Source organism: Ostrea edulis, chromosome 9 (assembly GCF_947568905.1).
Source record: "Ostrea edulis chromosome 9, xbOstEdul1.1, whole genome shotgun sequence".
NCBI lineage: Eukaryota > Metazoa > Mollusca > Bivalvia > Ostreida > Ostreidae > Ostrea > Ostrea edulis.
The window spans coordinates 69258032-69330120 of record NC_079172.1 but is presented as its reverse complement, the minus strand read 5'-3'; the positions used below and the strand labels follow the sequence as shown (position 1 = coordinate 69330120).

Here is a 72089-nt window from a genome sequence, read left to right as displayed (position 1 = left end):
CCCAAGTAAAGTTCTGCAAGTCATGACTCTACATCAGGTTGTGACGGACGTATTATGTACTGTTTCCGGTACTTTTGTTAATTTAAGCTTACCCCACATGAAAGCGCGAGTGAGTTTCTCTGACCAAAATCCATCTGCATTGTGATACCGTTTTATACAGAAGGATTCAAATTTTATTATGTGGGCTTCAGATCAAATTAATCTAGGAAGGCCCATTGCAATGCCTCCTTTATATCAGGGCCATTTGATATGAAATATTTGCTATTGAATTAGAAATACATTAATCACAGCAGCCTTTTGCTCAAGTAAATCAAAGAAACAACTGGTTTTTTTCTGATCAACCTTTGAACGTTCAAAGGCCACCAGCTTGAAACGCCATCAGGTTTAACCTGTGCTTAGGGCATGGGGCCGTAGCAGTGAGGGTTTTTAATGTACCAACGCATGCCGCTACACAGGAACTCTGTTTTGAAGGTCATATTCACAAAACCCATAATTCTCACGTCTAAACACTGGGCGTTTAGCGAAGAAGAACACATTTCCTTTACGCCACCATAACATGATCGAGGATTGAACTCACTACCTCCTGGTTACGAAGGGAACACTCCACTACTAAGCTATCGCGAATCGATGATAATCTAAAATGAATTCTATACAGAGATCAATCAGAGATAATACAGCTCATGAAATTGAAATGCGTACTTACAGGGAGGATTTACATGAAGTCAGCAGTTTCATAATATTTTCATATGTCGACTAAGTCAGCAGTTTGATAGGTCCGTAGTTTAATAGTTTGATGTGTCGGCTAACTCAGTAGTTTGATAATTGTTTGATGTGTCGGCTAACTCAGCAGTTTGATAATTGTTTGATGTGTCGGCTAAATTGGTAGTTTGATAATTGTTTGATATGTCGGCTACATCTATTAACAATGATAGCTTTCATTCATATGTCGATTTGATATATCCCTGTGAGCTCGAAATAAAGGATACCACAGAGTCCTCCACTTCTTCTTCATACTTAGATATTTTATTGAAAGTAGACATTAACGGCAAACTGACAACTCAACTGTATGACAAACGGGATGATTTCAGCTTTTCCATCGTCAACTTTCCACATTTATGTAGTAATATTCCATTATCACCTGCATATGGTGTTTACATATCTCAACTGATTCGATATGCAAGAGCTTGTTCTGGGTATAGTCAATTTTTAAATCGAGGTAAGCTACTGACAAACAAGTTGATGGTACAGGGATTTCAACAGTCTCGATTGAAGTCAGCATTTCGCAAATTCTATGGTCGTTATAACGATCTAGTTCGTCAATACAACCTCGCATTGGGTCAAATGCTGTCTGACGTGTTTCATACCGATTGTTAAGCCGTTCTTGGCACACTGATCTGATTGCAGATAACTCCGTTTACCTGATCAGGATATGGGGCTCACGGCGGGTGTGACCGGTCAACAGGGGATGCTTACTCCTCCTAGGCACCTGATCCCACCTCTGGTGTGTCCAGGGGTCCGTGTTTGCCCAACTATCTATTTTGTATTGCTTGTAGGAGTTATGAGATTGATCACTGTTCGTTATCTTCACCTTGCATCGACAGTTCGATAAGTAAAGACAAACAGTGATCAATCTCATAACTTCCATAAAAAATACAAAATAGACAGTCAAGCAAATACTGACCCCTGGATATAGCAGAGGCGGGATCCCTACTCCTCATAGACACCTGATCCCATCTCTGGTATATCCAGCGGTCCCTGTTGTTGTCTTCGATATATTTATAAATTGTATTGTCATCCTTTCTAATGAATGCACTGTAATTGTGAACAATAAGCGTATGAATCATGACAGATATAGTCTGTCCATATTCTGATAGAAATGAAAATAGAATGTAAATATATAGAAATATTTTTACGCGAGGCGTTAAACATCGAAGTACATACCCTAATTTACATGGTTTATTATCAATGAAATCTATCTATGAAATATCCCCCATATACACGTATTAGTAAGATACAATATGCTAAAGTAAATATTGAATCTGGTATAGATATTGTCCTCTCACATTTCTGTTATCATTCTTTAGTAACAGGACTGAATTCCAGTGAGAACACCTCCACAGCCTACACAGACGTGACCACAGCGGCCCCTCCCACAGGTAACATAATATTTACAGGTATCATCCCCGACACAGGTAACACACAATGCATAATCCCTCCCAGAGGTAATACCAAATTCACACGCATCATCCCCTCACAGGTAACACCAAATTAATAGATATCATCACTCCCACGGGTAACACCAAATTCACTGTTAGATGTATCATCCATCCCACATGTAACACAAAATTCACACGTATCATCCCTCACACAGGTAACACCAAATTCATAGGCACCATTCCTCAACAAATCTATTTGAGCATATATATTGAATTGCGCTATGGATTCTCTCTCTTTTTCTCTCTCTCTCTCTCTCTCTCTCTCTCTCTCTCTCTCTCTCTCTCTCTCTCTCTCTCTCTCTCTCTCTATCTCTCTCTCTCTCATTAATTAATGGCAAACTTTAGCAAAGTTTACGGAAACAAAATACAATATGCTAAAAAGAAATGTTGAATCTGATATCGATACTATTTATACCGCTGGCCTGTTCTCACGTATTTCTTACATCATTATTTACCGACAGGACTGAATTCCAGTCAGGATAATTCAGGAGACTGTTCTATCAATAAACTGGCATGGCACCCATTTGTAATTTCATTCATAATGAGTGCTTACAATATGCATTCCTTAATTGCTTTCAGAGAGCAGTGAGCGTTAGTTGACTACTAAGTGAACCGCGTCACCTTGCTCTGTGATAATCTATCAGCAGAGACGTGTATTGTTACTAATTAAAATTACATATTTCAAAATAAAACAACATACCATGCACTATTTCGGTTGTTTACCTACAAATGTATTTCGAATGCACACGTCTTTCAGTGAATTGTACAAGTATAGCTGTCAACGTTCAACACGTGACCCCACTAGATGATTCCTATCTCTACATCGGCTCCACGGCCACAGTCAGGGTATCTGTAATCATTCCTGTGGGATTTATTGAAATGCTGAGAATCACCCTCATCCACGATGGGGAGAATATTGACTTCAATACAAGGCAGACATATCATTTTCGCGAAATGAATTACACGTATTCCCCACTCATATGGAAAAGACATGACAAAGTGAGTATTACGTAACAATTGTCGAATGATTTCAGCATATATCCTTTCATAACACTCAGTTGATTGAGAAATACATGTAAGATACACGAGTGCTTGTTTGTCTATAATTTGTACTTCATTTCATTCTTTGCTCAAAACAAGTACTACAGACCGGTCGTTCATATCCTATATACTTACATTTCAATTTGTTTTCACCTTCAATATCTTCACAAATTGTAATGATAGTGTTGTTCTCATGAATGCATTGCAGCTATAAATAAGGGGTATATGAATCTTCATAAATATAGTACGTCTATTTTAATGACTGAGAGTTCCAAAAAATTAAAAGTACAATATGAATATCATATTCTGAAAGTACAGGAGGGTCGCGCTTAGCGAAGTGTGCCTGTGTGAAGCTTAACAGTCCATGTCCTTATGTATCTTCAAATGAAATGTATTTCTTAAATTCTAACACTGTACATGAAAGGTAAATATAACGAACAGTGATCAATCTCATAACTCCTATAAGCAATGCAAAATAGAGAGTTGGGCAAACACGGGTTCCTGGATATATTAGAGGTGGGATCAAGTTCCTAGGAGGAGTAAACATTCCTGTTGACCGGTCACACTAATCGTAAGTCCTTTATCTTGATCAGGTAAATGGAGTTATCCGTATTCAAAATCAGTGTGTCAAAACGACCTAACAATCGGTATGAAACACGTCACACAGCATTTGACCCAGTGATAGGTTGTATTGGCAAACTAGGACGTTATAACGACCATAGAATTTGTGAAATACTGAATACACATCAATAATTACGGCGTCACACTTTGGTCATATGATCTTTGTGTCATGATACGTTTATAAAATCGTTTATCTCATATCTACCAATAAGTCTGGTATTCTGTTGCTCATGCATCTAGGTTCCCAATAATCTCCTCCCACATTATTTCACATCTAATACCCTCGATTAACCCATTTTGTACAAAGCCGAAAGTGAATGTTTACTGGGATATATGGGAATACTATCAATCTGTTTCTAATTAATTTAAAAACGAATAATATGATCACGGAAAGAGGCAAAACTTCCATATCTGATCACAATCTTATAGTACGCTGTTGTTTAATCTTTGAAGTTAGGCATGAGCAAGCTTATTTGTAAGTGACAGTTGATAATACATTTTAGGGAAAAGTACAAACGTTTTAAAGTTACGGGTATCAATAGCAATATCTGCAAGCAATTGATTATGAATTATTCAAAAATTTGGATCCAGCTAAGAAAATCTAGCCTTCCACTCGCATTACATTACTGTGACAGTGAAACAGGACATTTATCGCAAGCTGAAATAAAATGGGCCAATGTAACATTGATCATCCTTTTTACAGTGTTGCATAAACATGGAATCCAAAGCATAAATGAAACTACTATTCGTTTTTATTCACATGTTTTCAATGTTTTGGAAATCTTTTTAGATATCAAAATAAGATATTGTTTATTCAGTGTCGAAATACATCAAAATCGCGATATACTTAATACGCATCACGACACGTCCTCATAACCCTCGTAAACGCTAATATGCATTACAGCATGTCCTCCTTACCCACGTAGACGCTAAAACGTTACATGACACGTCCTCCTAACCCACGTAGACGCTAAAACGCATCACGACACGTCCCTCCTAACCCACATAGAAACTGATACGTCACACGACACGTCCGCCTAACCCACGTAGACGCTAATACGCATCACAGCACGTCCTCCTAACCCACTTAGACACTAAAACGTATCTCGACATGTCCTCCTAACCCACTTAGACGCTAAAACGCATCACAATACGTCCTTCTAACTCTGAAAAGTAAGGATATATCTTGTCATATACCCGGATATTTTGACGGGACACACATTTGGTAACTTTGGGTCTAAACATGTCTCATTAATTTCGGTGGATGTAACTTTGATGAACTCATTTTGATTTATTTGTACAATGTATTTGCGCATAGATGTATTTAAAGAGACACTACAGCTCATTTTGCGCAAAAATCATGAAATGACAATTTTCCTAGCGCTTTCTCAATTTTTGTTGCATTGTTGAAAGTATGAACTTTGCGAAAATAACACTCATCTAAAGTTAAAAATTATCGTTTTAACGTAAAAATTAATACTTTTTGATGGCCTATACAAAAAATATCGAGTCTCCTCCTTTCAGTCTTCGGACGCATGCGCATAGACAGTAAACAGTGCAGCATGTCGTCCAGTGAGAGAAAGTGTAGTTGATAGATCTAAAATTTTGACAGATTCTGTGAGAAAAGAGGTAAAAATAGAATGAGATAAAACTCATACGTGAAATAAAATTCACCATGGTATCAGTTTGACCGTTGGAAAACAAAGAGTTCGGAGAAACCCATGTAACTCAGTGGCGGATCTAGGATTTCCGAAGGAGATGTGAAAGTCAAAGGTTAGCCACAGTAATCGGTCATTCTGGTGCAAAATTTGGATTTTCATTCAAAATCTGTGGCATAAAAAAGGGAGGGGGATCCTGCCCCCCCCCCCCCCCCCCTAAATTTACCATTGAGATTAGCTGCGAAGACACTACTTTTAAAAGTAAGTGCTATTTTTATCTGAACACGACACGTGTTAGTTGTAAAAACATCGGTCAATGGGAACACGGAATGGTTTCTGTTGAAATAATGATTGATATAATTACTTATTTTAAGGAGCAGGGAATACTCTTATACTTGAAAGGTGAGTGTGGACCTCCTTGAAGGGGAATTTAAATAATTTCCTACACAACACCTTTGCTGTCATTCAAAACCACGTGATGTAAATAAGCATTCAAAAGTCCGAGTCAGAATGAAGAAACCTTTGAATTCCGAACGATCTTCAAAGCGCAGTTGAGAGTAAATTGATGCATCCCAATTGTTCAAAATTGTCAGTATCGATATGAATTTTATCATTTTATCAATACATGTTTTAAAAAACACTTTATTAAAATGTGGAAAATGAGCTGTAGTGTCTCTTTAAACTTCCGATTTTCAATTTAGTAAATCTTTTGAAATCACCAAAATAAGCTAAAATTAGATAGCGACCAAAACAACCTAATGAGTGGTTTATTTTGCATTTTCGACAAGGTAGTCGTATATATATGATAATTTTTGCTTTGCTTTTTACTTTTAGACAAGTTTCCAAAGGATTTACAGAGTCCGTTACGTGTTTTATAACATCACCTCGTCCCATTCCAACAGTACTGAAAATCAGCTATTTTCTGAATTTTATGTGTATCTGCATAATGCAAATGGTTTGCAAGATGGACAAAACATAAACATAAACACAGCAGTTTCTTATCAGTGGAATGGAATATATATGAGTTGCGTCAAGCGAAAAGGGACCTTCGTGACATGCTTAGAATAACGTCACAATCGATCCTAAAAGTAACGTTGTTACAGCCGACAGTTACCGAAAAAAAATCTGAACGCGAAAGAAGAAGAAGAATTTTTAGCAGAGAAAATACCATGCAGCAAACGCCATGGATAGGCAGGTAATGTATTATATTTAGCTTAATAACACCTAATTAGTCATTTAAATTGTGTTTCACATGTGTCCCCAAAAATTCTCCGTTTTCTGCATGGAAGGTAGCATTTGCCTAGTCTGGCTAAATGATTCTTACGTAACAAGGAGTCTACAGTAAGCAGCTTGTGTGTATCGGCCTATATTAAGTGACATGATGCAAATAATAAATCTGATGTAAACAATGTACAAACCACATTCGGTGACGATGGAAAGGAAACTAAAAGTACTTGCAATAGGTCTAGTCTTGTATTAAATTAATGTTTACAAACAGACGATATTATGTGCACCGACGCGATGTCGGCGCGGCACCGAACATTGCGTTGATGATAAAAGATGTAGAGCAAGTGTAAGAACGAGAAAACATGCATAATCAATGGATAGACTTATAGAACTATTGAATATAAAGTTTATTAATCAAAAGATTTGACCACAGTTAAATCCTTTATCTATTCTTCTTTTCCTAATATATTTTATCTTATTTTCTCCTCGGTAGTTACAAAGTCAACTTGGTTGTGAGGTAGCGTTCTCGACTGCCATGCGGGCGGTCCGGGTTCAATTCTCTTGGCGACTGCGCAATTTTTATTATTATTTTTTTTATTGGAGTGCAATTTTTTTTTCTAATAATTTATCTTTTTAAGTTCACTCATTATTTTATTTTTCAAAGGTAATATAAACATTATTAGATGTAGTCTTAAGGCCAAAAAAAATAAATATATATATATATAGGGCCTATATGTTGGTTTCCACTTTCATCTCAAAATTTTTAAGGGTCGGTAGGTATGCAGTGGTTTTTTAATTTTTTATTTTATAGGTTGAATAATTTTCTAATGATTTAGTATTCTACTATGCATAAAATAAAGTGATTATTTAGTAATCAAATAAAATTTATATGATGAATCAATACATTTCTTCACTTTCCTGTAAACAAAAACTGTTTCTGTGTTTTGGAATCTATCTAGTATTAGTGCATGATAAATAACTTGATAAATAAGTCAATAAATAAACTCTTGTTGTAGTGATGACATTTGCAAAATCTGTGAGAATGGGGAAAAAAATGTGTTAGGGTCGGCAGAAATTTTTAGGGTAGGTAGGGAAAGTGGAAGCCAACATATATATATTTTTTGGCCTAAGCATTATTTATAGTATCAATTATCAGAGGATGTTACTCTATCAAATGAATTATTTTTTCACATAATTTAAACAATGATTTCTTTTGAATTGATTTTACATACACTTCAAAATTGCTATAGTTAAAGCCATTCACAATTTAAAAATCCAAATATATATATTTTAAACGTTATTACTAAATATATGGTGTTGCCAAAAGAAAGCTGATTTTTATAACTATGAAATAGGCCTACTCTAAAATCAACATAAAACAAAAGTAAAAGAATTAGATGAACAAATACACGCATTAGATTGGCAATTTTTTTTAACAATCCAATATATCCTAATCACTCTACACATTAATTTTGTATTGACACACACCCAGTAAATAATAATAATAAAAAATACAGTATGGGGCTGTTATCTTTTTTGTTTTGTTTTTATTAATAACAATATTTATTCGCCATTCATACCTATCCATGTCAAAGGGTCGAAGACATTACCAGTGTTGATGTGTGATTTCCTATATATTTAATGTTATATACCTGTGGCAGGGAAAATATTCATTATAACATGTTATTTATAGATAGATCATTAAAATTTTGAAAATGAAACGAAATTATTTGTTGCTCCAACATTGAGGATTTAATTTTGATTAGATAGCTCCAGTATTATATCAGCTGACAAATATTCTCCGACCTGGAAATGTATTATTTCAATACAATTATTTCATTTTGTGTGAAATTTGATCAAAGAAAATATAAAATATTTCTAATGCAAAAGATTCAAAGGACAATTCGTAGCATGAACAACATATATCATGATACATTGTACTGGCATATTAATGCAGGATTTTAAATTGTTTGGTGATTTTGAACAAAAAATTATGACTCATACTAAACAAAATCTAGAGTAGATATACTGCTTCTTTATATGCTTTATCTTTTACTGTGTGCACTATTTTTTTAAAACAAAACTTTGATATAAAAATTAATAGATGATACAAATCGAATCTATACCTAATCACATGCTTTAATACCAGCTTTAGACAACTTGATTGACGAATTCCTAACTCGTCATAAATCAATTCCTGAATCTGCACCATTGATGAGGAGAATAGTGATTTGGACATAAGACATTCAATCGACAGAGCTCACAATGAGGATCTCGGGAAGAAAATAAGGAAATTTGGCAAAACCTTTGTACAGAAAACAGCGATGAAAACAACGTGCAATGGATATAATGTCATGTAGAGTTTGAAAGAAAAAGTATTTTAAAAATCTTGCACATGTGGAGAGAACAGTCTAGGTCATGACAATTCAAAAGAAGTACAAAATTCCATCTTGACTACCAATGAATTATCAAAAGAGAGAGATATGATTATTTTTGGTAAACTTTCAGAGTTTTGGCAGCAGTACACACTTTTTTTCAGTTTTTTGCAGGACCACAATGGAAACTAGCTATATGCTAATTTGTGTCATCCTGGATAAATAAAAGCTATTATTACAGTGTGAAGTCTTTTTCGGGTCATAGATGTTGTGGGAAGTCCAACATCTTCATCATAAGTATACACTAATGATGCAAACAAATATTCTTGTATTTCTTTAAAACTTAAGTTTGAGTTTTCTTTTATTTGAGCAGTCAAAATTTGAGTAAAATTTCAACCTTAAGTCGAAGTTTCGACATATGAAAGTTTTCTTTGAGAAATCCAGGTGAGATTTCATGAAAGTGGTATGACTGGAAGACATTAACCATTACCTTGAATTCTGCTTCTGAATCATGTCCGTCAAAGGCATACGAAAAATACAACTTACAAGACCTCAAATTTTCATCTCCAGGTTTGCATGGCGGATTGTCTACATATAAATGTCAATATATTTGATGTGATAGTTCCATATAGGGTAGTATTAAGATTACATATCCATGGTTTACTCGTAATATCTGTACAACTGTCGTTTTGGAATACTTCATAGATCAATCTATACACAGTGAAGCTGTTTGTTAAGAGTGGTGCAGAAGATACACAGAGAAAATTCATTCTGCTGAAGCCCACCATCGGACCTGAGGACTTAATGCCTGACAATCCTCCGAGCGGGTTGCCTTTGGAGCGATGCTACCTGTTCCGCATGGTCCGTGACCCAAACAAGGATACCACGCACTTGTCCAAATGTTGAAGAGTGATGATGGTGGAATTCTGTTGTTGATGATTTACAATACTCATTTTTCTTGTCCATAATTGATCACTATTTCAGAAATCAACTTAGCATTGTTTATATAGTCATTAAAATGGTCACCAGTGGTATAGTCTTTAATTACATTTGATAAAATTCATTTGCATTGAATATTTAAGTCTTTATTTTCTTTACAATGATGTTCCAACGATATAGACGTTATATAACGTTATCAAATGATTTATAACGTTATCTCAGGATCAATGCATGCATTTCAAATCAGTGTTATTATGGGTTAGGTGTAACGTTCAAGGTAAACTTTGGTATCAAAATAATCAGGAAGATATGTGCTTTCAGAAAATAATAAAAACCCAGTTTTGAAAATATTGTCCCGAAGGCCCCTTTTCGCTTGATGCAACTCATATGATTGACTGCCCACTCCATCCGTTTAATTTTACCACAAGAACACTGCTTTTGGTAAGTAGTCGGGCATGATATTTGTAGCAAGTCATAATCACATCGGGCTTGGTATTTGTAACAAGACATAATCATATCGGGCTTGATATTTATGGCAAGACATAATCACATTGAGCCAAATCCTGAATCGTCTAAAAATACTAGTTATCCGGTTACAACCAAGGATGTCATATTACTCCAGGTTGTATTCAGTACACCCTGAGACTGAAAAGGTACATAGAATGCAATTTGAGTAAATCCCTCTACACCTCCATTGGGCCTGGATGACGTATTAATTTCCTTGTATCCAAGTAAAAGATGTTTGTTAGAGTTATCCTGCTTTGTTCTATTGAATAGTTGAGAGAGAAAAGTCCTAGCCCGAGACCTAATTGATTTTTCTGTATTTCGGTTGAGCATCACTGAAGAGACATTATTTGTCGAAATACGCATCTGGTGCATCAAAATTGGTACCGTATAAGTTTTACATTATGACCCCTGGGTCGAGGCCTCTGCTGGTGGACTGTGAGTCCCCGAGAGTCTCTACAGCCCAGTAGCCAAGTACTTCGTTACTAGCTTGAAAATACGGATGTATATTTAATTGCTGTTATGAAATTTAGAAATTCATTTCAAAATTAAGGATTATCTCCCTCACGCATAGCTCTTATCCTTCGACGAATTTGACTCCACTTTTTTGGCACACTGTTTTTCCCTATGATAGTTCTAAAACTTCATTGTTATTTCGGATTTCAAAAATTTCGGTTGAGCATCACTGAAGAGACATTATTTGTCGAAATGCGCATCTGCTGCATCAAAATTGGTACCGTATAAGTTTTACATTTAAATGAAATTAGTTTCATATGTTTAATTTATGATAAAGATGCTGACAAATTTTGAATTCTGATTATCAATTTACTCATTTTCTTAATATACATTTTTTCAATTAACAATTGGTTATGGTGTCAACTTATTTACTTCGCTTCAGCGAGGTGAACAGAAATAAATATCTTTATCCCAACATAGATGCATACTTTCTCCTTCATATATCACTGCACGAAAAATTGCGTTTAATATAAAATTAAACACCAATTATTCCTCAATTAAATGTCAAATTTAAACGTAAAATGCACATTTAATAGAAAATTAAATGTCAAATTTACTTTGCGTTTCCAGTGGCGTATAATTTTCCGTAAAGGCCGAAATTTAATGACGTTTAATGTCGATTATATGCCAAGTAAATGCCATGTTTAAATAAAATTAAACGTCATTTTACGTCTAATTGAGAATTTAATCATCTTACTTTACTCCATTAAATTTCACATTTAAGAAATATTAAACGTCAATATACTCGAAGTTTGGCGTATAATCCACCCATATTAAATTTCATTCTACTTGGAGTTTCACGTATTTTCATAATTTACTCCATTAAATTTCACATATAAGCGATATTAAACGTCAAAATACTCGGATTTTGGGGTATAATCCACATATATTAAACTTCATTAATTTTATTTGATTTTTCACGTATTTTCATATTTATACTCCATTAAATTTGACATTTAAGCAATATTAAACGTCAGTATACTCGAAGTTTGGCGTATAATCCACCCATATTAAACTTCATTTTACTTGACGTTTCACGTATTTTCATATTTTACTCCATTGAATTTGACATTTAAGCAATATTAAACGTCAGTATACTCGAAGTTTGGCGTATAATTCACCCATATTAAACTTCATTTTACTTGACGTTTCACGTATTTTCATATTTTACTCCATTGAATTTGACATTTAAGCAATATTAAACGTCAGTATACTCGAAGTTTGGCGTATAATCCACCCATATTAAACTTCATTTTACTTGACGTTTCACATATTTTCCTCCATTGAATTTCACATTTACAGCTGTAAGCAATATTAAACGTCAAATTACGCAAAATTTGGCGTATAATGCATCCATATTAAACTTAATTGGAGTTTCGCATAATTATTCTGGATCTCTATAAAGCTTCCATATAAGCTAGAGTTCAACTTTCACTTTAGGAAAAATTTCGATAAGTATAAGCATACGAGCTATATAGTAAGCTTCTTTCTGTGAAAATTCACAAAAGTTATCATCAATTAGTTGCCTTAGAAAGAAAAGGCATGAATAATTAATATTTTTTTATTGCATCTTTTTATTTCACATAACATCTTGCCTGGGATGTAAATTCATATATAAGACAAAAATATATGTAATGAACAATATTACGATACAATGTGAAAAATATTGCTATTAAAAATATCGAAATACAGGAATACCAAAAAGGATTACATTCAGAAATATGTCCCAGACATTTAAGAAATGTATGAAATGAAGACAAATACCATCCAATACAATGCAATCATACTATTAAAGCTTATCACAAGGTTGAGTCCAACAACCGCACACATGAGTATAAACTACATTACTAAACAAATTGATGGTAAATATAACTAGATACACACACACACACTATGCTATCACACAAAAATCATATAAAACTCATGAAAGGAAATATATAAAAATATGTCTTTTGATACAAAGCTAGCATTGCACTGTGATGATGTAAGATTGTCATGGCATAATATAAAACTACTTCACACATTGATGGGTATGTAACCTGGAATTTTCCCAGTAGGCTGCCCTAAACATTGCTTCTTTCCTCTTTTGACACATTTTTTCTCTAACAAAGCAGTGAAAGTTTATGGAGAGAAGCATGTCGATTCAATGAAGACAAACTGAAAAAGTAATATTTTCTTATTCCTTTGAAAAGCAAAATGAACAAATCTTTATGACATATGCAATATGTTTACATTCAAATCTTCACCGCGTGGATGTCCTACATTCATACGCATATTACGAAGTAGTTCCAAATTTAAGATCAGAAAACGGCGATTTTAAACAATTTACAGTAAGCATCAATTCAATTGCACCAAAAACATTTCATAGTATGACTGAATATTTAGTCGAAAACATAAATGCTGTATATTAGAAACTTTTACAAGATTTCTGTAAAAAACCGTTGACAGAGGTGTAGAGCGAGGAGCGCACGGAACTCTGGGTAGAGAATGGGGTGCAAGTATGGAACGAAACATCGGCCATTACTAACTCATGTGACCGGCAAATCACGTGATATCTTAAAAGGTGAGGCGGGAAAAGACGAAAGTAGTAAAATTGGAAAATTGAGACATTCTTAATGATTTACTTTGGAAAACAGTATAAGTAAAGTATAATTCATCATATTAAAAAAATTATGTAAATACGTATGAGGTGCCGTTTTAATATTTTTGAAGTATTTTCTGATATCAAAAAATCATTTTCTGATATCAAAAATTCGAATATTTGATATCAAAAAATCATTTTCTGATATCAAAAAATACATCATATTTTCTGATATCAAAAAATATAATTTTTGATATCAGAAATTCACATTCTTGATATCAAAAATATAGGACATTTTCTGATCTCAAAAATTCGAATTCCTGATATCAAAAAATCATTTTCTGATATCAAAAAATCGATTTTATGATATCAAAAAATGATTTTCTGATATCAGGACTTCAAACTGATTTCTTGATATCACAAAATACATTTTCTGATATCAGAAAATAAAACAAAATGGCGAAAAATCTTTACATAAATAATGAATACTCCCTTGACCCATAGAAAATCACTGAACTAGGCCTACAATCTACAGTGTCCGATTTCCTTTCTAAAATTCGTTGATATTTCAAATTCTTTGAAGATCTTTTTTTAACGATAGAAGGAATTTTATAAGGTTCTTGATAATTCTGGACATATTCAAGTTCGGGTTACTTTCTGCATCCGGAGTTTTGGCGGTAGTCTATTTATTTTGCTCTCCTCGTTTGTCATTGAATTAACAATCAAGTAAAGAGTTCATATATATATATATATATATATATATATATATATATATATATATATATAAGAGGCACTAGAATGACCAACGACATCAACAATTGGAATTGTTAAATTTTCGGGACAACCTGTCCCTTCGTCAGGACGTGAAAGGATTACATTATGGAGAAAACACAAATATAATTAACAACTAGTAATCCTAATTGTTCTCGAACAATTAGAGGTCTTTTCACCTTTTCTGGATTTGTTTCTTGACCTTTAATCTTGATCCATTCTTCAGTAGATCAAATGTGGCCAAAAATTGATTTGGCTAGAAAAGAAATTCAAATTGGCCGCTTTGAGTGTTGTAGTGTTGGAGATTAAGGCCTTGGTTTCGCACAATAGTAGCGGTCAAATATTGGAAAAAAGGGATTTGGGTGTTTCATAACTGGCACATATCAGGTAAAAGTGTAATAAAACTTGTGCAGGTGTTTGGGGTGAATTTGGACCTGTTAGATAGGATATTTGGAGGTGCAAAGAAACCGGATGTGACATTTTCAGAGATTGTAACTGCTCGTGCATGCTGGGAGTCTATAAACCTCATGTTGATGTTGTGAAGATGCATTGGATTTTACCGTGTGTGTTGTGGATTGTTTAATTTAATATACAGTTTGTAATTGCTCATCCTATGTGTTTTAACTCACGGAGACAATGTCTTTCAGTCATTTCACCCAAGGAGGCATGCATACGGATTTAGGCTGAGTGACAAATTACCCCAAACAAAATGGCGGCCGGGGAAAGGAAAAGTTTCTGAGTGTAGGATCTGAACGGAGAATAGGAATACTGCATCCCATCTGACCCTGCAGGTAAGTGTTTATTTGTTTACAATGACAGTCAAGATGGAATGTCAATGAGTTCAACTGTCGAGTAAAGTTGCATCATCATGATCATAAAAAAACTCGTCTTTATGTTGATGCAGGCAGACAATTGAATTTGGCCTATGTCTTTTCATGAATGTAAATGAAATGGAAGAAATTGGTGTAAGTCAGATGTGTAGGTGTAAGTCAGATTAGCTAGAATCCTGTTGTTGGGCATGCGACCGGTCAAAATAGCGTACATATAAACAGCTGATCACAGACAGATCACTTGAAGGGTGGGGGATTTCTTCCTTGGTCCTGGGACGACAGGCGTGATGTGTGAGTTTGCCTTACTCGTTGGAGACTGGCCCCTAGAGGTGTGACCTTGACCTTTGTCCTTGACCCACTTTCAAGGTCAAACCTCAAACACCCCATAGGAGAGAAAATGTTACCTTGACCTTAGACCCTGACCTCATTTTGAAGGTCATAAAAGTCACGGGGCTTCGTTTAAGTGGTCTCGCGTCTCTATCTGCATCTGTGAAAAAGTTGTGGGCTCCGATGACGACTTCGGAGACTTTCGGGGGCGAGAACCGTGCTTCAGGGTTTTCTGTTTCCCTCGGTCAACTTCTCTGTGCGAGAGTGTTTTATCGTGAATGCGTCGGCGAAGGTCTCCCCTCTCCACGACTTGCGGTCTAGTAGGAGTAGCGATACCGGGGTTTTAAACGTCAAGTCGCCGACATTCGCAGAGGGGTCAAAGTTCAGAGTTGTAATTCGTAATATCCAGACCAGTCCAGAATTCCATCCTGACCCATATGGTATTTCACTGCTATCTGAAGCGGGAAAGAGGGTATAAAAAGTGCCATTTTCTGGTCTTTCGGGATGACCTTGACCTTTGACCTTGACCTATTTTTCAAGGTCAAGGTCACCCAACCCGTTCCAGTGGGTTCGGTGTCTCTACGGCGAATACTTTAGGAGTCGACAATTTCTTACGCAGAAACCGTGAAACATGAGGGGTACTAACTTCCTGAAAGGGTCCTCGAATCCTTTGGTTGAATTCCCATGTCAATTGGACCAAGTCACTTCTATCTTCTGGAAAAGGTCGGATGATCCTATCATTCACGGTTTTCGAGAAGAACCGCTAACAAGGGTTTTTCGCATAAAGTCCTCTAAGTTCGTTAAAGGTCAAAGTTCAGTTACGCAGGGTTAAATCTGACAATGTTTTGAGATGTCGAAAAGGATGGTCTACATTGATTTTCGATAAGTCTTAAGACGTCAAAAGCTTCTCGCGGCGGAAAGAAAAGAAGACAAATAATAATAATAATAATAATAAACAAAACAATATCAAAAAGTCTTTCCACAGAAAGGTGGAAAGACCTAATAAACAGAACAATATTAAAAGGTCTTTCCACAGAAAGGTGGACAGACCTAATAATAATAATAATAATAATAAAAAACAGAACAATATCAAAAGGTCTTTCCACAGAAAGGTGGAAAGACCTAATAATAAACAATAGAATCACTAGAAGGTCTTCCGTTGGTAACAGAAGACCTTAATAAACAGTACAATCACTAGAAGGTCTTCCGTTGGTAACGGAAGACCTTAATAATAATAAGAAGAAGAAACAGAGTAAAAACAATATGTTCCCAAACTTTGTTTGGTGAACATAAAAATGGCTTTAATTTATGACCAAGCAAGTAGCAGTGGTGGATTCTATTTTTTTTTTTTTACATGTAATATGCAAGAGAGGAATTTGTCTGTGGTAATTGTAGACAGTTTTTTTTCCCGGTTCCATACAGCGAATTGCAGTGAATAAAAAAATATTTAGCTGACATAATTTATAGATCATAGAATGAGAGCAGGTGTTGTATCTGCGTTGTTTCTGGAATTACGTTAGCGGTATCGTGGGACTGCCAGGAGAGGAAACACTAATTAATATCAATATATAATGGTAATACGACATTTTTTTTTCATTTCAGTTTCATTCCTGTCCACTTTTTAAGGTACTTCAAACGAGTCCATTTATTTTTATTGCTGTTCATTAAGAATTCAGAGGTTCTAGTCTGTTACCCAACATTTCTTGGAATCTATGAGTAGATATTATTTATCATACTAAAAGTCAACATTTAACAAATGTAACATTTCATAAAGGTGTACTTTAAATGAGATCAATTCATCGTGTTTTCAAGCATCTAGGAGCAATGAATATCAAATGATTATTTTGAAACAATTCACGGATGATTTGAAATGCTCTAGATTGCGTTTGATTTCTTTCTTATAACCCTTCCGCTAACGGCATATTATAGAGGTTTTTAAAGACTAAATGATAATATTCTTAAACTGATTTAAATCTACATGCATAATATTGCCTCGAGGTACCATCGTTCTCCATAATATGTGAAAGTTTCATGAAAATCCATCCAACCGTCTCGGAGACGAAAGGGAAAATAATGATAATAATAATAATAATAACTAGACACTCGTTACTAGTGATGAGTAGGTCTTCCGTTTGAACACTTCCGGTACACAGCTTTCTGTTCTTACGAGAATCATTCAAAAATATCAGAGAATGTGCCTTTTCAAGACATGAGAGGTGTGCTAATGAAGTTTTCATCCATTTCTCGTAACTTCCGGTGACGACCGGAAGTAATATTCAGATGTGTTTTTCCATAAACCACAGCGACTCTCTATTGTCTATATTCAATGAAAGTTTCACGTCTCTATTTGAAAGAGTTCTCAAGATAAAGAAGCAGACTAAAGAAAGAAAAAGTAGTGGCTTACTACCGACCGGAAGTGAATTTTGAAAAATAAAATTATCTAAACTCTAGATGTTGATACTGTTCTTAAGACATTTGAAAATCATATCAAACACTTGAAATATAAACGCGATTTATGGGGGGCACAAAGATGAAAGGTATAAGAGTATTTTATCGAGAAACCGGAAGCAGCTGTTTTGACTACCGACGGGGTCAACATTCTTTGAATACTTTGAAAGAGACTTAATAAACTAGTGTAGGTTTCAATTTCAAAGAAAAAGTTTGAAATTAGTGATTCTTTCAATCACTTCCGGTTACGACCGGAAGTGATAAGGAAAAACAAATTAATGTGCATGCACTATACAATCGAGAGATCTCTAATACCTGAAAGTTTCATTTGTTCCTCTTTAGTCGTTTTTTTAGATTACCCCCGGACAAGATGATTTTTTGAAAAATGGAAATCGGACATATCTTACGAACCTTGACCTAATTTTCAAAGTCGAAGGTCAGGGATGTCACTTCAGTTGGTCCTGTCTTCCTAGGACAAATACTTTAGGAGTTGTAAATTTCTATGCGAAATCGAAAACTTTCAAGGGCATTAATTCCCGTTACGGATCGAGAAACCATCAAAAACAGGAAGTCATTTTTTACAATTGATCACGCAATAAGTTTAGTGAACATTTCGTGTTCGTACAATTTGCGGTTTCCATACTGATGTGATAACAATGGTTTTTACGCAAGTCGCTGTAAATTGAAGATAGGTCAAAGTTCAGAGTCGTAATGCAATGCGTTGGAATAAGTTGGTTTGTGACTACTTGTGCATACAACACTTTATCTGTACTTTCTATGCTTTAGACTGTATGAAAAGTGCTTATTTTAACAATTCCCAAATGACCTTGACCCTTGACCTGAGTTTCAAAGTCAAAGGTCAAGTATTCCATTCCAGTTGGTTCCGTCTTTCTACGACTTATATTTTAGGAGTTTTGAATTTTTCCGTAAAAATCGGAAACTTTCAGGGCCATTAACTCCATTTAGGGATCACCGAAAACTTAAAAGTAAACATTACAACGCTTCAGCTTGATCGACTAAAGAATTTAGTGAAAGTTTCATGCTCTTATCATTTACGGTTTTCGAGGTGAACCGATAACAAGGGTTTTTCGCGTAAAGTCCCATAAGTTCGTTAGGGGTCAAAGATCAAATACGCAGGGTGAGATCTGAGCATGTTTCGAGATGTCAAATATGATGGTCTAAATTGTTTTTCGATAAGTCTTAAAACGTCAAGAGCTTCTGGCGGCGGAAAGAAAAGAAGACAAATAATAATAATAAACTAGTAATCCTAATTGTTCGCGAACAATTAGAGGTCTTTCCACCTTTTCTGGATTTGTTTCTTGACCTTTGATCTTGATCCATTCTTCAGTAGGTCAAATGAGGCCCCCAAAAAAATTGATTTGGCTAGAAAAGAAATTCAAATTTGCAGCCTAAATTTGAGTGTTGAAGTGTGTTCAATGCTTGGTTTCGCATTAAGTACCCGTCAAATTTGAGGGAGAAAAGGGGTGTGGGTGTTGGATAGCCAGCACATATGCACATATCAGGTAAAAGTGTAATAGGACTTGTGCAGGTGTTTGGGGTGACTTTGGACCTGTTAGATAGGATATTTAAAGGTGCAAAGAAACCGGATGTGCCATTTTCCTAGATTGTAACTGCTCGTGCATGCTGGGAGTCTATAAGCCTCATGTTGATGTTGTGAAGGTGCACTGGATTTTACCGTGTGTGTTGTGGATTGTGGAATTGAATATACAGTTTGTAATTGCTCATCCTATGTGTTCTAATTCACGGAGACAATGTCTTTCAGTCTTTTCACCCAAGGAGGCATGCATACGCGGATTTAGGCTTTGACAACAAACAACCAAAATGGCGGCCGGTGAATTAGAAAGTTTCTGAGTGTAGGATCTGAACGGAGAATTGGAATACTGCATCCCATCTGACCCTGCAGGTACGTGTTTATTTGTTTACGATGACAGTCGGGATGGAATGTCAATGAGTTCAACTGTCGAGTAAAGTTGCATCATCATTATCATAAAAAAAACAACAACAACTGATTCTTATATTCTTTATTTTGATGCACTGGCAGACATTGATATCTTCTTTTCTTGAATGCAAATGCAATTAATGTTTGATTTACAAGACAGTCAAGAAATGGAAGGAATTGGTGTAGGTCAGATGTGTAGGTGTAGGTCAGATTAGCTAGAATCCTGTTGTTGGGCATGAGACCGGTCAAAATAGTATATTTAAACAGCTGATCACAGACAGATCACTTGAAGGGTGGGGGATTTCTTCCTTGGGGACAACAGGCATGATGTGTGGGTTTGCCTTACTCGTGGAGACTGACCCCTGGGTGTGTGACCTTGACCTTTGACATAGACCCACTTTCAAGGTCAAACCTCATAACCCATTGGGAGAGAAAGTGTGACCTTGACCTTTGACTTTGACCTCATTTTGAAGGTCAGATAGATCACGGGGCTTCGTGCCAGTGGTCCCGCGTCTCTATCTACATCCGTGAAAAAGTTGTGGGCTAGAATGACGACGTCGGAGACTTTCGGGGGCGAGAACCGTGCTTCAGGGTTCTCGGTTTCCCTCGGTCAACTTCTCTGTGCGAGAGTGTTTTATCTTGAATTCATCGGTCAAGGTCTCGATTCTCCACGACTTGCGGTTTAGCAGGAGTAGCGATAACGGGGTTTTTGACGTTAAGTCGCCGACATTCGCAGAGTGGTCAAAGTTCAGAGTTGTAATTCATGATACCGAGACCGGTCTAGAATTCCATGCTGACCCATGTGATATTTCGATGCTATCTGAAACGTGAAAGAGAGTATAAAAAGTGCCATTTTCTGGCCTTTCTGGATGACCTTGACCTTTGACATTGACCTATTTTTCAAGGTCAAGGTCACCCAACCCGTTCCAGTGGGTTCGGTGTCTCTACGACGAATACTCTAGGAGTCGACAATTTCTTACGCAGAAACCGTAAAACATGAGGGGTACTAACTTCCTGAAAGGGTCCTCGAATCCTTTGGTTGAATTCCCATGTCAATTGGACCAAGTCACCTCTATGTTTTAGAAAAGGTCGGATGCTCCTATCATTCACGGTTTTCGAGAAGAACCGCTAACAAGGGTTTTTCGCGTAAAGTCCTCTAAGTTCGTTAAAGGTCAAAGTTCAGTTACGCAGGGTCAAATCTGAGCATGTTTTGAGATGTCGAAAAGGATGGTCTACATTGATTTTCGATAAGTCTTAAGACGTCAAAAGCTTCTCGCGGCGGAAAGAAAAGAAGACAAATAATAATAATAAACAGAACAATATCAAAAGGTCTTTCCACAGAAAGGTGGAAAGACCTAAAAACAGAACAATATCCAAAGGTCTTTCCACAGAAAAGTGGAAAGACCTAACTAGTAATCCTAATTGTTCGCGAACAATTAGAGGTCTTTCGACCTTTTCTGGATTTGTTTCTTGACCTTTGATCTTGATCCATTCTTCAGTAGGTCAAATGAGGCCCAAAACAATTGATTTGGCTTGAAAAGAAATTCCAATTTGCCGCCTTGAGTGTTGTAGTGTGGGAGATTAAGGCCTTGGTTTCAAATATTTGAAAAAAAGGGGTGCGAGTGTTGCATAGCCGGCACATATCAGGTAAAAGTGTAATAGGACTTGTGCAGGTGTTTGGTGTGACTTTGGACCTGTTAGATAGGATATTTGGAGGTGCAAAGAAACCGGATGTGCCATTTTCCTAGATTGTAACTGCTCGTGCGTGCTGGGAGTCTACAAGCCTCATGTTGATGTTGTGAAGATGCACTGGATTTTACCGTGTGTGTTGTGGATTGTGGAATTGAATATACAGTTTGTAATTGCTCATCCTATGTGTTCTAATTCACGGAGACAATGTCTTTCAGTCATTTCACCCAAGGAGGCATGCATACGGATTTAGGCTGAGTGACAAATTACCCCAAACAAAATGGCGGCCGGGGTTTCAAGGAAAAGTTTCTGAGTGTAGGATCTGAACGGAGAATAGGAATACTGCATCCCATCTGACCCTGCAGGTACGTGTTTATTGGTTTACAATGACAGTCAAGATGGAATGTCAATGAGTTCAACTGTGAAGTAAAATTGCATCATCATTATAAAAAAAAACTTAGTCTTTTTGCTGATGCACGCAGACAATTGAATCTGACCCATGTCTTTTCATGAATGTAAATGGAATTCATGTTTGATTTACAAGACAGTCAAGAAATGGAAGAAATTGGTGTAGGTCAGATGTGTAGGTGTAGGTCAGATTAGCTAGAATCCTGTAATTGTTGCATGGCATGAGGCTGGTCAAAATAGTGTATTTAAACAGCTGATCACAGACAGATCACTTGAAGGGTGGGGGATTTCTTCCTTGGGGACCACAGGCGTGATGTGTGGGTTTGCCTTACTCGTGGAGACTGGCCCCTGGATGCGTGACCTTGACCTTTGACCTTGACCCACTTTCAAGGTCAAACCTCAAAAACCCATTGGGAGAAAGTTTGACCTTGACCTTTGACCTTGACCTCATTTTGAAGGTAAGAGAGGTCACAGGGCTTCGTTTAAGTGGTCTCGCGTTTCTATCTACATCCGTGAAAAAGTTATGGGCTCGAACGACGACGTCAGAGACTTTAGGGGGCGGGAACCGTGCTCCAGGGTTTTCGATTTCCCTCGGTCAACTTCTCGATGCAAGGGGGTTTTATCGTGAATTCGTCGGCGAAGGTCTCGCGTCTCCACGACTTGCGGTCTAGTAGGAGTAGCAATAACGGGGTTTTCGACGTTAAGTCGCCGACATTCGCAGAGGGGTCAAAGTTCAGAGTTGTAATTCGTAATATCCAGACCAGTCCAGAATTCCATTTTGACCCATATGGTATTTCACTGCTATCTGAAGCGGGAAAGAGGGTATAAAAAGTGCCATTTTCTGGTCTTTCGGGATGACCTTGACCTATTTTTCAAGGTCAAGGTCACCCAACCCGTTCCAGTGGGTTCGGTGTCTCTACGGCGAATACTTTAGGAGTCGACAATTTCTTACGCAGAAACCGTGAAACATGAGGGGTACTAACTTCCTGAAAGGGTCCTCGAATCCTTTGGTTGAATTCCCATGTCAATTGGACCAAGTCACTTCTATCTTCTGGAAAAGGTCGGATGATCCTATCATTCACGGTTTTCAAGAAGAACCGCTAACAAGGGTTTTTCGCATAAAGTCCTCTAAGTTCGTTAAAGGTCAAAGTTCAGTTACGCAGGGTTAAATCTGACAATGTTTTGAGATGTCGAAAAGGATGGTCTACATTGATTTTCGATAAGTCTTAAGACGTCAAAAGCTTCTCGCGGCGGAAAGAAAAGAAGACAAATAATAATAATAATAATAATAAACAAAACAATATCAAAAAGTCTTTCCACAGAAAGGTGGAAAGACCTAATAAACAGAACAATATTAAAAGGTCTTTCCACAGAAAGGTGGACAGACCTAATAATAATAATAATAATAATAAAAAACAGAACAATATCAAAAGGTCTTTCCACAGAAAGGTGGAAAGACCTAATAATAAACAATAGAATCACTAGAAGGTCTTCCGTTGGTAACAGAAGACCTTAATAAACAGTACAATCACTAGAAGGTCTTCCGTTGGTAACGGAAGACCTTAATAATAATAAGAAGAAGAAACAGAGTAAAAACAATATGTTCCCAAACTTTGTTTGGTGAACATAAAAATGGCTTTAATTTATGACCAAGCAAGTAGCAGTGGTGGATTCTATTTTTTTTTTTTTTACATGTAATATGCAAGAGAGGAATTTGTCTGTGGTAATTGTAGACAGTTTTTTTCCCGGTTCCATACAGCGAATTGCAGTGAATAAAAAAATATTTAGCTGACATAATTTATAGATCATAGAATGAGAGCAGGTGTTGTATCTGCGTTGTTTCTGGAATTACGTTAGCGGTATCGTGGGACTGCCAGGAGAGGAAACACTAATTAATATCAATATATAATGGTAATACGACATTTTTTTTTCATTTCAGTTTCATTCCTGTCCACTTTTTAAGGTACTTCAAACGAGTCCATTTATTTTTATTGCTGTTCATTAAGAATTCAGAGGTTCTAGTCTGTTACCCAACATTTCTTGGAATCTATGAGTAGATATTATTTATCATACTAAAAGTCAACATTTAACAAATGTAACATTTCATAAAGGTGTACTTTAAATGAGATCAATTCATCGTGTTTTCAAGCATCTAGGAGCAATGAATATCAAATGATTATTTTGAAACAATTCACGGATGATTTGAAATGCTCTAGATTGCGTTTGATTTCTTTCTTATAACCCTTCCGCTAACGGCATATTATAGAGGTTTTTAAAGACTAAATGATAATATTCTTAAACTGATTTAAATCTACATGCATAATATTGCCTCGAGGTACCATCGTTCTCCATAATATGTGAAAGTTTCATGAAAATCCATCCAACCGTCTCGGAGACGAAAGGGAAAATAATGATAATAATAATAATAATAACTAGACACTCGTTACTAGTGATGAGTAGGTCTTCCGTTTGAACACTTCCGGTACACAGCTTTCTGTTCTTACGAGAATCATTCAAAAATATCAGAGAATGTGCCTTTTCAAGACATGAGAGGTGTGCTAATGAAGTTTTCATCCATTTCTCGTAACTTCCGGTGACGACCGGAAGTAATATTCAGATGTGTTTTTCCATAAACCACAGCGACTCTCTATTGTCTATATTCAATGAAAGTTTCACGTCTCTATTTGAAAGAGTTCTCAAGATAAAGAAGCAGACTAAAGAAAGAAAAAGTAGTGGCTTACTACCGACCGGAAGTGAATTTTGAAAAATAAAATTATCTAAACTCTAGATGTTGATACTGTTCTTAAGACATTTGAAAATCATATCAAACACTTGAAATATAAACGCGATTTATGGGGGGCACAAAGATGAAAGGTATAAGAGTATTTTATCGAGAAACCGGAAGCAGCTGTTTTGACTACCGACGGGGTCAACATTCTTTGAATACTTTGAAAGAGACTTAATAAACTAGTGTAGGTTTCAATTTCAAAGAAAAAGTTTGAAATTAGTGATTCTTTCAATCACTTCCGGTTACGACCGGAAGTGATAAGGAAAAACAAATTAATGTGCATGCACTATACAATCGAGAGATCTCTAATACCTGAAAGTTTCATTTGTTCCTCTTTAGTCGTTTTTTTTAGATTACCCCCGGACAAGATGATTTTTTGAAAAATGGAAATCGGACATATCTTACGAACCTTGACCTAATTTTCAAAGTCGAAGGTCAGTAATGTCACTTCAGTTGGTCCTGTCTTCCTAGGACAAATACTTTAGGAGCTGTAAATTTCTATGCGAAATCGAAAACTTTCAAGGGCATTAATTCCCGTTACGGATGGAGAAACCATCAAAAACAGGGAGTCATCTTTTACAATTGATCAGGCAATAAATTTAGTGAACATTTCGTGTTCGTACCATTTACGGTTTTCATACTGTAGTGATAACAATGGTTTTTACGCAAGTGGCTGTAAATCAAAGAAAGGTCAAAGTTCAGAGTCGTAATGCAATGCGTTGACTTAAGTTGGTTCTTGACTACTTGTGCATATTATACCTTAGCTGTACTTTATATGCTTCAGACTGTATGAAAATTGCTTATTTTCAAAGTTTTTAAATGACCTTGAACTTTGACCTTGACCTAATTTACAAGGTCAAAGGTCAGGGATGTCACTTCAGTTCGTCCTGTCTTCCTAGGACAAATACTTTAGGAGTTGTAAATTTCTATGCGAAATCGAAAACTTTCAAGGGCATTAATTCCCGTTACGGATCGAGAAACCATCAAAAACAGGAAGTCATTTTTTACAATTGATCACGCAATAAGTTTAGTGAACATTTCGTGTTCGTACAATTTGCGGTTTCCATACTGATGTGATAACAATGGTTTTTACGCAAGTCGCTGTAAATTGAAGATAGGTCAAAGTTCAGAGTCGTAATGCAATGCGTTGGAATAAGTTGGTTTGTGACTACTTGTGCATACAACACTTTATCTGTACTTTCTATGCTTTAGACTGTATGAAAAGTGCTTATTTTAACAATTCCCAAATGACCTTGACCCTTGACCTGAGTTTCAAAGTCAAAGGTCAAGTATTCCATTCCAGTTGGTTCCGTCTTTCTACGACTTATATTTTAGGAGTTTTGAATTTTTCCGTAAAAATCGGAAACTTTCAGGGCCATTAACTCCATTTAGGGATCACCGAAAACTTAAAAGTAAACATTACAACGCTTCAGCTTGATCGACTAAAGAATTTAGTGAAAGTTTCATGCTCTTATCATTTACGGTTTTCGAGGTGAACCGATAACAAGGGTTTTTCGCGTAAAGTCCCATAAGTTCGTTAGGGGTCAAAGATCAAATACGCAGGGTGAGATCTGAGCATGTTTCGAGATGTCAAATATGATGGTCTAAATTGTTTTTCGATAAGTCTTAAAACGTCAAGAGCTTCTGGCGGCGGAAAGAAAAGAAGACAAATAATAATAATAAACTAGTAATCCTAATTGTTCGCGAACAATTAGAGGTCTTTCCACCTTTTCTGGATTTGTTTCTTGACCTTTGATCTTGATCCATTCTTCAGTAGGTCAAATGAGGCCCCCAAAAAAATTGATTTGGCTAGAAAAGAAATTCAAATTTGCCGCCTAAATTTGAGTGTTGAAGTGTGTTCAATGCTTGGTTTCGCATTAAGTACCCGTCAAATTTGAGGGAGAAAAGGGGTGTGGGTGTTGGATAGCCAGCACATATGCACATATCAGGTAAAAGTGTAATAGGACTTGTGCAGGTGTTTGGGGTGACTTTGGACCTGTTAGATAGGATATTTAAAGGTGCAAAGAAACCGGATGTGCCATTTTCCTAGATTGTAACTGCTCGTGCATGCTGGGAGTCTATAAGCCTCATGTTGATGTTGTGAAGGTGCACTGGATTTTACCGTGTGTGTTGTGGATTGTGGAATTGAATATACAGTTTGTAATTGCTCATCCTATGTGTTCTAATTCACGGAGACAATGTCTTTCAGTCTTTTCACCCAAGGAGGCATGCATACGCGGATTTAGGCTTTGACAACAAACAACCAAAATGGCGGCCGGTGAATTAGAAAGTTTCTGAGTGTAGGATCTGAACGGAGAATAGGAATACTGCATCCCATCTGACCCTGCAGGTAAGTGTTTATTTGTTTACGATGACAGTCGGGATGGAATGTCAATGAGTTCAACTGTCGAGTAAAGTTGCATCATCATTATCATAAAAAAACAACAACAACTGATTCTTATATTCTTTATTTTGATGCACTGGCAGACATTGATATCTTCTTTTCTTGAATGCAAATGCAATTAATGTTTGATTTACAAGACAGTCAAGAAATGGAAGGAATTGGTGTAGGTCAGATGTGTAGGTGTAGGTCAGATTAGCTGGAATCCTGTTGTTGGGCATGAGACCGGTCAAAATAGTATATTTAAACAGCTGATCACAGACAGATCACTTGAAGGGTGGGGGATTTCTTCCTTGGGGACAACAGGCATGATGTGTGGGTTTGCCTTACTCGTGGAGACTGACCCCTGGGTGTGTGACCTTGACCTTTGACCTTGACCCACTTTCAAGGTCAAACCTCATAACCCATTGGGAGAGAAAGTGTGACCTTGACCTTTGACTTTGACCTCATTTTGAAGGTCAGAGAGATCACGGGGCTTCGTGCCAGTGGTCCCGCGTCTCTATCTACATCCGTGAAAAAGTTGTGGGCTAGAATGACGACGTCGGAGACTTTCGGGGGCGAAAACAGTGCTTCAGGGTTCTTGGTTTCCCTCGGTCAACTTCTCTGTGCGAAAGTGTTTTATCTTGAATTCATCGGTCAAGGTCTCGGATCTCCACGACTTGCGGTTTAGCAGGAGTAGCAATAACGGGGTTTTTGACGTTAAGTCGCCGACATTCGCAGAGTGGTCAAAGTTCAGAGTTGTAATTCATGATACCGAGACCGGTCTAGAATTCCATGCTGACCCATGTGATATTTCGATGCTATCTGAAACGTGAAAGAGAGTATAAAAAGTGCCATTTTCTGGCCTTTCTGGATGACCTTGACCTTTGACCTTGACCTATTTTTCAAGGTCAAGGTCACCCAACCCGTTCCAGTGGGTTCGGTGTCTCTACGACGAATACTCTAGGAGTCGACAATTTCTTACGCAGAAACCGTAAAACATGAGGGGTACTAACTTCCTGAAAGGGTCCTCGAATCCTTTGGTTGAATTCCCATGTCAATTGGACCAAGTCACCTCTATGTTTTAGAAAAGGTCGGATGCTCCTATCATTCACGGTTTTCGAGAAGAACCGCTAACAAGGGTTTTTCGCGTAAAGTCCTCTAAGTTCGTTAAAGGTCAAAGTTCAGTTACGCAGGGTCAAATCTGAGCATGTTTTGAGATGTCGAAAAGGATGGTCTACATTGATTTTCGATAAGTCTTAAGACGTCAAAAGCTTCTCGCGGCGGAAAGAAAAGAAGACAAATAATAATAATAAACAGAACAATATCAAAAGGTCTTTCCACAGAAAGGTGGAAAGACCTAAAAACAGAGCAATATCCAAAGGTCTTTCCACAGAAAGGTGGAAAGACCTAACTAGTAATCCTAATTGTTCGCGAACAATTAGAGGTCTTTCGACCTTTTCTGGATTTGTTTCTTGACCTTTGATCTTGATCCATTCTTCAGTAGGTCAAATGAGGCCCAAAACAATTGATTTGGCTTGAAAAGAAATTCCAATTTGCCGCCTTGAGTGTTGTAGTGTGGGAGATTAAGGCCTTGGTTTCAAATATTTGAAAAAAAGGGGTGCGAGTGTTGCATAGCCAGCACATATCAGGTAAAAGTGTAATAGGACTTGTGCAGGTGTTTGGGGTGACTTTGGACCTGTTAGATAGGATATTTGGAGGTGCAAAGAAACCGGATGTAACATTTTCCTAGATTGTAACTGCTTGTGCATGCTGGGAGTCTACAAGCCTCATGTTGATGTTGTGAAGATGCACTGGATTTTACCGTGTGTGTTGTGGATTGTGGAATTGAATATACAGTTTGTAATTGCTCATCCTATGTGTTCTAATTCACGGAGACAATGTCTTTCAGTCATTTCACCCAAGGAGGCATGCATACGGATTTAGGCTGAGTGACAAATTACCCCAAACAAAATGGCGGCCGGGGTTTCAAGGAAAAGTTTCTGAGTGTAGGATCAGAAGAGGCTATAGGGCTGCCCCAGTGCAATTGGCAATCGATGAGCAAGACTGGACAACCCACTGCCAAACGGGGACTTTAGAACTTGTTCTGACAAAATGTGCCTTCTGTGCAAGCATAGCGAGGATACTGACACTTTCAGAAGCCCTGTGACTGGACGTAACTACAAAATCTTCGGAAACACGTCCTGCCACACAAACAACTGCATATACCTCATAAGCTGTAAAGCATGCCAGAAGCAATACGTTGGTGAAACAGGAGATCTCCGCAAACGTATTAATAACCACCGGTCGACCATCAAAACCAAAAGAATCACTGAGCCTGTTGGAGAACATTTCAACCTAGATGGCGACAAATGGGAAGACATGATTGTCGTGGTTATTGATCACAACCAAACCTGGAGCTCCACAGATAGAAAGAAAAAAGAAAAATTCTGGATGCACAGACTAAAGTCATCCCGTCCTAACGGCATGAAGAAAATTATTGACTTTGCCAGAATGAACATTGGATAAACCTATTCCTGATATAACGATGTTATTCTCCCTCTGATAAACGACAACGGTTTATTTCTCATAACTTTATTTCTCTTAAGATATCTGCGTACCGCCTCATATTACCAACGATACATCGCCTTGCTTCACCAACTGGATGCATAGCAGTACCAGCACTGCCAACGTTGTTGGCACTCATCGTCAACAAGTTCCATTTTTAGGTTTTTTTTACAAGTAACCAATAGCTTAGACATTACGCCAATTTCATTTACTATTATCTGAAATTTAGATGTTCAATAGTTTGATCTAGGGGAGAATATCACGATGTACGAATTAACTGTTTCACCTTTTGATCGGCCAAGTTAGTTCTTCCATTAATTAATTTCACACTTTACCGACTGATACCACGGTGACCAGACACCCTGATTGCTATTCTTTTTTGAGTTAATAACAAAGCCTGCAACATGTAATCCGCTGGAAAAGTGATAGCTAGTTTTGTAGTGTAGCTTTAGTGCTTATTGTTAATTATATTTGTGTTTTCTCCATAATGTAATCCTTTCACGTCCTGACGAAAGGACAGATTGTCCCGAAAATTTGACAATTCCAATTGTTCATGTCGTTGGTCATTCTAGTGCTTTATATAATTATTTTCCTGACCATTGTATCTATTTAATATAGATCCGACAGTTTTCGATACTGAATGTTGTTGGTTCTTCAGTGCTTTATATATATATAAAAGCACTGAAAAGGCCACGACACTTTAAGAAAGTAGGGTGTTGTTGGGTTTTTGTGCTTTTATATATATATATATATATATATATATAGAAAGTCAAAAAATAAAATCCAATACTCAAACTTTTATCTAGAGCGCTTTCGCCCTGCGGGCTCGTCAGTAGTATATATATTTAATGCAAATGTAATGAATATCAACCCTTTTTACCGGTAATCTTATTTATGATGACTTATTTTCTTGAAATCCTTCTATAACATCAGTATATGTGATTTGAAAAATGGCGGATAATGGGACTGCTGAGCATGACATGTTAAGGAACATTCAACAAGCCATCATGACTGGTAGTCGTTGTTTTGTACAGTGCGTTTCCATGATCATCATTTTCCACGGGTCTCGTTTGCACATCTTCAGGATCGACCCCGTTCACTTCATAGCGAATTGCAGACAAAGCAATGCTGACCATTGTAGATATGGAAGAATTTGCCATAATGAATTAGATCTAGATTCACCATTTATTCCCCACGTGCATACAAGGTTCGCAACTTCAGGCGGGAAGCTGAAGGTTGCATCACGGGGAGCATTCATTAAGTCGATCATAGTTTTATATGAGTCTTATTTTCTGATATCAAAAAATCGATTTTCTGATATCAGAAAATACAAATCATTTTTTTATATCAAAAAATCATTTTCTGATATCAAGAAATCTAATTCTTGATATCAAAAAATGATTTTATGATATTAAAAAATCAAATTCTTGATATCAGAAAATCAAGTTATTTATTGATATCAATAATTCGAATTTTTTATATCAAAAATGTGATTTTTTTTATATAAAAAAATACAAATTCTTTTTTGATATCAAAAATTCAAATTTTTGATATCAAAAATTTGATTTCTTGATATCAGAAAATGATTTTTTGATATCAAGAATTCGATTTTATGATATCAGAAAATCAACCTTATTATTTGATATCAAGAATTATTTTTTGATATCAAGAATTATTTTTTGATATCAGGAATTGGAATTATTGATATCAATAATTCTTTTTTGATATCAGAAAATACCTCAAAAATATTAAAACGGCACCTCATAAATACGTTCCTTTGAATGTAATCCTGACGTTATGTAATATATATATATACAACATTGTCGTGGCCTTTTCAGTGCTTATATATATATATATATATATATATATATATATATATATATATATTGTGATATATACTGTAGATACAGCCCCGAACGTGTATTTCAGTAAAAAAAAAAAGTTAGAAAGATCACACATTGAATAACAAGATGTACTTGCATATTGTCTTGCGAAGTAGTATATCCAAATTTCTTTAATCCAACAAAAATTTCCGTGTGCACCAATTAAGCAGCTCAAATGCGAAATTTGTGAAATGGATACACGTGCTGACCATCTCGATATATTAGATTTCGCAGTTACCAAGGAAACTGGCCAGTCTCCTGCTGTGAGAAGCACTGATGATGTTGACCTAATTTCTTAAACAGAGAAACTTTCTCTTATCTCGGAATATGCCCCCCTAAAATCTGCACTTTAGCGAAATTATGTAATCGATGTTTCTAAGATTTTACAGGTCTATTAACAGATTAAGTGTTGGTGTCTTTTCATTTGTTTAATTTTAACACACACACACACACCCCAACTTATTTCATGTTCTAGCATATTTATAAAAGATATCCAATCTTTGTGATATCACATATATATGTATTTAAAAAATTATTTACGTGTTAATTTATCGCTATTATATGTGATTTTCAAAATAAATGTATGCCGATATCCTGTTTAATGTCTGTTATCAAGAACATTTCAAGCGTTGGGCCAACATTGGCCCAACACAACTATTCCAACGTAAAAAAAAAAATACTCTAGGGCGCACATTGCTAACATAGCGCCGTTGTTGGGCCAACATTGTCTTCCCGACTTAAGTGTGATGAAAATTAAAAAGCAGCATGTTAGCATTGGGCCAACGTTGTATGCCCAACGCCAACCATCGGCCGACAATACAACCATTTACCAACGTTGGCCCAACATAGTCATGCTATCTGGGCTAGTATAAAACTGGTTTTCCTACTGTATAGACTTTCCCCTAGCTCTAACCTCTATTCTGTTATAAAAGTACTGGTATCATGTATATATATATACACTTACCCTTATGTGTGGAGGTACAAAGAGGCTGGACTCTTGTTTTCGGGTCCTTTCGGGTTTTTGTTTTGTCTGCTCCTTAATTTCTTTAACTTCTTTTGCCAGATCATCAATTTTTTTTTCAATCGGCATAAATATTGTATGATTTCATTCTATAAAAAAATAGATGCAAGCTTAGTGAAACACTTTCATAAATATATAAATTGCTGTATGATACTGGTAACCATTTTTTATTTGCAAATGAAGGACAGAATATGAAGAGAAATATTTGTCACATTAAAGTTCTCTCGAATTTCACAAAAATTTGTTGCGAAAGCTTATTAGTTAGTTTGTCCTACCCTTGATTATAAAACTAAATGTGGACTTTCAAATCAATCGAATCAGTCCTGTTGATACCTTTTCCCCGCTCACAATAAATATTGTGGGGGATAATAAAGGAGACTCGTGATGCTGTGCTATGTACAGCTGGTGATACATACAATATTAAAATAAATGGCAGTCTTCTAGTTGATAGACGCATTGTGTTGAAGTATATTGGAGAGAATCATTAAATTGCAAAGACTTGTACGTATCCAATCCATTTGTATGTAGCTCTATTATACAATAGAATAGGTTCAAATGAAAATAAATGGAGAGAAGTAATTTACGAATTATCTGTGTCCATTGGTTCACTTTCGTGTCACATGCATGCCTATTTACTATAAATAAGCTGTCGTGAATACTTAGGGTACATGTACAAGCCTTCCAGTCTGATTGACTTGGCAGTTGGCACAGGCATTACCCTTGGTACCGTCTGTGTTCGGGACATTTTATACTGTTTCAATTTACTTCCCATATATAGCATACTTGTTGTGCAATGCATTTGCCATCGGTATTATTATGAGCAATGTCCAGACCAATGTCAATATAGAAATCCTTATACGATCATATGCATAAAGGATATACATTTGTATGGTATCATGAGTTATAATGTTTAATTAGGCCACACCAAATTGTAAAATAGTTCTTCGGATTTTCAAACAAAAAAAGTGAGGCGAGAGGGCGAAATTATTTTACAAATATTATTTTTAATTTTGGAGATAAAAATTATGAGGCGAGCGAATACAAGAAATATAAATATTTTTAATTGAATTAAGTGTGATTTTAAAAAGCGGGCGCCTAAAAATAAAGATCTAAACTCATCAGATATCATTTGTTTACCACATAAACTTAATATTTTTCAACTTTGTTGATATAGTTTACAATAAATAAGAAGTTTTCCAGGTTTCAAAGACTTATTTTCTTTATACCTAATACATGTACTTTGCAACATTAACTGATAAGGTCTTTTTGAAGCATTTTCTTTAAGTTTCATTTCTACAAACTTTCGATTCAGAGATATGCATATTGCTAGGGACACATCCAGTTTTGACATTCATTGCAAATGCAATATCCATTGCATCGCTTTGAGCATTTTCTTGAATTTTGATATGACATCACCAAACCTTTTGTGAATTTGTCGTTAACTGTCGGTCCGATTTAATATAGTCATCGATCAGTACCCCTTGCTTGTTGTAAGAGGCGAATAAATGGGGCGGTCCTTCAAATAGGACTGCAAAAACTGAGATCCTTGTCACAGCAGGTTTGGCACGATAAAGATCCCTCAGTGCCATAAGCGCTGAACATAGGCCTAAATTTTGCAGCCCTTCACCGGCAATGGTAACGTCTTCATGTGAGTGAAATATTCTCAAGAGAGACTTCAGTCAATATATAGGCTAATCAAACAATCAATCATATGCTATCAATGCTCTCTAAATAGTGGCATCGAATAGCGCTTCAAAAGTTTCATCGGCTTCCAGTTCGATTCCAGCACAACGAACAACTTCCAATCCAGTGTTATGAAGTATCGTACATATTAAGATAGACACCATGAATAACTTAACCGTAATTACACTGTTAGGAAATTTCTCGAGAGCCCGCGCTTCTGTCGTTTGTCAGCATATACATCAAAGTTATTTGTGCGCTTATTGCAAAAACTAAAAAAAATATTTACGGATATTTTTCAACACGCGGGCGGATATTATTTTTTGATAATATTATAATTTGGATTTGTTACAAATAGAAGCGGCGAATCCGACGAACTAGATTACAAATTGGCATGGCCTTAGCAATGAGTTCAGCATTAACGTTCATATTCCTAAAAAAAATTCACCTTGCTAGTAATAACCACATCACAACAAGTATAAACAATGGTTTATTGCACATTTTAATATTTTTTTAAAGTATATATATCATAAGTATAAATTACTAATCGTTAATAATCACAAGTGTAAATGTTCAAATGAGTTCATTTGAAAAGTTTTGTATTGATATGAAAAAATCTCAGAATACATCCTTCCATTCAACTGGCAAAGGACGAAACATCCTTCCTAAAGACATTTGTCAACCGACATAGGACGAAACATCCTTCCGAGAGATATTTATCATCTGGCGTAGGACGAAACATCCTTCCAGAGATATTAGTTAACCGGTGGGTGACTATAAATGAACATCTTCAAACATTACATTGTCAATTACCACAAAATGACAAAACTAACTTAAAAAATCTTTCAAGTACTTGCTAAACAAGTATACGTTACTGAAATGAACACACTTCATGTACATTATGAAATATTGCTTTAAAACATCATATATTCACACCTTTGATATTGGGACAAATGTAAGAAACATCTTTATTCTGAACCCTTCCATCTGCATAAATATATTTACAGTTGATTCTCTGTACAGGAATAAATACAGATGGTCCAAAAGTGTCATATAGGTCAAGGGGTATATTTATTTATTAATCTGGTCTACAGGGAGGATAAACAAATCTAATAAGGCCATGCCAATTTGTAATCTAGTTCGTCGGATTCGCCGCTTCTATTTGTAACAAATCCAAATTATAATATTATCAAAAAATAATATCCGCCCGCGTGTTGAAAAATATCCGTAAATATTTTTTTTAGTTTTTGCAATAAGCGCACAAATAACTTTGATGTATATGCTGACAAACGACAGAAGCGCGGGCTCTCGAGAAATTTCCTAACAGTGTAATTACGGTTAAGTTATTCATGGTGTCTATCTTAATATGTACGATACTTCATAACACTGGATTGGAAGTTGTTCGTTGTGCTGGAATCGAACTGGAAGCCGATGAAACTTTTGAAGCGCTATTCGATGCCACTATTTAGAGAGCATTGATAGCATATGATTGATTGTTTGATTAGCCTATATATTGACTGAAGTCTCTCTTGAGAATATTTCACTCACATGAAGACGTTACCATTGCCGGTGAAGGGCTGCAAAATTTAGGCCTATGTTCAGCGCTTATGGCACTGAGGGATCTTTATCGTGCCAAACCTGCTGTGACAAGGATCTCAGTTTTTGCAGTCCTATTTGAAGGACCGCCCCATTTATTCGCCTCTTACAACAAGCAAGGGGTACTGATCGATGACTATATTAAATCGGACCGACAGTTAACGACAAATTCACAAAAGGTTTGGTGATGTCATATCAAAATTCAAGAAAATGCTCAAAGCGATGCAATGGATATTGCATTTGCAATGAATGTCAAAACTGGATGTGTCCCTAGCAATATGCATATCTCTGAATCGAAAGTTTGTAGAAATGAAACTTAAAGAAAATGCTTCAAAAAGACCTTATCAGTTAATGTTGCAAAGTACATGTATTAGGTATAAAGAAAATAAGTCTTTGAAACCTGGAAAACTTCTTATTTATTGTAAACTATATCAACAAAGTTGAAAAATATTAAGTTTATGTGGTAAACAAATGATATCTGATGAGTTTAGATCTTTATTTTTAGGCGCCCGCTTTTTAAAATCACACTTAATTCAATTAAAAATATTTATATTTCTTGTATTCGCTCGCCTCATAATTTTTATCTCCAAAATTAAAAATAATATTTGTAAAATAATTTCGCCCTCTCGCCTCACTTTTTTTGTTTGAAAATCCGAAGAACTATTTTACAATTTGGTTTGGCCTAAAGCATATGGTGCATGAAAAAGTGAATGTAATGAACAGTGATTATTCTCATAAATCCACAAAGAGTACTAAGAGTAGGGCAAACGTGTACCTCTGGACACAACAGAGGTAAGGGCGGGTGCTTATTTAATTAGGAGCACGTATCTCCTCCTGGTCGGTTGCACGGAGGAATAACACACGTTGCAAATAAACACTGAAACCAAGGCTTGTTCATTGTGAAATTGATATGGAAAATCTGTACTTGGATTCTTGCTAGAATTATAAACTGACAACAGGGTTTGAATACTCGTTTATATTGTGTATAGTTCATATATACATTCTATAGTATTTAAAATATTTTAAATTCTTGTATTTATCAAGCGGGGGTACATGTAACTTATGCGCAACATTTGCGTAGTGCAGGTCGGACTGCCTGGACAGTAGAATATGAATATTGTACAAGCAGTGCGCGTGTGTAAGATCTACTTGAAATCATACATATTTGATAAAAACGTATACATTTGTGTCATATGGGATAAAATTTAAAATGGTTATTAAACTCATACTATATATGAAATTTACTAACATTAAATATGCATTATACATGGAATAAAATTGGAAATTAAATTTCATTTTACGGACACGTATAAATTTACTGTAAACTCCAATTAAATCTGAAACTTCACGAATAATATAAGTTTAATGAAATATAATATCTGTAAACGCCAAATTTCATGCAGTGTATACTCGCAATCTCTGGTGGATACATCAACGTCATCAACAATAGGGGTATTGTTTTATGAACAAAAGTTTGTGAGTGGAATTGTTAAAATACACTTCTTCTTCAGGAAATGAATAAGACCGCTTCCTTTGCAATGGTGGCACCAAAGACATCTGAACTCATTTCTGAAATCAACTTACTTAATAAAGTTACATTTAAAGCGTGGATCCCAGATTACAATCCTTCGATTAAAGTTCTTCTGCAAAGACACACCGACTCTCTTTGGATTGCATACTTGCGAGTGCCCAACATTGGATTGTCGTTTTGGACAGTAAGTATAAACCTAAGATTTGCTTTTAGTTAATAGGTAATGTACTAAATCATTTATCTGAGGACAGTGCAGGCAATGTAGACAATTTGATCAATGATGATTCCAGGCAATATTACTATAAATTCCCCAATTTACGCGAGTAGTTAATGAAAGGCGAAATGACTCGTATACGTCAAATAGCGTGAATATAAATTCGATCGGTGTCCGTTAATCAAAAGTTGTTGCATATATATTTTAGCAACAGAAAATTCAAAGTGATTAATTTGATGTATCTCGCGAAATTACGCGTGAATAAATTCCTCGCGTACATTTATCAATCTACAGTATAAAGACATACTCTTATCTCACCCTGTTAACATGCAGCAATGTATACCCAATATTAATAGAAGAAAGAAGTACAAGTATTACATGTAATATCATCAGGAGAATGCTGTGAGATCAGCAAACATAAACCTAGCTTTATGCAGTTTCGTGGCTAGTTTTCAACCCCCAAAGCCTTTTTGCAAATATGTGTAGGGATACATACATTCGTTAGAATTATAAAGTATTTTAACGAACAGATGTTTTTAGAATTACATTCAGAAGGAACAGTTTGGTAAAATTAGGGATTCTGAAATTTTCAAAGAGAAAATGCACATACTTTAAAAGTTTGAATCAGTATTTACTCGTAAGATGGACAAGACAAGTTTTCTATGAAACATTTTTCGTGCAAAATACATGAGTTTGGCAATATAGCATAAATATCGTTATCTAATATTAAGCATTTCAGACCCCCCCCCCCCCCCCCCCACGATGATGATACAGTAAAGAGAGGTTCAAAGCTCTGTTACCTGTCTGGAAATCTAGAATTAGTTTTCCTAATTTTCCCTAAAATATTGCGCAGTTGTACAATGTGAAATCAAGACACCAGAAAATGCATTGTATTTATCCAGAGAACTGTTCTCATTTTTATGGGATACTTTTGTACAAATCAACAGGTACTCTGCAGACTACCATTCGGGGTTTTATTCTCTACGTGAACGTAATGAAAAAGTGAAGATAACGAAAAGGGATCAATCTCATGGGAATCCTATAAAGAAAGTGTCTATCGGGAGTAAGCATTTTTTACTTTTGATATAAAACTTACGGCAGTGTGACTGGTCGGCAGGGGGTGCTTACTCCTCTTAGGCACCTGATTCCACCTCTGGAATATTCAAGGGTCCGTGTTCACTCAATTCTTAATGCTGTATTCATTTTAGGAGGTAAGATATTGAAATAGCTATGTTCGTTATCTTCAACTTTTTTCTTTTGAGAGTATGTCCATCACACAAGTCAAGGTCAGACATACAACACGGTCCATTCGATTGTTCTAGGTTTTTTTTAAAAAAGTACCAGCAGTCAAGGAAGTTTTCATGCTAAAACAATTGTCAGGTATAGAATAAAACATAGATGTCATCGAAAAACGCCCCAGTCTCCGGATCGGAGTTCCAAAGAGAGGACCCAGACAGTATGCCAATAGACTCGATATTAAACGTACAGCTGGTTTAACCTCACAAACAATACAGAATTTATATCACTGCGCGTATCATGTCTTTCAATGGTTTAAATCTTGAAAATATGATTAGTTTTATCTATATGTACATTCTATTTTCAAACGTAATTAATTTTAGGACAACGGAGATATCCGATTGCTTAAAGTTTCAAGTTGTGGTGCTAACACCTCGTTGCTGATGGAATTCCCCTCACATTGGGTGAACAGAGGTAAGCCATAGGCTATTTAACAATATCAATATATCCCCTCGCACAAAATACAGTTATGAATCATGATATTACAAGCAATAATTTCCACAGCTGTTGCATGTACATGTGTATACGAATTCACTTTTTGAGGAAAAAAAATCTCTAGTATCTATATTTTTCTCTACTTTACTTCAAATTTTGCAAGTTTTACCCAAAATTACATACAGATTATTTTTATTAAGATTAAAAGTTGAAGTTTAAGGATATTCACGATTTGAAATATAAACTTGAATTTTGACGTCAAAATACTTGTAGACTAGATAATACAGAATTTCATCTTTGTGTTGCTTTTGTTTACATATTTGTCTGAACTGTGTAAATCTGAAATAACTGAATAACGAGTGTCTCTGAAAATATCTGGGAAATGTCTTATATTGCACATTTTATATCACTATTAGTGATTTGAACGAAATACGTCAACTGATTTTGAAACTCCAATGTATGTGATTAATTAATATGTTTTGTCACATAGAAAATAAAATATAGAAACGGTCCGTCCATCCAGGAGGGGTAGTCCTTCAGTAGTACGCATCTACTTACATATACTAGCGGGAACAGAAACTGCATTTTTAAATACATGAAAGAATAATTTAAAAAAAATAACAAGGAACAAATTGGTGGTTTTTTTTGTAATAATGTTAACAAATGTATTCGTTACAACATTTCATAATCCATTAATGTTAACGTCGAATAACGTCAATTTCAGCACACTCAAAGACACTGGCATTCGAACTTGAATTAACAAAAAAGTTAATAACCCGTGTGACCACCATTTGCATTCACGCATGATTGACAACGGCGCCTCATTGATGCCACTAAAGTGTTCAGAAATGTTTAAGGGATGTTGTTCCAGATGTTGGTTAAAGCCTCGCCTAAATCAGCCAATGCCACTGGCATTTGGTAAACGGCGTAGACGTCGTTCCATTTCATCCCAGATGTGCTCGATCGGCGATAAATCGGGGAAAACAGCTGGCCAAGGCAAGACATCGACATTCTGTTGAACAAAAAAGTCCCTGACTACACGTGCACCATATAGCCTTGCGTTGTCCTGCTGCAGAGTGATGTGATTTTGCTGTCTCTGTATGAAGTGTATCACATGGCGCTGAAAAATTTCGTCTCGATAGCGTACGCCGGTGAGATTTCTATTGACAATTTGTAGAGGGATCCTTCCACGTGCTGTTATTCCACCCCACACCATAACGCTAACTCCACCGAATTGTCGACGTTGCACAACGCAAGCGTCCTGGTACCGCTCTCCAACGCAATGATACACTCTACAACGGCCGTCACTGCTATCCAAATGAAATCTGGATTTCTCAGTGAACAGAATATTGGCCCAGTCCTGTATTCTGAATCGCAGATGTCGTCTGCACCACGCTAGTCTAGCGATACGATGACGTTGGAGCAGTATTGGGCGCACTGCTGGACGTCTTGGTCTGATGTTGTGCTCGCGCAGACGATTACGCACAGTTCTTGGACTGATTGGTCGAAGTCCAGGAATGCTACGAGCAGTCAAACTTGCTGTCTGGAAACGATTTATCAGGTGCACAAGTCTAATGTAGTTGTCCTGTCGACGCTACGTCACACGAGGACGCCCAAAACGTGGTCGATCCCGAGTGTTACCAGATTGTAGGAAAGGTCTCCATAATAACTGGATGGTGTTGCGATGAACTCCAAAGTGTCTTGCTACGATATTTTGTGTCATTCCAGCTTGAAACATCCCAACAGCCCGAATACGTTGGTTTTCGCTGACTCGTGGCATGGCAGAAGGGTACATTTTGTCAAAACTAAAGTGATTTCCTTAACGATTAGTGTCCAAACAAACCTTTTTTTACTTCTTACCGCAAACAGTATTGGCCAGTAAAACTCGTTCGTACGAACACTTCAATAAACAAATTGAGTTCACTAACCATGGAAACCATGGAAAAGTCCGTGCATCTGAATCGGATACTAACCGATATTGTTAAAAAAACATGACCTTTATCGATTGTTTAGATTTTATAAATATAAACAATGAATACAGAAAATTATACTAAATTTTATAATGCACAGTTTCTTTTGTCCGCTAGTATATATAGTTTTGAATACATAGCCTAACGATTTGTCTTGTTTTAGATTACTACAAACACACAAACCCTATGGACTATAACATGATAGAATTCGAGGCGGGTATTACAAGGACCAAGTCAGCTGATTTGAATTCACAACAAATTTTCGGGATGAGCATTCTATTGGACGATGTTGAAGTATGGAATTCAACCATCTCCCTCGCAGTGAATTCTACAAATGTAAATGTATGAATGAGTATATTATATACATAAATTTGTATTACAAATCGCATTTTCCTCTATTAACCAACCAATTTCAGCACGCGGCACAATCCGTTCATATTGACTATGAACAGATCATGAACTAGTTTAAAGCCCACGACTGAGAGAGCGTAATGATTTGAAAGAATACAACATCTGTTACAAAGATCTCGCAAAGTCACACCTCGGTTCTGCAAACTCTAAGATTTTATATACACATATTTATATTAAAAATTGCATTTTCCTCTATGAGCCAACCAATTTCAGCACGTGGCACAATCCGTTCATATTGACTATGAACGGATTATGAACTAGTTTAAAGCATGCGACTTAATGTCTTAATGATTTGGAAAAAATACAACAAAGATCTTGCAAAGTCACACCTCGGTTTAAGATTGTGAACTTACGTGGATTATCATCCCAATCCTCTGGTCTCCTAGCTCCAAAATAGAATTCGCCGTGCAATGTTGATAAAAGGCAAGGCAAGACGAAGTGTGACGTCATGTCTATGTTATGACGTACGTCACAATACGACTGTAACATGGATGTATCCTAGGAGCTCGTTTTATTTCCTGACTTATACAAGCTATGTAAACAAACAGTGATTTAGTAAATAAATATAAGAAATGAACATCACTTTTGAGCTGTTCATGGTCAATATGAACGGCTCAACAGTGATGTTCATTTCTAAATATATATATATATATATATATATATATATATATATATATATATATATATATATATATATACATACATACATACATACATATATATATATATATATATATATATATATATATATATATATGAATGATCTTACTGACATTTTTAATGAGAATGCATTATGTTTGAATTCTGAATCTATCGTAGACAGACAATCAAAAAAAGTATTGCTGTTTTATCATGAGGCAATGTTACATCATTTATCGGTGTTCAATGATTGGAATATATGATTGCTTTGTTACGGCATTCATTGGTTGGACTATATCACTTCTTTGTTACATCATTTCTTGCTGTTCAATGATTGGAATATATCACTTCTTTGTTACGTCATTTATCACTGTTCAATGATTGGAGTATATCACTTCTTTGTTACATCATTTCTTGCTGTTCAATGATTGGAGTATACCACTTCTTTGTTACATCATTTATCACTGTTCAATGATTGGAGTATATCACTTCTTTGTTACGTCATTTATCACTGTTCAATGATTGGAGTATATCACTTCTTTGTTACGTCATTTATCACTGTTCAGTGATTGGAGTATATCACTTCTTTGTTACGTCATTTATCACTGTTCAATGATTGGAGTATATCACTTCTTTGTGACGTCATTTATTACTGTTTATTATCATATTACGTGATGTGATGAAACAGGTACAATACGCACTTTACATCCCACATAACCTGACGCTATCAAACAACTATGATATATAATTTCATATCACCTAACCTGATGTTATTAAACACTTATAATGCGCGTAGGTAATTTCAATATCACAAAGCCTGATGTTATCAAACAGTTACCATATGTAACTTATAAATACGACGTGATTAAAATACGTAACTACTCACTGCAATAATTTTTTTTTTAAAATGTCAGACATATGCACAGTATTTTGACAGTGGCAATTCTATTGTTAGAACAGAATATTCTATAACTGAAATATTTTGAAACGCCCTGAAATGAAATATACATATAGATAAATGATAAAATTCATGAAACATTTTCTAGTTTCAGTGCATAATTCTATCACATCATTTGGTCAATTATATTTTCTACTCTTCTCCATATTTCGATTCTTATTACAGGCGGATTCCCTGGTCAAGATGTCGATAGTTGATGACCTCGTGAATGGACCTATCGTATCGTCCAGCAATATACCACTAATGCTAGTCATCGAAACACCAGCGAACACGGCAGAGATTTTAAATATCAGGTTATGGACAGGAAATTTCTTGGGGACAGGGGAACCAGCAGCAATCGTTAAGAATGTGTCTTTTTACCGTGCTGACGAAAACGTTACGTGTTATGACCTGAATGCACTTTATAACAGCACTGAAAACTCATCGGTTCAGAACTTTGCCCTAATTTATTTGAAGTATGTAAATTCTGCTACAAATAATATCACTAATTTGATAAATCTGACTTTTGAGGTCAATATTGTTCAGGAAGAGATGAACTTTGGAGACACTTCTCTTGTGTTTGTCACCCTTGGAAATGTGACGTCAGAATGTGAGATTAATATGAAGATACCAAAAATTTTGAATGACAGAAACAATACATTGTTAGAACGGTTTCCTAAATTATTGGACGGCGATAACAACACATGTGTTGATTTACCTGTTAAGGGAAATTTCCCTCCAATATTTTGGACAAGAGTTCATACCGCTTGGTTTAGAATCAATGTATCACCGTTCGAAATAACATTGATTGGGAAAGATATATCTTGCCAACGGAATGGATATAAGATTTCTCAGGTAATCCAATCTGAGCAAATAAGGTCTTAATAGAAGACCGTATAAATGTGCAATGTTCAATTTATGATTCTTTTTCATGAATCAATGGATGATGACATTGAGCTGACAGTAGTTTTATAAATGTAGATGTTTTTATGCATCAAAGTTTAATATAATTACAGGTATCCTTCCCTACCTCGAGCTCAACGAATGGATTCCATGGAGATCTGAAGTTTTGTGATGTAACGTATAATGGTGGCATGGACAGAAATAGTAGTAAATGTGTGTATAATTGTCAGTGCAAAAATCAAGTGGAATGTAGCGAAATTATTTTGTTCATGGCAAATCATGAAGACGCGTCCTACTGGAATTTATGTGAATTATCCGCAGTTAATGTTTAATGAAGAACCATCGCAAAAACAAACCAACACCAACAAAGACAGCACATCCTCCTCCACATCTGCTTCGTACTTATAAATGTATTGAAAATAGACGTTAACGGCAAACTAATAACTCATCTGTATGACAAACGGGATGATTTCAGCTTCTCCATCGTCAACTTCCCATATCTGTGTAGCAATATTCCATTATCATCTGTTTATAATGCTTATATCTCTCAATTGATTCGATTCGCAAGAGCTATTTCTGCTCTGCTCATGATCACTTTTTTAATCGAGACAGACTATTGACAAAGAAGTTGATGTTACGAAGGTTTCAACAATCTCGTTTAAAATAAAGGTATTTCGCTAATTCTATAGTGGTTATGAAGATCTAGTTTGCTAATATAACCTATCATTGGGTAAAATGCCGTCTAAAGTTTTTCATATCAATTCTTATTCCGTCTAACTACGGATGTACTTTGCGATATAAACTGGCTACATTAAAACACTAAAGCTATAGATGTCAAAGATGGGGTGTCATCGGCCTTTACGTTAAAGGTGTCAAAAATATTAATTTTGTAACAGGGGATACAACGATTCATATATCAGCCACATGTGCTGCCTTTAGTTTCTAGATTTCCTCTTACTTTGTTCCCTACTGTCAGACAATGAAAGGTGAAGATAACGAACAGTGATCAATCTTATAACTCCTATAAGCAATACAATATAAAATACAATATTCACATAGTACTCATGTTATGTGTTTTGGAATTGCTACTTTTGTATTCATCCAGCTAATCAATGTTACGTAATACAGCATTAACGAATTTTATTGAACAACAAACTTTAAAGTCCCTGTTTACAGGGATGCTTACTCCTCTAAGGCACCTGATCCCACCTCTGGAGTGTCCAGGGGTCCGTGTTTGCCCAACTATATATTTTGTATTGCTTATAGGAGTTATGAGATTGATCGCTGTTCGTTATCTTCACCTTTCATCTATCTCAGAGATCCCTGCAGAAACACAAAATTGAATGCAGGGCATACACGAACCCTTGGCAACACCAGAGGTGGATCAAGTGTCAATGAGGAACAAGCATCCCCCGTTGAAAGGTAAAATCCCCTATGAACCCTCTATCTTGATCAGACACGCGAAGCAATCCGAAGTTAAAATGAGTTTATAAAGAACGGCCAAACATTTGGTATAAATCACGTCGACCGACATTCAACCGAATAATAGTTACAAATAACATCCATATAATTTGAAAAATGCTAACTTTAAACGAGACTGGTGAACCCCATTGACGTAAATGTATTTGTCACACGCTAAAAAGTGATCATACGCAGAACATACTCTCGGGTATCCAATAAGATGTGAAACAAAACACCACATGTAGGTGATAATGGGAATATTGCTACAAAAATATGGACTGTTGAAGATGGAGACGCTAAAGTTCTACATTTTGTTGATTTTTATAGTTTGTTGTTAACGCTTATATTAAGCATCGTCAATGTATCTTAATGTCGGGTTAAAGACCACAACAAGAGTTTTTCATTATGTGGAAAGTTTTGGGTAAATTCTAGCTCATAAGAATACAAAAACCAAATAAAGGAGCATAGTGTGTGTCCATATGAATGTCATAAGAAGATCTGATATCTGCATATATACTTTAGAATTACTGCATATATATTGTCGATGTGATATTCCGGCAGTGTTTAACAAAGTACTTTCTTGGATGACCAATCATAAGATTGAAGTATTTCCGAATTCCATTTTAATGATGTCAAAGAGTCTAGTCTTTGATTTGAGGAATGGTGGTGTAAAGTGTTGAGAATTCGTAACTTTGATGCTGTTGATTTTGGAAACTTTTGTGATTCCAAAGGACTAGATAGAAAAAGGGGCATTTATGGCCCCCTCTTCAAATTTACTCACTTCTATTCAAGTAGTACTGCACATTTGTATGAATTAGAATAAATATGATTTACTTTGATATTTGTCAATATTGCTTGCCTTGCAGCGCATTGAATATATCAACAATCATTTTGCTCATTTTCATGAATAGACTGAAAGTTCAAAATTTGAATTTAGAATTATAACATTTTAACAACTTCAAATTGTATCACCATGTATTTGATCATAATTTTAGATGTATACATCTTTTAAAGTGTTTAATCCTCATGTTTCCATCGTTACTACACAAATACTCCTTAGCAACAACCAATATTGTGAATATATACATGTAATACATGCCATGAAATCAATTCAAAATAAATCTAAAATGGTTCATGTTTCATTCCGATTGTTAGGCACACTGATTTTGACTACGGATAACTCAATTTACCTGATCAAGATATAGGGTTTACGGCGTGTATGACCGGTCGCCAGGGGATGCTTACTCCTCTTAGGCACCTGATCCCACCGCTGGTATATCCAGGGGTGAATGTTTGTCCAACTATCTATTTTGTATTTTGTATGTCTTGTAGGAGTTGATCACTGTTCGTTATCTTCACCTTTCATAAATATTATTTACAAATGACAAACCAAGAATATATCTATATCTTTCATTTCTAAGCAACCAAATGTCGGTTTTACTTGAACAATTGACTGACGTTTTGGCTTTTGTTATCAAGATATAGGAAAGTGTTATAATTTGAAAATTTTGTTTTACAAAAATATAGTCAGAATCACTGTCTGGAATATCACCAGCATATGGTAAAGATTTATAAAAATCAAAGCTGGAACCATGCTGTTGTCAGTAGAGTGCTATGTACATTTATCATATACTTGGTAACGATTATACAGATTATCCACTGCACGATACAGGTGACGTCACAATAGCCGATATCATCGATCGGTCCGAAAACCCTTATCACATATCAGACCGGAGTGCAAAAATGCATATCAATCAGAAATTAAGTATTCGCTAGTAATAATCAGTGCATCAAAGTTTTTATCATGGTAAATTAATGTGTCAAGGGTTTTACTGTAGTAAAACAATGTATCAAAGATTTAACCCTAGTTAATCAATGCATCAAATTAGGCTAAGTTAATCAAGGTAATTCAATTATCAAAGTTTTTACCATAGTAAATCAATGTATCAAGATTTTTTTAAACATAGTTAGGTAATGTATCAAATCTTCCTTGATCTATCTTTAAAATGCTCTAAATAAACCTGCATGTTATGAAAAGAATACCTTGATGCAAAATCAGCCCTCCAACCCCACACCAGATTACCCACACCCCAACCCTCAAAAACACTATAATGTATATATGTATGCAAGATTTATTGATAAGTATAAAATGTGCAGTATATGATATAAAAAAAAATTATACGCCAAAACCCGTATGATATATCATATCAGCCCTTGGGGCCCCATATCAACCCTCGGGCTGATATGGGGCCACTCGTGCTGATATGACATGATATGGAATTTAGCATGTAATATTCTCTATGTATATGGTAGAGTTTCACATATCATGTGTGCAGCCTTTAAACTGCCTTTAATTATCACACTGTACATCTACAATAGCTGGTCGTGTATTGGGGTCACTTTTTGTTTGTTGAGGTTTTTGCCGCTGTTGTTGTTGTAAATAAAATATAATTCTTATTCGCTTATTCAGAAGTTTAAACATTAACAAGGCTGTATGTGTAGATCATACAAACTGTGATTGATATATTTTCATCAGGTTTTAATAATAAATAATATTTCAATAGTCATTTTTCAAACCAGTTCCTAAAATTATCAGCTATCACTTAAGTTCAATTCATGTGGAGAAAAACATACGTTTCTAGTTACACTGAGGTGTTATGTATAATTAAAAAACGGCACATTTCATTTTTTGATGAAACTATTTGTTTCGGCACGACACGAATACCCCCGCCTGTAATAAAGTCAAATGTAGGAAATCCATCAAAGTATAGCATTGAATGAAAGGTGAACACAACGAACAGTGATCAATCTCATAACTCCCACAAGCAATACAAAATAGAGAGTTGGGCAAACACGGAGCCCTGGGAACACCAGAGGTGGGATCAGGTGCCTAGGAGGAGTAAGCATCCCCTGTCGACCGGTCACTCCCGCCGTGAGCTCCATATATCTTGATCAGGTAAACGGAGTTATCCATAGTGAATGTGGTATTTAGTACAATGAAGAACTCAACAGCAATTCTTGATATGTTTTACAATCATAAAATAGATATATATACATTAATTTTTTCTACGTTAAAGAGATACAACTCCATAAAAAAATCAACGAACCAGAACAAAACTCAAACTCGATCTGTAAGTCATCAATAAACACCTGCATACAAAATATAATTTCAATATATCCATGTGTTTAGAAAAAAAAAGTCTGGAAAACTGGTCGTAACAGTAATTTTTCTAAGTTTAATGGGCACAACTCCATCAAAAATCAATCAACTAGAACTAGAACAAAACTCAAACTGTTTCTCTAAGTTATCAATATACACCCGCATACAAGAAATCAATTCAATATCTTAAGGCTTTAAAAAAAAGTACGGAAAACTGGTCGCAATAGCAATTTTTCCATATTAAAGAAGCACAACACCATCAAAAATCAAGGAGCCGGAACAGAACTCAAATTCGATCTGTAACTCATCAATATACATCTGCATACAAAAAATCAATTCAATTTCTCAAGTCGTTTAGAGAGAAAAGGTCCGAAAAACTGGTCGTAACAGTACTATTTCTAAGCTATTGGGACACAACTCCATTGCAAATAAACGAACCCGAACAAAACTCGAATTCGATATGCAATTCATCAATATAGACATAAAATAAAATCAATTCAATATCTCAGATCAAGGCGTTTAGAAAAAAGGTCCGGAAATCTGGGTGTTGCGGAAGGACGAGAGGATGGACAAAGGTAAATCTATATTCCCCGACCACTTTGTGGCCGGTGCATAAAACTTCTTTACCTGACCTTGAACCAACAACCCTCTGCTTGCAAAAGTAATAATCTACCCATTGTGTCACCGCCATGGAATGAAGCATATATATATATATATATATAAACGTTTCAACTACCGACTATCATCTAATTGATAATGGGTTTATTATATCATACACGATATATTACATTTGTATAAACAAGTGCTTTGACTCTCCAAGGTAACAACATTAACTCCATATCTATCTTACCTGCACTGTTGAGGTGTAATAGTTGTAAACGAACTCGCTATGAATGTTGTTGGGGGAGGGGGGCTTAAAGATGGTTGGTTGGTTAAATAAGATCGGAAAACTAGAATATTGTACTTTACAGAAAACATCAAAATGTAATCCGAACATCATAAAACTAACCCATGGCCCAAGTTGACGCAGTTCCAACCGTTTGCTAACGTGCATCAACGACCTTATCACAACTGGCGGATCTGATATTTTTAAGGCGGGTGATGAATTTGAGGTTTTAGAATTTCATTTCAAGCTTTTCTGCGGATTTTTTTTTATTAACTCCGGGTCACAATGGGAGCTAGTTATCATTGATCAACCCTACAAATAAGCTCTTCCTCAAGTTATAACACGTTATTGCCTAGTTCTCAACTAAAATCAATGTAGATCCACCACGTAGACCTAGAGCAAAAAATAATGAAATATAGGTGATCCCGAAAAGTGCTCGAAGCATGTGTTTATAAATATAAAATCAATTTGTTGAATAATGTTTTTAGGAAACAAACTGTAGTTGACTCTGGATTTCTGGAAGAAAACACATCTCGTGTGTTTGGAAAAATTCGTGCCGCTGAATTTCCTCCGTCTACAGCTTTTGATTTTATAAATTAGTTATATAAACAACAACTGTTTTATTAATTTTCAATATGAGCAAGTTTACGAACCACAAAAAGTTGAGTGCTGAAAAATATGTTGTAATCAGACATTTCATTGTCTAAATATCGTTGTGGTTCACGTTCTTGCTCAAAGTAAAATGTTCAATATAAAAGCTTGAAAATAAGAAAAAGAATATCCCAATACATTACAAATTATGCTAACATTAGAGCCTAATATCTTGTTGAAGCGAACAGCTTGGACAAAACACATTTCCGGTTATAGTAAGCTAGGGTAACAAAATTAAAGATTTAATCCATTAATTGTAACTTTACACATGGATAGTTTTCAAGAACAAGAGTACCGCAAACGATACAATACACGCCCGTGGGACAGTGAAATTCAACCTGGAAGCATATTGTACACTCTCAGTTGATACAACACACATTCTTAATAGAAAAGCCTTAAAGTGGGACATGGTGCATCAATCCATCTGACATGTGAACTGATTATGTACTAAATATTCACTGAGAGTGAGGTTGTGACAAAATGTTGCTGCAATATCTATTTATGATGATAAAAAGTCCAGGAAACCATTTGATCTACTTTTAACCCTAAAGTAGGTCATGGTGCACCAATTAATTGAAATGTTTGAAATGTGAACTGATTATGTAATTCTCTGAAAGGGGGTTTGTGACTAAATTTCAGAGAGGAAGCCTATGGCTAAATATCAGAGCAATATCTGTATCCGTAATCAAAAAAGCCTGGAAAACCGTTTGACCTATTTCAGCTGGATTGACCAATCCAGCTGAAATGCAAACTGAACTTGTATTCCTCCCAGAGGAAGCCTATGACTAAATATCAGGGCAATATTTGTATCTATAATAAAAAAACAGCCCGGAAAACTATTTGACCTACTTTTAGCCCTAATGTAGGTCACGGACGGACCAATCCAGCTGAAATGCAAACTGAACTCGTATTCCTCTGAAAGGAAGCTTATGTGTAAATTTCAGGGCAATATCTGTATCTGTAACGAAAAAAAGTTCGGAAAACTATTTGACCTACTTATAGCCCTAAAGTAGGTCAAGGATGGACAAATTCAGCTGAAATGCAAACTCACTCTTACAGTTTTTAAGGGAGATATTGTGACCAAGTTTCAAAGTTTTACATGCATCCGTTACTGAAAAAAGTCCGCAAAATATTACCCGGGACGGACGGACGGACGGACGACCAGTCAGCCAGCCAGAAGAACAGGAGCACGGACAACACCATAACATAATACTTATGACGGGTGTATAAAAATGGAAAAATAGTTTGTTTAGCTTGTTCTATCTAGTCCTTTGCTAAACGTTCTTTGGAATTTTTACAAACTATATTCAGTTTCAAATCAATATATGACCATCTATTTGGGACCCGTAGATACCGAGGCTATGAAAAACATTAACTGAAGATAAATCTAGAGTTCTGGTGATTCTTGTGTATAATGCCGTTGAACGAAAAATGACAATCTTCATTCAAACTTTACAGTTTCAATGAAGATACGATGGTATCGTAGCATGTAATGCCAAAGTTCATCAATACTTTTACGCACTTAATTGAAAGATTCTTTATTTACCTCATTCCACTTCTGTTTTTTCGGTCTCATTAATGTTTTGTCTATGATTCTGGCTTCAAAGGATAAAGAGGTTGTTCAAATACCAGTAGGATTGTATTTTAAAGATAATGAGTGTAGTACGCCACCTTTAGACAATGCGTAGTAAGGTAGAAATATTAAATTTGAATCAGTTACTGAATAAAATTAGATTAAAGGACAAATACCGAACCAATAATATTTGATAACTGAAACAAATTGGGCTTTTTTTGTTTGTTGAAAATTACTTTTTTTTATCATGCCCCTGACTGCTCAAAACAACAACAATTAATTTGTTACATACATTATTTATCAAATCAATGTAAAACATCAACCCACAATGATTTGTACATGGTTTGATGATAATTCAAGAAGGATATGTCAATAAACTTCTCATGTATCATCATATCTTCATTGGCAGAACTATTTTGGAATATTCTTAAATTTCTACTTCATATTTGTGATTTACTCATATTGCAACTCTGCAATTCTATTACATTTAATAGCATTTCAATTAAAATTTAAACAGTTTGAATAAAATCAAAAGCATATTACTTAAGCCGTTTAATTTCGATGTCAATCAATCAATGTCTGTATCACTCTCATTGATTTTATCAATAATGCTATACATGTAAGTTTCACTTAACACATCATTTATTAAAAAACAAATTTGTGATGCAAGATCGTATGACCAAATAGTAACATATTTCATAACATAGTCTATTTAGTATGCCAGTGTTAAATCCACGAGTCAATTCAAAAGTGACAATAGTTGAAATTTCATCGCATTTAACTAGAGCCCTGTCATCTGGTGTGTGTGACCGTTTCAGAACTTCCTCCTCACTATCAAATTCGTGTGCATTTTTTGAAATACTGGATAAGATGCAGGCTAATCTTCGTCTCCAAATTTGCTATTTTTTTCGCTGCAAGAAGTATGCTTCTGTATAGCAACTTTCATTTTCCAGACGCGATGTTTATAGAATGCTTCTTCGACAGCTCAGTCTTTAACCATCATCCACCAATTTCAAATTACATTTACTGCATTTATAGAGAACAAGTTCATGAGAAAATTCCTCATTTCTACCAGCTCTCCCCATTTGTTGTACAAGAGTGTCCATTTTACAAATAGCCCATTTCACATGGTAACCTATAATATACACTATTATGAAGCTTTAAAAAATTACACCAATTCCTGCTGACTTTGTATAAATTAACACTCTTATAGTTCATCTAAATACACAATAAAGTTCTATCACAGTTGAAATAGACTCGATGATTATCCACATGCCCTTTTCCGTATCTTCAACAGAAGAGCTGAAATTCTAATGTTTGGTCTGTAAACGGTGAAGATAGCAAACAGTGATCAATCCCATAACTCCTACAAGCAATACAAAATAGATAGTTGGGCAAACACAGACCCATGGACACACCAGAGGTGGGATCAGGTGCCTAGGAGGAGTAAGCATCCCCTGTCGACCGGTCACACCCGCTGTGAACCCTATATCCTGATCAGGTAAACATTTGTTATTCTAGCAACCCATTCCAAACTATCATTAAAATAATTAACTTTCACATACCATTGGAGAACTGTTTAAGCCTCATCAACAACGATATATACGGATGTTTTTAATCAATAAGTCTTGGTTTTATTTCGTATACAAATTGTCGACTTATAGCATATTTTACAGCAGCGTAATAAAAATGAGGGGCTTAACACTAGAGGGTTCCAGAATTCCCGAACAACAATGACACTGAATTGTGTCAACTAGCTGTTGCAGTCTAACAGTTTCGTATGCCTCCGTCGTACACTCACGCACACATTTACTTCGACGGATTCAAACTCCTGATAAGTGATGGCATTCCTGGGTTGGTGTGAGCAAAACATCCAAGGCGTAATATCCGTCAGTAACGATATTGTGTCATTTACTATGAGGGTGTGTCAATCATTGTAACTGTAAATGCAAAGCTGGTATCGGAATTGTTGTCATCAGTGCTGTATGGTATCTTTTTTCGGACGAAACAGGGATTCTTGAGAAGAGGTTCGGAATCAACGACATCAAAGGAAGACGTATCGGACATCCAGGACGTCACACAGAGTTTGGACAATGTTGGGTTCACAATGGTGTAGGAGAGAGAGAGAGAGAGAGAGAGAGAGAGAGAGAGAGAGAGAGAGAGAGAAAGAGAGAGAGAGAGGGGGGGGGTACATGTATGTATGTGAGAGAGAGTGTGTTCGTGTGACAAAGGAGTGTGTTTGTGAGAGAATGTGTGACAGAGGGTAAGAAAAAGAGAGTAAAATATTTTGACTTCAGTAAACATATTTGTACAATATAGATGTTTTTCATGTTTTGGTTTTTATTCTTGTTTTTCAGTAATTACAGCGTCTCCATATGAGTGAAAAATTCTCGAGAGAAACGTTAAACAAGACACATTCACACTTCGATATCTTATTGAACGTAGATGTTGCCTGCAAACTAACAACTTGACTTTATGACAAAAGGGATGATTTCAGTTTCTCCATAGCCATATTCCCATATTTAAGTAGCAATAACCCATTATCACCTGTATATGGTATTTATGTTCCTCAACTTATTCGATACGCAAGAGCACGTTCCGTGTATGATCAGTTTTTAAATCAAGGCAAGCTAATGACAAATAAGTTAATATTTCAGGGGTTTAAAAAAATCTCGTTAAAAGTAAGCATTTCGCAAATTCTATGGTCGTTAAAACAATCGAATTTACAAATACAACTTGTCATCAGCGGTTCTTTGCATATTAATTTTGACTCTGTTTACCTTTCTTGGCACACTGATTTTGACTGCGGATAACTCCGTTTACCTGATCAGGATATAGGACTCACGGCGGGTGTAGCCGGTCGACAGTGGATGCTTACTCCTCCTGGGCACCTGATCCCACCTCTGGTGTGTCCAGGGGTCCTTGTTTGCCCAACGCTCTATTTTGTATTGCTTATAGGTTTTGTGAGATTGATCACTGTTCGTTATCTTCACTATCCATTACTTCGATTACTTGATCAAGATATAGGGCTGACGGTGGGTGTGACCAGTCAACAGTGTATGCTTACTCTTCCTAGACACCTGATCCCACCTCTGGTGTGTTCAGGGCTTACTCTTCCTCGACACCTGATCCCACCTCTGGTGTGTTCTAGGGAGTGTGTTTTTCTTTTGGTAATGTTATATTCTTTACAGGAATTATGAGATTGATCACTGTTCGTTATCGTCACTTTTTCATTTCCAAATATCAAGTGATCCATCCAATACAGAGAACAATTCATCATCTTATAAGTGCAAAAATGTTAATCTGAATATGTAAGGATGCATTAGATTTTGTGTTTCTGTGAAAATATACCTTTCCTACTAGATATATTCCTAATCTGAATTCTGAATTAAGTTCACAGTAAAATAGTGCTTATTTTAGTATAATCTGCTTTATAAGCTAAATATCAATATGAAAAGATGCTTATATTTTCATGTTTTCGGAACATGGATTGTGTTAATTAAATACAGGTTCTCGATAATACTTTCTTATGGAACTTCGTTTATTTTATTTTGTGAGAAATTACATTGGTGATAACCCACACTTCATATAAAATTCAGTGATAGAAAAGTGAGTCACCTTTGATGTCACCATTTTCTAATAAACGCAACACTCTGACAAATATACACACAGAAAAATCTTTAAAGATTTCACCACAATAAATAAATTTCGAAAAAGAAACAGATGTAGAATATTTTTATATTTTTCATTAATTTGGTGTTCGAAACATATTTCTGCACCATTAAAGCTTTCCACGAATAATTGTACTGTCCAATGGTTGCCGTTTCGTGTCCACCTTGATTTTGCTTTCATTTTATAATATCCAATTTATACTCATTCAAATCAGTAAAACACAAATAATTTCATACGAATTTATTGCAAATTGCTACCTCTCTGTGTGGTAAAAGTTTTATCTTTGTACAAGTGAATGTCTCAAAACAAACTGTTTACTATACAACTTTTGGGGGAGAACCCTTGTATATGTACGTCAAAATTAACATCAAAGTTGACGACGTTGTCAGTTTAATATAGGGTTTTACGTTGAATACATTACAACTGCTATTGAAGATAAAAATGATAATAACCAGTTTTATAAAAGGCATATTCTCAAATACCATATATAGTATTTTTGTGAATTTGCCTGACAGAGCAGAGTTTGGCCAAAACCACACCTTGTTTGTTTTTTTTTTAATTTAAGAAACCAACGAGGTGAATTACAAAAGTAATTTGCGGTGATTTAAAGAGCCTGTGATGGGTAACATCCATAGTAATTATCAAATCAAATGGATAGAAGCAATGGAAAACGAATAACCAACATCCAACGAATTCGAACTCTATAAGATATATGTTTCTCAGGTATAACATGTATGTTTCTCAGGTACGGCCAGTGTGTCACTAGGATCGTCCTGCCAGTGTGTCACTAGGATCGTCCTGCCAGTGTGTCACTAGGATCGTCCTGCCAGTGTGTCACTAGGATCGTCCTGCCAGTGTGTCACTAAGATCGTCCTCTTATCGTGTGAAATCTGAATAATCGAAAATAGATAGAACCCGAACATTTTTATTGCATCCTTTTACCTTTTTTGTCCCCATGCTATCACATATTCATGATAGTGACCTTCATTTTTGTGTTTACGGTTTTCCAATCACTAATTTGATTTATAAATAATTTGCAAAAACACACAAACTTAATTAGAAACGATTTCAAAATAAACCGTCGATATAAATCAATGTCTAATGTCACACAAAATAGAATTATATCTTTTAGTAAATATTTCCCCATACAAATCTCAGCTTTCATGTTTGATAGACATATTTCTTTGATGGTTCAAATATATGTGATCGTATTATAAATGAATTAAAATAGGTAAATTAAAAATTTCTTCCGTAGGTTTTAATTATATGTAGGTCAATAGACCCCTTTCACAAAATATATTATAATACAGATAAGTTATAATACAGTTATTTTGTTATAACTTCACTATTATATTTCTGGATGAAAGAAACTAAGTATCTGCAGAGGTGATAAAACTTGCATTATTATTTAGGGTGTAGTGTCATTCAGTGAGGTAAAAAACAGAAACAAGAATGAATAGGGGTATTGATATTTACTAGAAAGATTTTCTCATTTATTACCTCACGGTATTCATTTTTACGTCTTAAATTGATACTAAGTTATCGTAATAGAATAAATCTAATGGTTTGTATGACCACACGAAGATAACGAGCAGTAATCAATCTCATAAATCTTTTTAAGAATACAAAATTAAGAGTAGAGCAAACACGAACAACTGGACACACCAGCGGTGTGATCAGGTGTCTAGGAGTAGTAAGCATCCCCTGATGACCAGTCACACCCACCGTGAGTATCATATCTTAATAAGATATTCGAAGCAATCCGTAGTCAAATCATATGTTAAAAAACGGTCTTGTAATTGGTAGGAGACACGTGACAGCAATCGACATAATGACAAGTTGTATTTGTAAATTAATTCATTATAACGATTGTAGAATTCCCGAAATTGATTTAAAACAAATGACGGTATTGTTTTACAAACATTTTCAGTTACAGTTAAAGTTGAGATTGAAAATGTTTCAGGTCATTTTTTGACGTCATTGTGCTGACCCCCAATATGATTCTTAAACACAAGAAATTAATAATAATCGTTAAAATCGACGAAAAGGCATGAAATAGGTATTTTTCACGAATTTAATTTTCAAAATCTATTGTTATTTTCGTTTCATTTATACAACAATTTATTATTTGAATAGAATACCTTTCATAAAATGACATATGTGGATGAAATAAGTCTATGTGTATAATCTATCCTCTAGTTATTATGCAGGAATAACAGACGTTTGATTTGTAAGTCAAGTAAATTTCCAAAGTGCAAAGATGCAACAAGCATCTGGGTTCTTCCAAAAATACATTATAATTTAGATTGCAATTTACAAGGCTTGCGATACTTATTTTTGAATTATCTTGATGAACTTCGGGAGGTTTCGTCCGCGGGTTTGGTATTTCTGAGATAGTCTTCAAGACGTACTTTTGAGGCAATATTTCATTCAATTATTATTTAGTATGCTAATGTATGAGTCATTGCCAAAATTGGATTTTAAATCCTATGTCAATGGAATTGTTTTCAGTTAAAAGATGTAGGGGTTCTTACAATTTGTTGTCTATGTTACAAATTTACTCCCTCTACCTGTTGACTTGCGTTTAAGAGCTATGTTGCCGCGCATTTAAAATCTTTCATTTAAAAATATGATATTTGATGCCATTTTAGCATAACGTAAAAGCAAAAAAGAAGTTGCAGTTGACATTATAAACTATGCTTAACATGAATAGTTACATGTCTTCCTATATTTTGCGTTTTCAATCCAAAATCAAATGGTTGGGACGAAATGTCATATTGATTGATATGCTGATTTAGAAAACAGGGTGTCTTTACGGCAGCAGCACAACTGAATGAAAGCCGAGGAGGACAGTGGAACAGTACAAATTGACATGTCTGGGATACATCTTCTGTGCTGGGGTTTATTGCTACTTAATGGTGAGCTGTTTTACACAATCTTATTAATCAAGATAAAAGAAAATGTTTGATTATTAGAACAAAAATGATTGAAAAAAGTATTTTTCATATTTCCTATTTGATATAATCCAAAGAAATATGTCAATAGTAAGTTATAGAAATCCAAACATAATTTGTTTAATTCAAGCTGTAATCCCATATATTTTCTGTAATCATTAAGTCATTCCTGTCATATTAAATACAACTCCCGTAGAGTTGACTGGAAATGCATTGTGCAGGCGGTAATTTAAAATGCAAGTGGATTGGTCAAATAAAAACTGTAAAGGAACGGGTGTGAAAACCTCAGAAAAATGACGTCGTTTGTCGAGTCAATTTTAGATCCCATTCTATATAATATACAAAAAAAATGATATAGATAACATGAAAAAGTGAAGAAAACGAACATTGATCAATATCATAAAACAAACACGGCCCCTTGACACACAAGAGGTGGTATCGGGTACCTAGGAGGAATAAGCATCCCGTGTTGACTGGTTACACCCAATGAGTCCTATATCGTGATCAGGTAAACGGAGTAACAGCCTTGCAATTGATTTGAAAAATAATAACTAAATGTTGTATTCGGTGAGGTTTAAAGGGCCTGACTTACAATAGGAATATACCAGTATTGCATAATCTAACTAAACTAACAATAATAAAAAGAACAGTAACCAATCTGATAACTCCTATAAATAATTCAAAATTAAGAGTAGGGCAAACACGGACCCTGGAGATACATTCTTTGCACCCATATTTTGAATACGGATTACTCCGTTTATCTGATCGAGATATAGGGCTCATGGCGGGTGTGACCGGTCAACAGGGATTACTTACACCATATGGCACCTAATTCCACCTTTGGTATGCCCAGGGATCTATGTATTTTTATATAGGCGAGCAAGGTTATCTATCGTTCTTTGCAATGGAGGGAAGTTTGCATGTGGGAATACAATTCAAACAGCTTCTCAGTGGGGAAGATGATAAAATTTGTTTTTTAGAAAGTGCATTATGTTTCTATCTGCAAGCGAAAAAGTCAAGCGCATTACCAATCGTGAATATTTTTCACTAAAAGGAATGCAATCTCGAGAAGCAAATGAGGTTTAAGCAGATATCTTCCCTTTATAAATATTTATGCATTGATCAATGTAATTTATGTTTCTAGTGAATGTAGGTGGTTATATGGTATCTGGTGATTGCATGCATTACGTCATGGCTGTGTCTATGGAATGTGTATACAAACAGAAATGCAATGAGTGTGATGATAAAATACACTGAAAAACTTACTAAAAATAGTAAGGCATTTCAATCCTCTTGATCATCTAGATATCTTACAAAGTGAGGTGACGCATGCGCTAAAGTCAATGTTTGCTATGGGGAGAATTTGAAAGCGCAAAAGATATATTATTTGAAATGACGACGTTTACCTTGCATTAAGAGTGGAATTCAATGGTTTCAGTAGGATTGTATTGCGGAAAAATCATTTATGGATTAATTCAGGTAAGTTTTGGAACGATTCACATCAAATGTAACCCAAACTAAAATCGAACTGAAGCGCGACTGATTTCCCGTATACTTTATGAAGGCTTGAACAGAAAGGAGGGGGATAGAAAAGACCTAATATAGATAGCCCCTTGTTTCCTTTGAAATTAGGTGTCTAATAACAGCCATTTGAGAATACGGTCCACTGCACTTATATTGAAGTCGGTTATATTGAACTATCTGTTATATTGAAGTTGAAATAAATCCCCCAGAAGCAATATTTGTGTAGTTCAGCATTGGTTATATTGAACTTTGGATATATTGAACAATTCAGGTCAGTCCCCTGTAGTTCATTATATCCGGAGTAGACTGTAATTATGCTTCATGAGATCTGGAATGTAATTCAAACTTTTATTCTCACTGCTACTGTATTTTGTATTTGTACAGTTTAAAACTCCTATAAATTATACAGAATTAAGAGTACGGTAAGCACGGACCCCTGGAGATACACTCTTTGCACACTGATTTTGACAACATATTACTTCGTTTACCTGATCGAAACGTTCGCATTTCGTAAATGCTATGGTCGTTATAACGATCTAGTTTGTCAATACAACCTATCATTGGGTCGAATGCTGTCTGATGTGTTTCATACCGATTTTTAGACCGTTCTTGGCACACTGATTTTGATTACAGATAATTCCGTTTACCTGATCAAGACATAGGGCTCACGGTGGGTGTAACCGATATACAGGGGATGCTTACTCCTCCTAGGCACCTGATTCCAACCTATGGTATGTCTAGGAGTCCGTGTTGATCCAACATTTCAATTTGTATATTCCTTGTGGGAGTTATGAGATTGATCATTGTTCGTTTTCTTCACTTTTCATGGTGTTGATAAAAGTGTAAATGTTTTACTGAGGCGTGATCATCAAACGACATCCAATCTGGGAGTTCAGTATTTTAGATATCTAACATTCAGCCTAAAACTTAAAGATTTAGAAGTTTGATATTTGGATATCCAATATTAAATTTTAAAAGCTGAATATTTAATGTTTTATAATTTGGTTATCTAATATTAAGAATAAAGGTCTTAAGATTTACAAGTTTCATATTTTGGATATCTAATATTAAGCCTAGAAAGCTGTATACTTTTGATATCTAACATTAAGTCTAAAACGCGGAAAATCTAAAAGTTTAATATTTTTTTTCTAAAATTAAGCCTAAAAGACGTTGTTTGATATTTTTAAAATTGTAATCGAACGCCTATACACGGAATTTACAAACCTAGGGTAATATGTTCAATAAATTCAAAGGTTTTAATAGTATAGCAATTTTATAAACGTTTACGTTGGATTTTCAAATTGCGATAATAAAAACAAATTTTCATTATCGTGTTTTACTTGAACATTCATTAAAACGTCAATAATCAAATCGAACGATTTCACGATATAAAACACCAAAAATTCTAAAACGATTCATAACCTTGATCTCTAAATCTTAATTCAAAATATAACATTGAAAATCGATCGTGATGAACAATCGAAGAATCAAATAGAAGGATATATGTTCAATCAATTGAAACAGATTATACTTTATTCCAGTAACATTTCGATAGAAGCATTTAAATCCTTGATTATGAGTGGCATACTTTTAAGAACTTTTCGTATTTGCAATCGTATTGTAGTCATACATGCAAGTATATAATTTGTAGTGTTGATAGTCTAAGTCATTTATCAGGGGTGGTGCATTTTTAAATGTTGTTTCCTGGACAACAAATTAAAAGTAAAGAGAAAGGTAAACCTGCATGATGAATTTTGCACGCATAAACATGACAAACGATAGGGAGGATGAATAATTTATCGAGATTATTTGAAACATTTTCATAACAGCTGCAAAATATATTTTATGCTCCTTTCAAAATGAGGTATCGTTGAATTTCAAGTAGCAATATATATCTTTATTCGGTTTCATGAAAAATTGAAGTCATGTGTCAACCATTGCATATAATAAAGTATTAAAATATGTAACAACATTAAATCGTAGGTTTTGCTCTTTGAACAATTAAAAACGTCTTTTACTATTTTTAATGAAATTCCGATAAAAAAAATCTGCTACGCTAACAAATTTGAAATGGACGTCACTTATTTTAAAACTACATTCAGGGGGTCCGTGTTTGCCCAACTATCTAGTTTGTATTGTTTATAGCAGTTATGAGATTGATCACTGTTCGTTATCTTCACCTTGCAATCCAAAGGCTGTAGATTTTACCAAATAAAAAGTCGTAGATAATCCTTATCAGTCAAACAATCGCAGAAACATATTTATCTGTGTGCAGCGAGAATTGGCGAAGTATTAAACACATTAATACTGTGACTCTCTCTGTATCTTTGAACAGGATGAGAACATATATGTGTAATTCTGAAAGCATGCACACAGGTGAACGCAAACAAAACATCTTAAGCAAGATACTCCTTAAATTTTGCCAAATTGTATAATAATGACAATTCTTTATAGCATGTCTCTAATAAGAAACACAATCGAAAATTCAAATTGTTTTTACACATAACAGAAATTCATAAAACTACAACATGAAAAGTGAAGATAACGAACAGTGATCAATCTCATATCTCATATAAACAATACAAAATAAAACGTTGGGCATGCATGGGCCCCTGGATATACCAGATGTGGGATCAAGTGCCTAGGAGGAGTAAATATTCCCTGTCGACTGGTCACACTCGCCGTGAAGCCTTTATCTTGATCAGTTGAATGGAGTTATCCGTAGTCAAAATTAGTATAAAAACATACTAAATTGTAGATTACAAATTGATACAACTTATTTTGTTTCATCAGAGATCAGTGTGTCGGATGACTTGCTAATTGAAATCAAGTAGCCGGAACCTATAAGTAAATTAATGTGTAGTATGGTTAGACGCAATGATAGAATTAGCGTCTGGAGATAAGCCACCAAATAATTTGCATGCAATATTACGATATAACTTTATACTGAACAAAATTTTATTTCCCGGCAATATAATTGACTCCATTATTTGATTGTTGCAAAAATGTTGATGAATACCACTATTTCTTTTTCATATTAGAGAAGTAATTCATTCAATACAAAATTCAAACTAGATATTTCAATACTGTTGATACACATTTTGTTACGGAGTTGACCTTCAATTTCTGTTGTGAAAAACCAATCTTATATCGTTTCTTCAAAGTAATCATCAACGACTGTGGATGATTAAGCCCCGTATAACATTACGATGCAGGATTTATTCATTAAAAGGGTGAAGATAATGAGAACAGCGATCAATATCATTGTATAACGATATCAAGGTAACAGTTGTCAAGTCTGTTTTAAGTTTATATATATATATATATATATATATATATATATATTGACCTTAAATCTACAGATACCTTGTCAGGCTTCTCTCTATCTTTCTGTTTGTCTCTCTGGATATGTATTTATGATGATAAGCTGCTTATCTTGATTTTCTAGAGGTATAGCGTTCGTTCAGAATGCGGAAGGTCGGGGTTCGTTAAAACAGGTGATGACAGTTCCATAGCCAAACACTCGACATCAAGTGTGAATGTCACGGGTCCTCAGAGATGAGCTTAAAAACGGATGTCCCGTATCACAGATGGTGTGGCACGCAAAAGAACCCCCACTGCTCAATGGCTGTAAGCGCCAAGCATAGGCCTAAATTTAAAGTCATTCGCCGGTCTTGGTGACGTCTCCATATGAGTGAAAAATTCTCGAGAGGGACGTTAAACAAGATACAATCAATCAATCAAAGATTTTATTGTCATTTATTCGCAAAATAGCACTGTTTGTTGTGCATATAAAATCAAATGCTGTGTATTAAGTGATTTCTTTTGTTTTATGTATTATTCGTTTTACAAAGATAACCGTTAGTTTTGCAATTTGGTCTGTTCGTTATGAACCAGATCGTTAAGATTGCTTTTATGCATATTCGTTTTGCAAAAAGGTCCATTGATTAAGCATTTAATGTCATTTATCAAATTTTATGGTAACAAAAATTAAATTGAATGTTCAGTTTCTCTTACATGATATTGTTTGACCTTTCCACCGCACAAAGTATTTGTTTTTGTGATTATTTGCCTTTGATTGATTGATTGAATATTATTTAACGTACCTCTCGAGAATATTTCACTCATATGGAGACATGACCATTGCCGGTGAAGGGCTGCAAAATTTAGGCTTATGTTCGGCGCTTATGGCCATTGAGCAGGGAGGGATCTTTATCGTGCCACACCTGCTGTGACACGGGGTCTCGGTTTTTGCTGTCTCATTCGAAGGACCGCCCCATTTAGTCGCCTCTTACGACAAGCAAGAAGTACTGGGGATCTATTCTGACCCGGATCCCCACGGGACTTTTAAAAGACCTGTATTTTATTATTGATACAATATGTATTGGAAAATTTATTATATTCATTCGTTTATATACCACCAACAATCTGTTGATGGGGTCTTGAAATAATCACGCGTTTAGTATTTCTATAACTTAAAGAAATTTACAAAATTAACATGCATTCTCTGACTAAAATGATTTATTTTCTTTTTTCCTTATCTCATTCACATTAGGTAAAAAATATATCGACTGTCTGTAGAAATTATTACCTTAAATTTCCGCAATCAAATGTTGAATAAAATGTTTAAAATATCGATATCACTGATTTCTTTCATAGAACTTGGAAGATATTATTTAACGGCAGATATGAACTCGACGAATTCCATGGAAAACGTTCCTTCTACCACGAAAGGCGTTGGTCTGACCACGACAGATCTGATCACAGGTAATGATGCAATTTAAGACATTTATGGGGGTTCTTTTTTCCATTTCTAGCTTAGCTCATCTGAGTAAGTTTCTCTTACTGGGTTGTCGCATCTCTTCGTGTTCCTTTCACATGTTCAACTTTTCCTCAACTAAAAAACTACTTCCGACAAAATCGCTCCAAAGTAATATCGGTTAAAGTTTCTTTTTTTCAAATTGAGGGTCATATTCATTACAAAGGTGGAATTATGTAAACAGGAAGGAGATTTTCAATAATATTATTCTGAATAATCAATTAAGAAAAAAACACCAAACTTGTATAGTAGCTTCAACGTGCATTTCGTTTCTTAAAAGCCAAGTTAGTTACACCATGTCAACGAGTGGAACCACATACCTCTTTTGAAATAAATTAAACTAGGAATTCACAATTATAATGAGTAACGGCTTATTATAGAATACGGTGATGAATATGTACGGGTGTAATAGTTGGGCAAACACGGACCTCTGGACACACCAAAGGTGGGATCAGGTGCCTAGGTGGAGTAGGCATCCCTTGTCGTCCGGTCACATCCGCCGTGATCCCTATATCTTGACCAGGTAAACGGAGTTCTCCGTAGTCAAAATCAGTGTGCCAAGAACGGTATAACAATCAGTATGAAACACGTTAGACAGCATTTAACCCAATGATACGCTGTATTGGCAGACTAGATCGTTATAACGACCATAAAATTCGCAAAATGCTGACGTGAAATGAGACTGTTCAAACCCCTGTATCCTGTACCATTAACTTGTTTGTCAGTAGCTTGTCTCGATTTAAAAACTGACCATACGCAGAACAAGCTCTTGCATATCGAATCAGTTGAGAGATATTTAAGAGTCATTCTCTGTAAGGATCAACATTTTTATTATAGGGGCGGAAAGGTACCCTCACCGATTTTTGCTGAAATTTGGCATATAGTGATTATTTGATACCCTCTCATAGAATTTGGTACCAAAATTCGAAATTGAGGTACCGTTGCCATGGTAACAAGAACACTGTGAAAACAGCTCCCAAGATGCTTAAAAATGCTCGATGTTGGCCTGTTTTTGATTAAACATAAACAAATTAATTTTACTGATGTACAAATTTCTCTATTGCTTGCTTAAAGATTAGGTTCAACATAATAAATTCTTGATAAAACATCCATAAATCAATATTGGATTACCAATTGTTCCTGAGGTTGAAAAATCAATGTTTTAGCATTTTGACTATTTTTGAAAAAAATCATTTTTAAGCCATTTTATGACATCATTTACAAGAAAACACAACAACACACATCAATGAAAGTTATTATGATTTAATTCATCCCATTATGTGTAAAATATAAAAGAAAAAAAAACGACCAATGTCTTATTTTGCTAAATAAAATTATATAGCTTGAAAAATTGGTTGCCATGGTAATATGAAAAATCTCATAATATGAATATATGAGTCAAATTCTAATAATTTATCAATATAATATCCTTAATCTATTAAATTTGGCATAAACAATGATAAATATCATGAATTCTCATGTTGTGAAATATTTTAGTTGCCATAACAACCATATTTCAGTATTTTATAACAAGGTTTTAATAAGTAAACTAGTATGCTAATTTGTATCAGAAAGCATTACAGGTCTGTTTATTACCATGTGGTAGTGTAAACTCATTGTCATATTATATTTGAACATATAAATTGATGTAAAAGTCTGCTTAAATTAGCAATATAAATTATTAATTCTTTTGTTACCATAGCAACCATTATAAGATACATGTATATGGTTCCTTTAAGTTTTGAAGAAAAGTGCTGACTATAAAACTGATTTGTGTCAGGAAGCAGAAACGTGTGTGCCTATTATTAAGTGAAAGTGTTCTGTCATAATCTTAATAATTGTTATAAAGTACAAATTTCATAATTTCCGTGGATTAGTCATAAGTTGGATTAGTTGGTGTAGCAAACATTTAAAAAAATCTTCAAGTCAAAAAGCATTGGTAGAAGATAATAACATTTAAAATGAAAATCATTTTTTTTTCAATGTGTTTGCATTACTTTGTATTGAATAGAATTTTTACTTTTCACAAGATAAAATTACATTTATCTCTAGGTATTTCCTGGAAAAGCATTATATGACTCTGTTTAATCATTTGAATTTAATTATTACAAAGGGGAAAATATGAAGAAAATGTGTTAGTATGGAAACGATAGCAACCATAATCATTGAAAACAATTTAATGTACATGTACTTCAGTAGATTTATTCTATAATATCATAACTTTCTCTTTGTATTAATTCATAGGTTGGTTAAGATATACATGTACTAACTAAGAAGGAATTCAATTTGTAGTTTAGTTGCTATAGAAACCTACTTCCATGGAAACATTATGTTGGCGATTTAGATTTCTTTTCATCTTCATTTTAAACTACAAGTATTTTACCTACTTATACTCAGTTAAGTCAGTTTTGACCAGAGATAGCTAGTCCAAAAGTCCTGTTATGAAAATGTTGGTAATCTGACTGTTTTGTCTCCATGGAAACATTAAATAGGAACTGTAGCAGCTACATGTAACTGTAGTATATTAATGATTGGGTATGCATTCTTTTCCAAATTTTGTGTCCATCTTGGTTATATTAAGAATATGAATTTAAAGTTGTCCTGTTTCTGTCAGACTTATCCTGATTGTTTTCTATTAGATTAAAATTGTACATTTTAAATTGCAGTCTGTGAAGCTCTCAGTCAGTGCAGAAAATAAATTAAACAATCTTCAATTATATGTTCAAGCTTTATCTAAAAATGAGTTTGTAAATAATGACTAACACACTATTATTTGTTTTTGCATACATATCAGTATTTTTCTGTAAACTATGGACATGTACAGTTGCATTGTTCAGTTGAGTACAGTTCCTTCCATGAAAGGGATGAGAAATTCAAAAACAGGTCATCAAATATTCTCCAACAGTTTCAGCCTCTGTGATTTTCTCAGTGGACACATTCCAGCTGAACAATCTTTAAACAAGTTCCAGCCATGTTGGATCCACTTAAATTTTAATGACCCACAACAGTGTTGTCATAATGATGATGCTGAGTATTATACATTCCTCACAGAAAATATTTCTGTCTTAATTTCATTTAGAACATCCAATCTTGAATCTGCACCCCTGACTGTCAGAGCTACAAATGTATATTAACAATAATAAATATTTCTTGCTGATTAGAAGTTTAAATAACATCAGAATGAGCAATTGCAAACTTCAAAATTAAATTACATTGACAAATTTATGTATATTTACAAACGTTAAAGTTAATGTGATAAATCTTATTCACAAACACCTATCGACACAGGCATTTCTCATGTACAAGATTTTGCTTGAAGTTTATATTCAACGGTGAATTGCATATAATGGAATTGGATAGATCTATATATTTGTTTACTGTCTAGTTATTTTACAAACTGAGGCAAAATGAATGATAGTAAAGTACTTACGGATCTGAATTGTTATGACAACAGCATTGGACACATTTAATGCCACCTGTGCGTTTCTTTTTCGGTTAATTTTTCTCAGAAGTTTTTGCATACAAGTTCTCCCTGTTGTAATCACGATCGCAGCGTAAATCCACTGATACATTATCCTTGAAAGCTACATATCGAGAGCATAACGGTCTCCGACAAACACTTAAGTATGAAATGTAAAATTCTAGTTGATTTAAAGACTTAAACCAGTTCAAAATATCCAAATCACCACTCACGAGTTTCTACTTTCACTTCGGAAAAGGGACATAACTTGTCTTGATCATGAATATACTTGGAATACGCATTGCAGTCAAGAGTCGAGGTGATCTAGATTTCGGAAAAACTCGCATATTTTCGCAATAGCGCAAAATTTAAAATCAATTTATTTTCTTAAATGAAATATGACATCTCTAATTTTTTGATATGTTATTCTAGTAGATACGATACACATTTATCAATGTAAGAACAATCCACCAGTGGTTGTGTTTCTGTACAAAATTGAAACAATTTTCTCTCATTTTCAGTGGGATTTTTGGGTATTTGAGGGCTTATATTTCATGTTAAGGCGTTGTAGCAAATTAATTTTATTTTTAAAAATTACACACAACATAGCTTAATTGAATAGCAATGGAAATTAAATGAAAAATGAATATATACACATTTTTATAAAGGAAAATTCAATATTTACTGAGGGGCACGTCTTTGCACAAAATTGGATGTCTTGTTGCCATGGAAACACGAGTCAAAGCCCATTTTTAAAGGTGTCATGATTTAAGGACTGAAGTATGTATACTTTGTGTAAAATTTCGTCAAAATCCGTGTCGGTCGTTTTCCACATGTTTTGATGCTTACAGAGAATGACTCTTAAACACCATATGCAGGTGATAATGGAATATTGCTACATAAATATGGCGTGGCTTCATGAAGTAGTTAAGTAGACCAAAACTACTCTAGCTGAACACGAAACATTTTAAGAAAAAATAGACTATTTCTTCATCTTCTTTGGGATGGAAAACAAGTTGGCTATTTGTTGAAATCCTTAGAACGTTCATTGATCGTTATATTCGATTTAATCACGTGTTAATCGTGCATTTCACATCAAAATAAACTTGTACAAATAAAGCAATATTATAATCATTCACGTTTGATCTAGATTCATACTGATACATCGTATGTGGTCCCATCTGTTGATCCCACCTCTGGTATATCCATGAAGTAGATAAATAGATCAGAACTACTCTAGCTGAACCGAAACATTTTAGGAAAATTAGAGTATTTCTTCATCTTCTTCGGGATGGAAAACAAGTTGTGCATTTCACATCAAAATAAACTTGTAGAAATAAAGCAATATTATAATCATCCACTTTTGTTCCATATTCAAACTGATACATCGTATATGTATGTGATCCCACCTGTTGATCCCACCTCTGGTAAATCCATGTTTCCGTGTATGCCCATCTCTCTGCTCTGTATTGCTTATATGAAATGTTTTGTGATGATCTAAATCTCATATCAAAGATGCATGTTGTAGTCTAAGTGTAATCCACGAACGACACTAAATCGCAAAATTAGATCCTCCGGTAGTCAGATGTACATCGTTTTCTCTCTCTCTCTCTCTCTCTCTCTCTCTCTCTCTCTCTCTCTCCTAGCAAACTTGTAAACTTTCATATTTTGTTGATGCATTTAGATCCAAATGAAAAAAATTTTTCCTTCCGTGTGAATATAAGTGCTTCTGGAGATCCAGCAAATGAAGACGAAATCAAGACAAACATGAGCACAGCGGTAAGATATCTGTATATCCTGTAGAACTCAAATTCTAATTCTTCAGCAGAAATGTGTGTAGTTAGACATGCCCCAAAGTCAGTACTACAAAGGTTCAGAAATCCGTATCCTTTAGATATCTAGATTTTACGAATATTTCTTTTATCTGTTTTAGGTATAAATGTGGAAAACAGTGATATCTGAAAAAAAAAAGATTTACATTTGGAAATATAGATTTCATTACAAATGCAAGTTAATAACTGTGTTTGTGTTTCTGTTTGGTTAAATTTTCGAGAGACACAAGGCTTGGTAAATTAGGGATCGAGTGTTTGAAAGAACCGCTTACAACGAATACATTTTATGATGCGTGTTTCTCCATTATACACTTGTTTTTGTTTGGGGGTTTTTCTTTTCTTTTTTGTGTTTTTAAAACGACTCTTTCCCTTCAGCTGATGTGAATTATGCTACAATATACATTTACGTCAAATGAAAAAAGTGTTCTTAATGATCTTTTGAAATGAAATATATAAGGCAAATGTTAGAAAATTGAAAAATCAAAGAAAACCCATCAAAATTATTCCATGTGTTTCAGACATGTATCACTATTTAGAAACCAAGAATAATCTTAAGTTCATAATGAAAGAAACGTTAATATCTGAAGATTGACAGTAAAGTAATAGATTTCTAATGATCGAAATTATTGGAAAAATCTGCGTGATGGACAAAAAACTAGGTACACTGGCTCGTTAAAACGCATCCTATGATCTTATGAAGTATACTCTCACCTAGCTGCAATATGTATCCCTATCCGATTTATTTTATTCTGACGTTTACGGGATAGGGCTACAATTCCATAGGATCTCCGTAATGGTGCAAAATAATTTTATGAATAACCGATAATAAGCTCCGTGTATTAGTCCCAAATGTTGTTCACATCAAAAAAGAGTACCAACTTTGTGGTTGGGTACGTCTAATAAAGGTGTTTTTATTAAACATCATGTGCAGCATGCAAAATTATTCGTCTGCTCCACCATGATTGTTATTGCGAGATCTCGTAGGTGGATCTACTGAAAAACCTAAACATTGAAAATCTGCGCGAAAATGTAGTTAGTCGACCCACTCCAACGAAGAAAGGAAAATCTTTCAACTCTGTTGTTCGTTTTATAGCTTGATATTAAATCTAAACATTTTTGATACCAACGAAATTGTTTTCTCCTCCGTACTTGTCCATTAATGTAAATACCACCTTATATGGCATATGCAAATAACTTGACAATCGGCAGTTGAAACTTCAGCACATCAAACATGGCGCAGAAATATGAATCGAGAAATTGGAATATATAACAAATCGTAAGTTGCAGGTTGTAAATTTATATATTGGCTAAGAAACATAGAAAATCATTTTTATTTACGTAAAGAAAGTCAGCAAATGTTAATCATTCCTGCATTTGCACCATTACGGAGATCCTAAGGAGTTGTAGCCCTCCCTCCCCCCTCCCCTCCCCCCCACCCAAAAAAAAATGGAGAGGGCTACATTGGTGTAGCTAGCTCTCACCATCTAAAGAGTGACGCAAGCTCTCACTTATTTTATATGATTTTTTTTATTTATCCCGGAATGATGAAAATCGTGTTTTGTTTTCAAACAAAATACTCTGAAGTCCAAATTTCACCGTGATTTAGTGCATGATATGAATATTTAATAAAACATGCCTAAAAGACTCGGATATACAGTAAGCGTTCTAATGTTTTTGAAAAAAACATTTATGGAAATTAAAAACATTATTTGTTAATATTTTTTAAAGATTTTA

The 72089-nt window shown here is 35.1% G+C and overlaps 1 protein-coding gene and 2 long non-coding RNA genes across 3 annotated transcripts in view; 2 read left to right on the top strand and 1 right to left on the bottom strand.

Annotated features, from left to right (window-relative positions):
* The window catches only part of LOC130050604 (uncharacterized), a 20343-nt gene extending 17113 nt beyond the window's left edge, over nt 1–3230 (top strand). Inside the window, exons 7-8 of the mRNA XM_056150848.1 lie at nt 2085–2156; nt 2974–3230. Of these exons, the coding sequence (XP_056006823.1) occupies nt 2085–2156; nt 2974–3230 (329 nt within the window). The remainder of the gene's footprint in view (nt 1–2084; nt 2157–2973) is intronic.
* A 3331-nt stretch (nt 3231–6561) lies between these two features.
* On the top strand, nt 6562–10212 carry LOC130050411 (uncharacterized). Its single transcript, XR_008798848.1, has 2 exons — nt 6562–6731; nt 9844–10212. It is a non-coding gene; the product is annotated as an uncharacterized LOC130050411 (long non-coding RNA).
* A 56098-nt stretch (nt 10213–66310) lies between these two features.
* LOC130050409 (uncharacterized) lies at nt 66311–68788 on the bottom strand. Its single transcript, XR_008798846.1, has 2 exons — nt 68494–68788; nt 66311–68180 (listed from the first exon to the last, which is right to left on the bottom strand). It is a non-coding gene; the product is annotated as an uncharacterized LOC130050409 (long non-coding RNA).
* Between the last annotated feature and the right edge of the window lie 3301 nt (nt 68789–72089).